Here is a 72089-nt window from a genome sequence, read left to right as displayed (position 1 = left end):
GCTTCTTTTTGGAGACAAGATGGTCACACGTACAGTTCAAACTTAGTGTATAATATTTTTTTAAAACTTCAGAGAACCATCCTGTTTACAAATAGCTTTCCCTTGTCTCTAGGAAGGCATTAGGGAAATACTAATGAAGAAAAGAGAGCAAGTCCAATACCACACTGGCTTTGTAAAGTGAAAGGTGAGCAGTTGTGTTTCTGGATAGACTGATGATATGGCAGAAGTGTTATTTGTCTTGTGTCACTGACGGAGTCTTCAAGTCCACCCAGGAAGATATGAGCAAGGGACTGGCGGTGCGCTGGGGAGAAGGGCTGTAGATGTGGTGGAGGACAATCTGTCATCAGCAGTCATCACTTAACCAAGCCCAGAGCTGCACCACTCACCAAATGACAACCTCACCAGATTTAAATGGGAACACTGGGCAAAGCCAGGAAGGGATATGATTAAAAATATGCATGAGATGAAATGCAAATTTTTCTGTTTAATGCTGGTATTTCACACTTACACAGACAGACACACACACAGCTGCATTTAGCTATAGAAAAAAATGAGTGAAATAAAGCAAGTGCAACATCTAATTTAACAAAGCACATCTAACTTTGAAGCACTCAAGTTTCCCACTTGTTTTGACACCTGCATCTTTCAGAAAATTTCACCTAAACACAATTTAGTACTTAATAAGAGCTGACATTGTGTGCTGGAGGAGAAGGACGCACGGAGGGGGCTGCCCTGTCTTACAACGCAATAAATGGCTGGGCTTCCAGTTACAGCAAAAACAAGGACTGCTTTTCAATTCCTCCTTTTTTAGCTGGATGAATGATGAACCCTGGGTAAGAGGTTTAGTGTTGTGGTATTAATATACATCAGCATCCAGAGTGCCGCTCTAAATCGAGAGAACCCAGAGCATTTGTTAGTTTACTGACAGCAGCTATAAAGATTGAAAACAACCAAACTAAACAATAACCACAAGATGATACAGTTCTGTGTAAACATATTTTGATGTGAAAATTTACGTCTATTTTCAGCACTTTTGAGGTAACACTTTGTCGCCAGGTTTTTTAGGGTATGTCTCCACAGGTTGTAATGTATAGAGAACTTCTTAAATTAAATTATAAAGTCTGTACAAACTATTCTAAGTTGAGTTTAGGCATGGGTATTGCTTGTTCCATTTTAACAAATAATTATGCTTTGGTCTAAACTCGTCTTTTGTGGTTTTGGTTACATGTTTAGGGTTGTTGTGAAGATGAACTTTCTTTCAAATTAGCCTCTCTTCTACAACCCAGATTTATGGAAAGCTAAACATTAAATTATAGATCTAAAATCATAATAAAACACTTTACCTCATTTTCCTTTATTTATGTCCAATTTTCTGTACATGACAGCTGAGCAAAAGTTAATTAATCTGGTCTCAGAAGTAGGTTGAATGAAAAAAGGAAGGGAAGACTGATGATTCCACCGAACACTCTGAACTGAATAATCAATAGTGACATAAATTAAGGGCTTATCTATTAATGAAAGTCTGTGATCCACAATATAGCATCATTGCTTCAATGTGTATTTCATACACTTGGAAATTCAGTTATTACCTGCTTTGTGGTTTGTAAATCACTTGCGTATTGACTTTCACTTCACATGGTTATATCTTCTACTTTTGCACATTTGGAGCGGAGATAAAGAAATCAAGCCTGAACCATTCAGTAGTATAAAAGCTTTATTGTGCTTTATTATGTAAAATTATTGCACAATATTGACAACAGCACTAAAACAAACAATTTGAGAATCAAATTATGATTATACATCATTCTGAAGCATTTCATATTGACAAAAGCTATAATTAGGATAATAACTTAAAAATGACCAATGCAGAGCTTTTATTTATTTATTGTCTGACCTGTCTCAGTAGAAAGGCATTGGTAAAAAGACATCCCTGTAAATCCTAACAGATTAAACACAAAGAAAACAGCAGGGTGTCAGGGAAATATGTTTGGATCAATGGCACCAGATTAATGATCAATAGGTCGCTCACACCGGCACACATTTCCTGCTAAAACCTCCAGTTACACAGATGAAAATGGTTGGGCAGATCCTCAGTGTGATGATGATTTATGCTAGTGAGGCAGATGTGTCTAATAGAGTTACCTGAATGTCACCACCTGGATCTCTGAGAGCATTTCTAAAACATTTAGACATTAATCAGATTTTGTGCTTTGTTTTTTTCTTTTATGGCAGGAAGTAAGGGCTCCAGCAGCACTTGAAGAAAACAGTCGCCTCAGCATATTGAGTTGTGACAGAAACTCTTCTGTAATTGTGAATTCTTGTGATTTCTTTTGTAATTAAGAAAATGTATGAACTATACATGAAAAAGCTGATTTTTTTGTGTGTTTTTGGCAACGAACATCAGCTGTAGGAAACGAGCAACCATTTTAAGTTTTCAATGTATTTTTCTGAATGCTAAAATATGTGATGGAGAAAGGAGCCCAGTGTAATGCATTCAAAGAAGGTGCATACTGCACAAATATAGCAAAATTCAATGAGTAAAAAAAAAACAAACCCCCCCCCCCAGATGTAACAGGACAAGTATTCCAACTTTTTTCCAAGTGTTTTAGAAGTATTAACATTCAAATCTCTTTAAATTCTGAGTGAGTACGCTTGGTTTGTTCAATCCACACCTTTTGTAGTATGACAGAGATACTGCATTAAAAATGCACAATTTTCTTATGCGAATAACCTTATTTATGTATCACTGATTCAAATAAAATGGCAGCTCAAGGCACTTTACTGGACAAAAATGTCCAATTATTTCCATCTAAACAGAAATCCTTAAAATAAATAAAAAAATATCGCAATACAATTAAATCATACCGATATGCTAGATTCAATAACAAACAATCCAGTGTGATCCTAAATGTAATACAAGACAGTCTAATTTAATTTAGGAATTGTTTGAATGTTTTCCGTCAGAAGTGAATTGCATTGAGTCATTGACTTCACAGCAACCTCCTCCTGAGTGGCTATTTAAGAAAATATAACAGAGCAAGAGGCTTCCAACCAGAAATTTATATTTAAACTGAAACCATCAGGCCATTGTTTCTAATCTATGAAAAAAATATAAACCTGTTTACAAAACTTTCAACAAAATTATTCAGAACATGCTACTTCAACCTGCAGGTGAGCTCGTAGCACATGCTCACACACCCAGATATTCAAATGCAACCTCCGTTTCGACCTGTCAGTCACCCATGCCACTCACAGCCAAGGTCTGGTGACAACTGTTAAATCGGGGCAAGCTTTAATCGCTGCTGTGACTAATGCTGTTAACTGTAGAGCAGCATCTCAGCCAACACCTCCTGGGCAGCTCTAATTACCCCCCAGATGAGCCTAGTTCCACCTTACACTCACAGGGTACCTAACAAGCAATCACATCAGGGTGAAAAGCACAGGCATGGTCACTATTTTCTTGCTTTTCAAGCTGAACTCTCTTGCTCCCTGGCTAAAATCACATCATTTCATTACTAAAGATGTGAATGCTCCTTCTCCATGTCCCACCTTTAGTTACCCCATTGCAGCCGTATCCACCTGTCTGTCAGCTGTGGTAAATTGGGTTAACGCACACTAAGTATCCCATCATTAGGTCTGTTAATTGACTACTGCGTTTGATAATTAACAGGGAGCGGCCTGCCTACCTTGCTAATCTTATTTAGGTCATTTGCATTTAAAATGGTTTTGGTTTCTGTGGCAACTTGGAAAGAGAAGCTGATGGGGGAGCTCAACTGCAAGAAGTTTACATGAAGTTTACAAGAAATGTGAAAATAAATGTTTACAAAACTGACATTTTCTTGTTTCTATTTTCCTTTTATTTTTCATTTTATAAAGGAAAAAAAAAATTAAAATGAGGCAGCGTGAGGGGAAGTGCATATGTCCATCAACTGTTGTGGAGATGGAAATATGCAGCCTCATACGTGAAACATAGGGAGCTATTAAGGATGACACCCAGACTCTCAACCTAGTGTGAGAAAGAGATTTTAGAGCCATCGCTGGAGAGAGAAACTTGTTGGATAATCGTAATAGTTTCTACAAGAAGGAGTTCAGAACAACAAGCAGTGCTCAACAAATAGTTGTAAAGTTTTGTGGTCTTCTACAAATTTGAGATATTTCCCTGCTGTCTCACACCTGAATTATTTGACTGGGGGACTAACAGGCCCATTCTGTTGCACTTGAAGATGGCATTCACAGAAGATAATACAATCCTTTCAATCAGGTGTGCAGGAGAAGGGACACATCCAAAACATGTCAGCTGATCCTGAACCCAGAGCTGTGGTTCTCTGTAGCTCTTCCAGAATTACACCATGGGTGTCTTGGCTCCTTCTCTCCATAATACTCTCCTCGCTCAGTCTCTGAGTCTAGGTGAAAGCATGTTTCTTACTGGGTGTACAGTTGTATCATATTTATTTTAAATATGAACTGCTCAATGAGAGATAAAAGCTTAAAATATGATTCAACCCTGCTTCAAGAGTCTGGACAAGAGCTCACAGCAGAAGAGTTGAATTTATATCCAGATTAAATCAGACACAGGGGATTTTTTTCACTAATTTGAAGGTAGTTGGTTGCACTCAATTTTATTTCAGGCCAACAGAGTAAAATGGGCTGAAGGTATGCCACACTTTTCATTAGTAGAAAATTGTAAAAGATCATAGTAGGAATTTCCACTTCATAAGAATGTGCTACTTCGTGTTAGTCTATCAAATGGAACCCTAATAAGTGGCACTGAACTTGGTGGTTGTTCAGAGAATGTGAATACATTAGGAATTAAGTAAATAACTGTTTTCCAAAGACATACTGTACTATATCATGCTTTTCCCTCTAACTGCAGTGGGGAGCTCATGAGGCTAATTTTGTTGCTCTGCTGCGATACCTTCAGATAAATGTTTCCTTTGTTGAAGCACCATCTGCCCTATTTTGTCAATGACATGAGCACTCAGTAGCTACAGGGGAGACACACGACTGAGCACTCTTCCTGATTCACACAGGCATTAACACAGCACATTAGTTTAGCAGAGTTGTGGGAATGAAAGATGGGCCGAGACCGGGGCCCCAGGCAAAGTGAAGACGTACACTAAAGCCAGCTGCCATCTATTATGGATAGCCACTGCCGACCCCCGCCGTTCATGTTGCAGGGTGACAGTGCTGTCCTTGCCGAGGCACTGACCTTCCTTGGCGGGGAGAGGGCGCTGGGCAGATTAAAAGTGGACTGGCTCACCGTGCGGTCCAGGCGTACCCCTGATGTTCTGCCCAGATGGTAGCCGCACACACTCATGAACACACAGATTCTGCTGCATCCAGGGAAGGCAGATGTGAGGCATGAACGCTGCGGCTCCCAGGCACTAGACTCTATATCTGCTATGTATTTATTTTTCTTCCTCAACATTGTGACTGTGAAAGCACAACACACACACACATGCACCCCCACACACCATGTACTCGTAAGAGGTTGAAAGACCCTCACTTCCTCCACTTTCCTTCTGAGTGTTTCTCCATCACTTAATTCTGGGTCTTTGTATGTGAATCATCCATCACTCACTCAATCAGTCCATTGAATTTCATTTAGCGCTGTGTTACACAGGGCATGTGATTGATTCACTGGTACCTTTTCACTGAAGCTTGAATGACACACAATGCTGGTTTGTGAACACACACACACATGCACACACACGCCCGCGCACCCCCCCGTACACGCACGCACACACATGGCCTAACATATCACTTGCTTATGCGATGATGCACTGGGTCTTCTTTGCCAGAGGGAGAGTAGGTGCCCACACTGCCAAAGAGGACCCCTTCGAGATTTACTCAAGGTCGCCATGTCCAGCTGGCTGTGCCAACATCTGTTCAGAATCGCCTCAAGACTGGCATGAGAGACCCACCTAAAAGGCTTGACCTTGGATCTAAGGCTACATTTGGAGAAATTACAGTTGAAGTCATAAAAAGCCACAACATGCAAAACGCACACACACACGCCCACCCCCGCACACACACAAATATATATATACTGTATATATATATATATGTATATATGTATATATATATATATATATATATATATATATATATATATATATATATATATATATATATATATATATATATATATATATATATATATATATACGTATATATACCTATCTAGCTATATATATTATACATGGTAATTCTTTGCATTTATCTGAATATATAGTAATTCGGTTTTCATTTTTTTATACATAGCATCAAATCACAAGTCATCGCAGGGCACCTTGTATAAACAGATGCAACTCAAATTCAGTCCAATTCAGCATTGTCCATTTTGAGCCCATGAATAAAGAATAAAGTTTGATCTACTTATTCACCAATTCCAGACAATTAGATAAATCATATTTGTAAAAGGTTATCCATTAACACCGAATCTTCACTTTGTTACTATCCCAGATTCTGAAAAAGCATGTGGCGATAGTGGAGAGGAGAGACTTCCTTTCAACAGCAAGAAAGCTCACTCAGATTCATGATCCAAATCAGAAACAATCTTCCTCAACTACCTGATGGATAAGAGAACAAAAATCAGACACAGACATCAAATATATTATGCGTCTGAACACAGAGAGAAAATTCATCTGTGCACCAACATGCAAATACCTCCGCATGTGGGAACATTCAGCTGTTTCAGAAAATAGATGTCCATCATGTTTTTCCTCTAATATACTGTATAGCTATACAATAGTGTACCCTTTAGGCAGAGCAAATTTTAAAATGTATTAAAATGTTTTGGTTCTGCTGTCAGTAGATGAGTCCTGCCATAAAGATTTAAAACAGATATTTTATCGGTTAGCTGAATTGCCCTTTTCACATTAAATGTTTTGTATTGGACAAAGTAATGATGAGGCATGTTTAACGCTTTTCTTGCTTTAGTTCCTCGCAGAGGTTGTTCTCTGCCAGTAAACTTATCGATTTTTCTATCAAATACAAAAGCAGGCTTTGGGGAGGGGCCATAGAGGTCACTGTGAATAACGACAGAGCTCCGTTTATGTGTGTGTATTAGAGGGCGTTCCCTCCTCTTCCCCAACATCCTCACTGTCACTCCCTGAAGGCGTCTCTGTTAAATTGGCTGACTCACAATAAGATCATACAGTAGAGTACAGATATGGAGACTTTTGTCCAAAGGTTCAAAAGACTTCTGGTCTCTGTCAGAAACAACACAGCAGCACAAAGGTATATGTCTTAAATACATATTTATGATTAAAAAAAATTATATTTAGCTAAAGGTATGAGGAAATAACAGCAATATAATCTTTAAGTGTACAAAAACCAAGAAACAACACTACACTGTCATTTTTAAATAAACAAAGAGCTGTCCGCAATTTGTCCCCTACATGCAATTTAGAAGGGACAGCTGCTAATTAATGCTTATATAACTTATGAGGTTAGGTTAGAGGGTGAACACCTCTCTTAAAGCAAAGGTGTTAGAAGATTATATGCAGGTGTGTGTTAACATAATGCCTGGAGGGAAATACATCAAACAATTATCTTAAATAAGCAATTACTATTGTCCATCAATCAAGTCAAGGTTATAAAACCATTCCCAAGCAATTTGAAGTTCATCATTCTAAAATAAGGGAGATTATTCACAAGTTAAAACAGGAGTTAATGTTCCAGCAAATTCATGACAAGGTGAGTTCACAAAAAGTTTTGAGAATCTGCAAAACAGCCACAACTCGGATTCTACCGAAAGCCAGCATTGTTTAGTTGAAAGGGTTGCCAGACGAATAACTTTGTAGCAGTCTTATTTATAAACTTAATGTAGTTGTTAAAATGTAGGTCTGGGCCCATAAGGATAGTTTTTTTTTCATGCTCTCTGGTCTTCAAGGCCGATCCATTCTATGCAATGAACAGTGTAATTTGTTCTCTCTCCCAGAGCTGCACAGGAACAGGAACAAAGTTCTTTCTGGTCATGACATTAAATATTTCATAGACCTCAACTGCAGAGCTTTTGGATAGTTTAATAGGTCTCTTGTATATAATAATTGTCAGATATGACATACGAAAAAAAGTTGCACTGATGTGTCAAGCTCAAAGTTGAAGAAGTCCCAAACCAGGGCTGCAAGAACAACCCTGGTTGTTCTTCTGGGGACAAATTTGAAAGCCTGTATAGCTTTAGCCTAAATTGAATCTATCTCAGTGCAGGTCTCCAAGTTGTTTACAGCTATATTAAAGTTTAAAATTCTTGTTCTTTTATCTTACTTGTGTGATGCATACATTAAACACATAATTTTAAATGAGAAAAGTCAGACTTTGCATTTGCTTGTGGTCTAATGATTTAAACTGCAGTAACCACACCGGTGTTTTTACATCATCTCTGAATTTCTGTTACAATTCCCAAATGGGCCAATTTTATTCAATCATTATCTGCTTTACATTTATCTATAGTTTATTATTTTGAGATATGCCACTCTCTTTTTTCTGCAAAACACCCCTCAGTACATCCCCCTAGCGTGTCCTCGGGCCTTCTGCCCTGGGGCTCATGGGATACGTCTACTCCCTGGGGCTGGTGTTTTCACAGCCTGTGAGAGAAGCACTCGAGAGAGAACAGTGGAAAAGCAGCAGCACTGTTTCTCTGTTTGCTTGATGTCACTATAATGGAAATATGCATAAGTGAGAAAAGGCATAGTGGGCCTTTGGGGCCCAAAAAGTACAAATATTTTAATAACAAACACGCTCAGTGTTTGCCTCCTGTGATGGCACCTGGGTATTGTTTCGTACTGAGTGCAGTCAGTCAACGGCAGATTTTGTATGCATAAAGATAGAGATGTTTTCTTCTTTTACTGGAAGTGAATTTCATGCTGTGGAAAGTTTTCCTGGCAATATGTCCTTTGGAGAACTGTCATTAATCAAAAGTCAAAGTCACCTCAGATCTCACATTAGAAAAGACCAGTTTAGCTACGGCTGAAATTGCAGCTGACCCTCTCGCCCTGAGCACTTATTCAAAATCAGCAACACAGCCATAGGGGGCTAAAACAACCAAAATGAGTGAGGTTGCAAGAAGCTAGTAGGAGTACCAGGATAAAATGCCCAATAAAGTGCTGCCAAGTGGAAATCTCAAGGGTTTCTTTGAGCTTTCTAACTTTATACTGGGTGACTTATAGCTTTGCATGGGCTATAAATGTAAATGACATGGAGGTTACATAGGTAATAATAAAGAAAAATGTTAAAAAGTTGTAGTTGTTCATGCAACTGCAGAAACTTCTATGCAGTCAAAGCTGATCAAAAGAGACACTGGAGATGGCCAGGACAGCAAAAGCAATCAGAAATAAAACCATATCAACTTCTGGTTACTGTGACAACCAAATTTGTAAAAATTAGGATGACATAAGTTCTCACAGCATCCAAAGATTATCAGCCATCTTGAAAAGAGGTTTTACTTCAGATACTCTTTGTAGAATTAGAAGAACAAATCAAAGTATATATCAGATTTTGTTGAATGCCTAATATAGAAAAACAGATGCAAACATCAATGAATGAGCCTCTCCACACCTTCTAGCAGTGACAGAACTAAAACGTGTCCAAAGTCAAGAAATTCTTATTGTGGCAGCAAAACGTCTGTGTATGGACAGATAAAAGAAAATGCATAGAAGTGATATCTTGAACATGTCTGACTGTTTTTGTGGATTTTCATAATGAGCTGTCAGTCATTTCCCACTGCCCAACAACTTTCATCTGCCCTGATTCCTCCCAACCTCCTCCATTTATCACTCCTTTCTCTCTGCTGTGACGCACTCCTCTGACGCCCGATGTCGTTTATCACGTCAGGTGGAATAGAGTTTCTCCAGCTGTCAATTTAGGAAATGGAGTGACGAGTGGGACCCCCAGGACCCCTTGCTAATCTCAAACTGCTGTGTTACAAAAAAAATGATGTGTATCTGTGGAGGCCAGTTGCGCTCACGTTCTGGGGAGCCAACGAAGACATCGGTTGCCGCCGGTGCATAAATGTAACGCACCAAGAACCAATATGTTGGGGTTTACCTCTTGCATTGTTATGAAGTCACAAACAGCTCACAGCTACATGGCTTTACTCAAATAGTTCTTCACCTTTGTGTTATATGATAAGCTGCAGTGAGCTCAAAGTTGTAAAACAGAAGAATGTCTGTGCCACACATTCTTGCTTCCAATTGGGAAAATAAATCATATTCTCTTACATGACAGGTGAGGCAGATGAGCAGTCTATGAGACCTCTGCTCAATTCTCTACTATGTACTGACCGGTGACAAGAGTATTGATCAAGGCTCACACATTACAGCAGGGGTGGGTTTTTCCAAAAGAGCCGTATAAGCAACTGAGTCTTGACAGACATTCTATTTGCAGAAAGCAATTTGCTTAAAAGTGTTTATTTAATAATAAGCTGTAAGTAGAGGTTTTATGGTATTCTTGATAGACTTTTGAACTCAATAAATGAGAACCGCCATAGAGAAACTGAAACACAATCAATGGAGCCCACTAATTGTTTTCCCTGCCTGTCTCAATTAGACACAAAAGATGCTTTTTTATATGAGCCATAGAGTAGTTTATCTTAACTGGTCAGGGTTCATGACCAACAATCACCCAGTACTGACAAGTTATAAACCCAGTCAAGGACATTTTTTAAATTCAGTCACTTATTTTTGCATTAATTATCAGGCATAACAATCAGAGCAGTACAAAACTACTGTTGTCATGAAAACACATACAATTAAAAAGTCAAACTGTTGAACATTTAAATATTGAAATTATGTAGCTTTATTTTCAAATCTTATCATTGAAGCCATGAACTAAAAATAATCAGCTTTTTCAGCCGCAGTGTGAAAAAGCTGAAAATGAAAAAGAACAGCTTTGAAGAGCCCTGAAAATACAGCCCTGAAAATGACAATTGAAATAATAACAATAATAATTTTCACTCCATAATACACAACCAAGAAAATCTTAGACCATTTGTGTCAAAACTGTCAAAATTATGCAAATGTGAAATTTGAAAAATACAAAACAATACGCAAGAGACGTAAATATCTTTTGTAAAAAGTGTTTGATCTGATCATTTCAGTTTAAACTATAACCAATGATAACGAGTCTGTTTTTTGGGGGGTTTTTTTGGAATATGAGTTTGGCACCTTAACATTTGTTGATAAATAATCAAGCCCATGTCTTATTAGAAACTCCACATTTAGCACCGATCTTTCTTTTAAGCATGATCTGAAATGTCGTAATGGACATCCGCTCACATTCTCCACTCTGCTGACCATTAAAGAGATGAGAAAACAATGAGAGTTGCATGTTGCTATGCATCTTGACACATCCCAGAAGATGCATGGTTGAGAATCTATCTTCTTGTGGCAAAAGGCGTTTTATTGACCAGCCACTTGTAATCACCTTTGGGGTTTAAAGGGTTGAGGGGTCAGAGGTTAAAGGAGATAAGGACACTGGGGACTGTCACAAAACATGCGACACATTTTTGTGCTCATTTTTCATGCTAGAGCTCAATAACAACACATTCATCTTAGTTAGAGTGCCATCAATGGATGTCTTACACTGTGATGCTTCCTTGTGACTAAATTCTCTGAAACTTGTTAGAAATTATTATTTTTACTTCTTTTTAGTGTGGAGTATGATCTGATGCTGCTGTATGGCAAAAAAATTCAGTTATTAGATGAAGTAGATTAATTTTTTTCCTCCCTTCTTTGAGAATAAATTGCCTTTAGGAAGAAGTCAAAGTCAAAGCAAACTTCCTCAGACTGGGTGGTAACAGTGTCTGCTCACCCTCATCCACTTCAGCGCTGGGATTTTTCTAACTCTCCGGTGTAGAAAGGCGCAGTCAAATGGCCAACAAAACAAATGAGATTTCCCTACATTAGGAAAACATGTAATCACATTTCCCATGCTGGTTCCCTATGTGCTGCGTCCTGTTGAAACTGGAGCCGGAGAGAAACCATTGGGTCACAGTGCAGCCTGGTGCAGACCTCCGTGCCGTTAGCTCTGCATACAGAGACGTTTGCTCTCGCTGATACATCTCATTTAGTGCGTCTGCAAACAACATTACAAGTGGAAAAGCTTTTGGAGATCTCTCGCAAATATTAATCCAATTTGTGTTAAAGTCCAATCTCCGTGTGTTTTCCACAGCACTCATGAAATGAGATGCAACACAAACATTTCCAAGGACTTCCGCAGACATGCACGAATATGTCATCACAACATCTACATTCAGTAAGAAGAAGGAGACTAAAGACTCTAAAATTGGAAAAGAAACTAAGCATTGAGTTAACTTTAAATGTTTGATATCTGTACCAGAAACACTGACTGGTAGTAATTTGAGGCAACTAGTTGTCACCACATTTCTCCTAAATAATGCTCATATCGGAGAGTTTAGAAATTATATAGACGAGGTGTTTTGAAATAATTACTCTTAAATTTAAAAAGTAATCCATGGAAATTGGCCTTTATTAACCCTGTGGTATAACTAAAAGTAATCTACCAAATAAATGGCTAACACTTCTGAGAACTTATATCAAATCATGAACAGACACAGGCAATGGACACCATATATGTTCTAAAAAAATCATATTTATTTAATATTTGCATGTAGTTAAATACTACCCTCTAGTGGGCTTGACAGCACTGTCAGATGTTTGTTACAACCTGAAAGAAAGAGATTACACTTGATGGATGAAGGAAATTCAGTAAAGTAATAAATAATATAATCATTGTTAAGGTTATTACGTTAGTCTGTTGAGTCTCTGACTCCAAGTCTCTAGCAGGGGAAAAATAATTGGTGGTGTTTTAAAATGGATTACGCAACAAAAGTCTCATATCTTTGAATAAGATGTACTGGGAATGTTTAACATGCCTTTATGGGATTCACTGTTTCGGTTTCATGTCCTGTAAGTCTGATACCTTGCCTGTTTGCTTTAGCTTTCCCCTGATTTGTTTGTTTAATGTGCCTCATTCCACCAAGAACCCTGCAACCTCAGAAGGCAACCGTAACATTGAAATAAGCCCTCAAAATTCAAAATATAAACATCTTGAGGAAGACTGTAGTAACATAGGGCCCATATGTTACTGCAGTAACATATCTTCCTGGAATCCAGTATCTTCCTGGATACTGGAATCCAGTATCTTCCTGGAGGAAAAACAAAACTTTGTCTAACCTCTTTGGCTAACCAAAAATCTAACTGCTAATTCTGCAATCCCTGCTACATGAGCTAAAACCTCGTCAGCCTCCATTCTCAACACATTGTCTTGTATGATGGACCTTCAATTTGATGTGAATGTCAGACCTCTGGGATCTTCCAGAGAAGGAGGTGTTGTGAGGGTCTGATCAGCCAATCAGAAACGTTTTGAAAGTAAGAAAAAGGTATGTATTTTTTCCCTCTCACTATTTTCCTAAAATTTAAAGAGGAACACTGTGTGAAAACTGTCACCAGGTGAAGTGAAGCATAGCCTGTTTATAATTCAGTGTTGTCATGCTGTTGAAGAAACCTCTTCTCCTTCAGAAATATTGCAACATTAGCCTATATTCTCAAAAATTACATTAGACTCACTCTACTGTGCAATTGACTGAGTTAAAAACTCAAGTTAAATTAATATTTTTCTTCTTTTCCATTGTTTTCTATGGGGTTTCTTCAGTGCCAGTTTAATCATCAAATTATTTACACCATCCAGTCGCCATCTCTGTCTGCTCTCTGCATTCTCCTCCTTAGTCACATTCAATTAGCCATCCCATAAACACTTTTTCTCATCAGACTACCCATAATCTACCCATCACATCTTGATTTAGTGAACAAATCACACTCGGCTTGTTTCTCTTTTTTTCCCCCAGACTCTTCCTGTCCTGCCGTCCACTCTCCCTCAGTCTCCTTAACTCTGTCCAGAGTTTCTACGGTGACAGTCTCCGCCAGGGCTCCTCATTGGACGTGGCAGCCGGCAATTTGCATGCCAGACTATTTCTCTTCATCATTGGGCCTCTTTCTCGCGCTCTCGTTCAGCGTGCCTTGCTCTCTCCTTCCCTATGCTGGAAGAATAGAGAATAACTCAGCAACTGACGGCAGACAGCATGCACGTCCTTGTCCTACAAGGTTACGAATCCATTTCATCTGTGCAAGAGGGGAGTGAATTAAAATAAATGATGGCCGGACATTTATTGCATTCTGGGGGTGAAGGAGGGATTGGGGTGGAGAGAGGCACAAGTTGTGGAGTAATACATGTGCCTCATATTGAGGCAGGCTGGCTGAAAGTTTGATATTCGAGTGGGACACAACGATGGAATGAAGACAAAATGTAGACAGGACAATTAATCATGCCTGAGATAAGTTTTAATTTGCAGTTGAAACAATCCTGTTCAGACCTGGTTTTAACATAAACTCTAGGCGTCAAAATGGTTGATCACATCTCAGTTAGCCCACACTGTTCTTAGAATATGTCTAATTAAATTCAAACTATTCAGACATTTGCTCTTTGTTTTTTGAAAAATATTTTTATAACCCAATTGTTATTTGTGTCTGATATCAACAGGAAAACTTTCTATTAAAAAATTTCACAGTGATTGCTTATCGTCGCTCTATAGATTCAGTTTCTAAATGTTCAATGTGATCTTTTTTTGTTGAAACTAGAAATGTATGAAGATATTCTCTTGAAACTCAGATGCTGCTTTATTGATGTGTTCAATAAAGAAAGCTAGAGATCGTTTAACACAAAGGAAGGGAGGAAAGAAGATGTGCAACAGCTGGACAGATCCTCAGTTTGTCTCCTGTTTAATTTTTCTACCAAGGTTCACAATAAGAACATGATTCATTTTACTGTAAAATATTTAACTAAAGTGATGTGAGTTTAGGGTAAAATAATTGTAAATGATTGTCACTGATTCAAAGTTAACTAGAAGAATGTCAGATTTTAGTAAAGCATAGTGAACTACAGTATTTATTTACTTTGCGTTGAGGTCTAACTACGGTCAGGTGAAATATGCTGGGTCGTTCACATTAGAATTTAGGAGTTCAAATTCCCTTCTGAATGTTTGAGTCTAGCCCTGAAAGACAGAAACAAACTATGAACTTTAACTCTAATGCACTCAGCCTTGTGAAACAATGCTGAAGTACAGAAGAATAAGACAAAGCAGACAAAAACCCATCCAATTTCCATTCAATATTCACATTTAATTTGCCTGTCTTGGTTTTCACGCGATGAAATCTGTACTTTTTTCATTTGCACACATTTCTTTCTTTTCAAAAATATAATTTTTTTGCAAGAAAACAGATATTTTGATATCTATGATAAATGATAACCGATAAAAATAGTGTTTCGAGAGAAATGCTTGCACAGCTCTAAGCTGCACCAAGGTTCAGTCTCCATGTTCCAAAAATACCTCTCCAGACCAAAAAGATCCCTTGCAATGTGACTTTTTTCCCCCTCCTCTAGACTAAAAAGGTATTGATATGTCTGCCTCTCGACACCGCCGCGTCTCTCTCCGGACACCGAGGCTAAATGCTGACTGCTGCTCCCTGCACAACTTTCCTGGACCTCCTCCAGGACACTCTATTGTAATACAGTTATTTTTAGACAAGCCGACGCAAATAAATATTTATAGCTGTTTGCAGGTCAGAGGTCTCAGTGTACCGCTTACTGGCCGGCAGTGAATAAACTGCAGTATTTAACTATGTAAGCATAAATATGGGGTCGATAAACCGCTGGAAGAATAAACTGCTCTGACCTGAGGTATTTCAAGCTTGGCAGGTGCCCAAGAAACAGACAAAAAAAACCCACATTAAATATAATTTAGGAAACAAATTAATATGTTGGGCAACCGTACTGTGAAAAAGCATTTCTCCCTTTGCTGATTGCATTGGTCGTTGCTTTTGGTCTCACTTGAAAACTACAGATCGTCTAGCTAATTTTGATACCAGACACAGAAAGACATTGAAAGCCCTGAGGGTCACACTTGCATCAACTCAGATCAGTTTTTGTGATTAAACCATACAAATACTAACCTTTTAACCACCAGCCATGAAGAACAAAATAGAAACAGCATGGTGAAAAACTGTCTGAACAGCTGAGTTTGTCTCATGTATGCAAGGAAAAATGTTGTGGCCTATATTGCCATCATATGACAAGCAATATGCAGCATCAAATGTGGGAGGGTCGGTGCTGTGCTACTGTATGCTCTGTATAATTCCTTGCAAAACACACACACACACATTTAGAAATATAAATATGTTTATGTTTATTGTTTTTTCTAGGCATCCAGGTTCAAATTGATCAGAAGGAGGCTGGGATTTTTATGTAAAAATACAAAAATAAATCTTTCTCTTTCTCTGTCTCTGCTGTGAGAACACCACGTGTAAAAATCAAACCTGAGACTCGCATCATCTGCAAAATACCCAAACCTGCTGCAGCTGCTCTGTTTGTGTCTCTGTTATTCATCATGCAAGAGACGGGCGTCAAAGTCCACAAGCAGACGGACAGTACGGAGAATACAAAGGAGTGGATTTTAATTTCTGAAAGTAATGGTGTAAACCTCAGTGTCTAGGACTACATGGAGCCTTAATGGATCAAGTTGTACAGGAACATTTTGTCCTTTGCCTTTCTTAGTGTTTCACAGCGTCTCGGTAAAGAAACAACAATCTGGGGGGTGATCCAGTCAATTCTTCAAAGCTATGTCCACATCTGCTGTCCCAGTAAATCGTCTGAGGACATTAAGTAGTCCTACTTGCTTCAACTTTGGGGCATTTCGACCTTCCCACCCAACGTCCCACTCTGCCAGAAGAGGCCGACCAAATACTCAAGCAACTCAAACGCTTGTCATCATCCCTCATCAGCGTCTTGGTAGCTGAGGACTACAGATCAGCGGCAGCGCCAACATACATCCAGCGGTCTCTGATATGTCAGCGAGTGTTTATGGGACATGCAGCCCAGCTTGCTTCACCTTGACCCCCGCAGACTCATCTCTAGCGTCAACGCTCTTCTTCGTTTTGAGCTCTCTAATCTGACCTCGTCATCCCGGGTCCTTCTGGCCTCGCCTCTGACGGCTGAGTTATTACCATAATTACCCAGGAGGCATTGCAGGGAACAGCCACACGGCAGAGGCCGTCCATGTTTAACAGAATATTTGGGTGTTTTATCGGCTTTAACTCAGCCCCCGGGGCAGGTGAGAGGGGGTCTGGATGATAAGAAAACCGCTCATGTGGGAAATGAAGGGGACCGTTTTACAGACAGAACCAAGAACAGGATGAATTATACTGTTAATGCAGCAGTGGGCAGTTTGTCATAGATTCTCTAAGACATGGTGTAAATATCCTCATATATACACCGAAGAACACAGACTTTGATCTAAAGGAACAAAATACTCAACATTTAAAAAGGAAATTGAGATGTTTGGCTTTGCAAACTGTCCTGTTTCCAAATAAAGCAGCAGGTGAACAATTGAATCTGAAAATTACAATACTGTAAAATGAAAATGTTTTTTTTAATACTATACAAGGTAACGTTCTATCAAATTAAAATAGCAATGCATTAAGAATTGCATTTGGAAAGAAGCTCAATGGTGTAAAAAAACTAATGCATATTGTAAACAGCTGCCTTTCCTTTGAAAATCAAAAGCAAAACTTTATCACCACTTATGGATCGTTTAGAGTGATCAAATTAAACCTTTCTTATAACTTGTGGTAAACATTTCTGTCAGTAATAAAATACCACTAAACATGGGGTTGGCAGCATCATGCTGTGGGGATACTAGTCTTCAGTAGGGACAGAGAATCTGATCACAGCTCGTGGTAAATTGATGTAAATAGATAAATCCTGAAGGAAAATCTGTAAGAGGCTGGAAACCTCTTTGGGTCACAACAGAGAGTCACCTTCCAACTAATAAGAATCTTAATTACTTTCATAAGCTACTATAAAGCAAATAATCTTGCTGGGTGTTAAACAGATAAACTCATCTCTGTTTTTAGCATATCATCAAGCTTAACCGAGAAAGTAACAGTGAACAACTCCAGTTTACCTTAAATTGAGTAGATTAAATATTCAACTAATAGTTTTTCTCTAAAAGGTCCCTCTGAACCACGTCTATATTGCAAGGTCTATGGAGCCAGGAGGCCATGCATATTCATACAGTTAGAATAAAAAGCTCAGCTCATCCTGCCATACAGAGAGCACAGAGGTCACTGGCCTCAGGCCAACAATGCACAGGGAGTCGGAGATTATGTACAGTAAGCACACTTCTGCCTGTGTGTTTGTGGCTAAAAGCAGCAGTTAAATCCACAGTCTGATGAAAGAAAAACACACACATTCACACACCCCTTCACCCAGTCACAAAGGTCAGGAAATTAGCATTAAAACATACAGCATTTAAACTTTCTAAGTCCATTATAGCCCCCCATCAAATGTGTCCAAGGTGGCACTTAGCCGTGTGTGTCCGTGTCTTATTATGCAGACCCATCTGTGTGGGGTCAAAGGTCATGGCCGGGCCTGGCAGGAGCTACAGGTGAGCAGATGAGAACAGTAGGGGCTCGGTTTAATTTAGCTAAGCACTACAGGACGCAGTGCGACGCCGTACCTGGGAAGGACATGTTGAACTTTTCACACTGCGCCTCCGACTCAACACTTCAAATCAGACATAAAGTGAGTAATGGAAACCAAGAACAAGCTCCTGACATTAAATCTGCATTTTTTTTTTAGTTACAGTGAAAGAAAGGAGAACCGATATGAAACAGAAATCTTCATATATTCAGAGATACTGTAATGTTATCTTCCCAATGCACATCCAAGGACACAATAGTCACAGACACACTGAGAGACAATGGCTGTCAGTACTGTAACCCATATGTGGACCTGATCTGGGTGTGTACTGGTGTGAGGGAGAAAATCCCTAATCTGGCATGGACCTGCTTCCTGTCTAGACTCGGTATGAGGAAGCTAATGCAAACCTGGCCTGTGCTGCAGAAAACAAACAGTATGTGTGTGTCTGTGAATTCATACAGGACTAATACCACAATATTGTGTTTTCTTATTCATGCCATGCACCTGCGCAAACCATGTGTTCTGGTAATCTGAACCAAACGACACACAATTCACTTTACATATAATTTGCATTTTTTCTTAAATTTCTTTTGAAGATTCTTTCTTTCGTCGATCTGATTTAGGGCTAGAGAATCGTCTCCTTAGCTAAATGTCAGCACTTGTAATGCTACATAGAAATATATTAAGGAAAGTGAAGAGAGTTCAAATCTTTTTTCACTCTTTCCATCTCTCAACATCCAATTTCTTACATGTGCTATCCTCCTTATTCCTTGGCATTTTGATATATCTGAATGGTCTTGTGGATAAATCTGCTCATAAAAAGCTGCAAATCTTTGTCCAGAAAGCATAAAGTATCGCTGAAACCGAAGTTACATCATTGAAGATGATTTCAAAATGAGCTGAATCATTCCTGGAACACTGAAAGTCTGCGTCATCAATCATTCACGTAAGACCTGCAATTAGTTATCACAACAAGCAGCACACAGCAAGGCAAATGCCTCACATGATGCACCAATTTGAAAATGCCAAGTGTGTAAAGGTTTTGACAGAAGTTTTCTGGAGTGTGAGTCAACATGCTGGCTGTCTACTGTTTCATATTCATGCAAAGGCCCAATGACGCCTTGTCCTTTGTTTTCCAAAAGCCCTTAACTCAGCATATTGCCACCTCTTTTAGACCTAGATGTAAAGTGAACAGTCTTCACCTCTCTGACATCGAATTGGCACAATATGCCATCTTATGGAAGCAAGCCATCCACGCTATTTTTTTTTTGATCACATAAGCAATGAAGCAGCCACTGTGGAAACCAAATTGAAACCACTCAAAAATAATAATGAAAAAATATTTCTAGAAGAAACAAAACAAGGTGTGTAAAGTTTTGTAGAAATGTTATTTCAGCATATTTTTAAAAAAGAAATATCTAATTAAATCAGAATAAAAGTGTATGCATGTACTTCTTCAGGGTGCAGAGAAATAAGAACTGTAATGTAGCCTTGTTTTATTTTCAATCATTTTGATATTTTGCACAGTTTCTGTTACTAATAAGTATTTTTACTTCCTTTAAAACACTGCCTGGTCATTCAGTGTCACAAGCTGACATGTTTATAAATCCTGCATGAAATGGGATGTGTAATTCTTGTTTGCAACACTGTTTTTATAGATTCAGCTTTAAACAACATTATGTTGTTTGGTAGCTGTGTTTATAAATCCTGCTTGAAATAGGATGTGCAACTCCTGTTTGTAATCAACTCATAGTGCTGGTCTTTTATTGTTTCTAGCTTTGTCGTGGAATTTGTTTAAAAAATTAGTTTAAAATTTGTGATCACTTATAAAAATACAAATTCACAATAAGAAAATTATGACATATGCTTCTAATCACTTAGTAAGAGTTCACCAATTTTTCTTGTGACACAAAAATATTTTAAATATTTATGTTTAAAGATTATGCAGTTTTAACTGTGCCAAGGGAAATAATTTTGTTTCTTTTTTCCTTTGAATCGTAGAAAATAAAACCAGGTCTATTGGTCCTCTGTTGTAAGCTACTAATCATTATGTACTTTTTCAAAATTCAAACAACACACTTAAAAAAGAAAATGCCAACTGAAAAATAGCCATACAGTGAACCTTATTATTTGAAAATGAAAAGATCTTTAAATAAATTGGTAATAACACTGGAGGCCGAGTCTTTGGACCTCACTCTGTGTTCAAGAACGCTTCTCAGGGATAAACTGAAAGTGGTCTGCCCACTAGTGGACAAAATTAAAATAGCAAATCAGTCAATCAAAAAGAAAGCTATATTATTTTTAACTCAACTTTGAGAAAATAAATATATAGGTAGCTCCCCATTTATTTTTACCCTGGAAAATGTACATACAATTACTTGAATTAAACCGAGGTATTTGTTTCTGCTAGGAAATGAGACAGGCATGTCTCAGAAAGAAAAATATAAAACAATAAGAAGAGTAGAATTTTTAAGGATGATTTCAGTAGTTTTTAATAATACAATACAAAATTATCAAATAATTGCATTAAAATATTTTACACTTTTCCCAATAAGCACTATAAAATTATTTGTTGGCATTACAATCAAACCCTTATAAAACCCATCTTTTGTGGGTTTCATTTGGTGTTTTGATGATTTGTCTTTGTCGACGATGTCTCAGTAGCCTGAAAGACCTTCCTGCCATCACCCTAATCTTCAGCGCTGTTCTCTAGTAGAGTCAAGTCGGCACACTGGCTGGATTGTTCCCAAGACGGTGATAGTAATTCCAGTCAGAAGAAACACATTGGTAAAATTAGACCAGGGCAAAATATCTGTGTGCTTAGCTGAAGCTTTCAAATAGCTATTAAAATGGTAAAATAGCTAATACATGCAATCATATTCTTTGACATATTTACTTTAAATTATATTTAACATTACAAATTAAGCCAAGCACAAATTCTTAATTTCTGACAAAGCAATGCCCCAAAGAAAACTCAGAACTTAAGACAAAAGATGTAATTAGAAAAATACATTTTGTATCTTTGTAAAAAATATAAATAGCTTTTTTATTTTGTACTGTTATTTTACTTATTGAATAACTAAATAGTTTTGAGATGTCTAAGACTAGCAGAATGTCTTAGATGACAGTATGAGTTAAGGTCCAAAGATATAAAAATTAAGACACAACAAGAGAGAGTCACAAACCTGTGCTGAATATAAATGACCTCACTTTAAGTCATCGTCTAGCCGGCGTGGTATTCCTATCCTTGTTTTCATGTATCAGGACAACTGATGACTAACACAGATGTTGGACCAATCAAATGCTTCATTGAAGTTATGTGCCTATGACATATACACATCATTGCCTCCTCTGGTGTGGGTTTTAGGGGTCTCCTGTTAGCATTCTTACTCAGATACGTCCCCTGTATGACTCATTGATTTGTTTCCCCCAGACAAGGCGGGCTTTCTGTGCCGGTCTGTCAGGGTGCTGCGGAAAGGGAAATCTGGCAGGAAGCTGCTTAGTATTTGGGGTTTGTCTGACTCTGTCTAGCCAGTCTTCAGTCATTTGAGTGTGTGTTTTCTTTTTGACTTCTTTAAGCTCTACTCTTCACCAAAATTTGAACTCCTCCTTTAACTATGTTGGATTTTTGTATGGAGACGTACATGCTATTTGAAAAAATGAAATAAGTATGGCTTGAATCAAATTAAGGAACTGGTGTTAAACATGTAGTTTTGGACCAAGATTAGAAACATTTGGCAGACATTTTGTTGAGGTCAATTTCTACATCTGCCGTTAACATCTCTGACAAACATAATCAGCAGAAAACTGACCTACATTTCCCTCTGTGCGGCTACCAGCATGTGTTTTTTGTTTTCAGCCCTCGGTCTAAAGCAGCATTCCTTTTCCGTGTGTATTGCCAGACAGAGAGAGATTGCCGGAGAGTGACTCACTAAAACCTGACCCAGCAGTGAGGTAATCACTGGTCGACGCTTGGAGTAAAAGTGAACTTAGCTGGTGATGTCTGGGATCGCGTCTAGGAATCCCCACAGGGACGGGAATGTTGGACTGATGGAAGATGTTGCTTGGAACCTTGGCTCCTGCTGAACGGAGAGGTTTTCCTCTTCCATTCATTTGATTGTAATTCTCGTGATGATACGTACGCGGCCTCCCTGCTCAGAACCATGACAGAATCTCTCCACATGGGTACGTCCAGAATGATTTATTTGAATCGATAAGTCCAGATAAGAACAACAGGTGGAAGAATTTAGAAGAACAGGGATGCTGATCGTTACATTAAAATTGTTTAAATATTAGGTGACCTATATATTTCTATAATTTTTTCACATTGCATGCAGTTCATAGCTTTGGCTAAAATGAGGACAATATATACTGATTTTAGTACATTTAATGTAAGTCCTGGGAGTGTTTATGAAGTAGGCTTTCCTCAATAATTGCAGATGTTATGAACTGGTATGCAGCATCACCTGGTGGCTTAATGGAGAACTGCCAAAAAACACAGAAAGCTTTCAGGTCAAGCGACCCAGAAAGCCTTTGCCGGTGTCATATAATGTTACAAATCTTAATTCACCTGCTCCTTTTTAGGGGTTTACCATACATGAACAACTCTGCCATCTTCCTCTAGCGTTTACATCCTTCTGTGTTACACCAACCTTCATCCTACTTTCATGAGCTGTAGCAGGTCTGCAGTTCAGCAGAAGCCATGTAAGGGACACAGAAAACATGTGGGAAAAGATGTTCTAGTCAGATGGAAAACCTGAACTCGTAGGGCGACATGCAAAAGGCTATACATATTGGATCTTCACCATAATACATGGTGTGGGTGTAATCCAAACTACTGCTCCCTGATCATCACTTCTCTTCATAATTAAACCTCATTAATGCTTTCAAATGAAAAGTTCATTACCTTCTCTTCTACACATCTCTAAATCTGCAGCAGTGTATCACTTCTTCCCATCTACATATCATTTCTGCCTTAATGATGGTCTGCATTTCCAGATTCATTATTTAACAGCTTCTCGAAGTCCCCCTTGCATCATCACAATATGCTCTCCTCACTTGTTGACAAATTTCTATATCTTTAATCACTCAACCCTGTTGCACATCTATTAACCTTCATCCATACCTACTTGATAGAATATTTTTTCTTCTTCTCTAAAAAGCTTTTTCTTTGTCTTTGCCATAATCCTAAACTCATACTACTCACATCAAATTTGTCCTTATATATTAATTTCAATTAAATCACATATTTAAATATTACAGATTTGCCTTAAAAAACACAAACAAAAGCATCCTCTGGAACAATAATCTCAATATATAATATAACATATTGCAAGTTTAGGAAGGAAACAATTAAAACAGAATGTTCCAAATGGCCAGAATAAAAGTGATTTGAAACTTTTCCAAATATTCAGGGCATCACAGTGTGCATGGACGGCTGTGGGAGAGTGGCTGACAGAAACCAGAGGCCTTGGTGCTGCTCCTAAAATAGCTTCACAATGGCCATGAAGACATCTCCTTCCCTCTTCTTTTTCTGGATTGTACAAACACTCATTTCAGTCCATTTTAGGTTTTGGATATGAATGAAGACATCTCAGCCAGAACTTAAAGTGGTAAAGTGAGAAACCATGGACAACTGCGACAAATGTGTCCAAGCTAAATGATATGTATGAGTTTTATTACTGACTAAAAGCTGCCACGTGTGTTTACCTGCTCGAGTGCCACAAGGGAGTTCTGTCACTCTATAATTACAGCAGCTCGATGAACTTCTCTCCCAAGTTTGTTTGCAGTGACTCAAAATACGAAACAAATTATAGATCAAGATATGACTATATTGCACATTTTCGAAAAGATAAAGGGGAATCAGGCTGTGAGACTTAAAGAGCCTTGATCAACTCTTTCATGTTTCGTCTCTCTAAAACCACAAAATTAATTCGGTTTTATCAGAGGTTAATATGATGGGCTATAGAAAGTAGAGCAAAGCTGTTAAAATAGAAAGGAAACAATACACCGTTCATTTAAAAAAAAAAATTCTAAAAAGTGGGGATCAGAATTTGTATTTTTTTCCTTCAATTGATTCTTCCCAGAACCACATTTTACAACAAATCTTTTGCCACCTATTTCTACACTAACTTTCCAAGAGTGTATTTGTGCCCATTCTTCTAAAATAAATAAATAAATAAATAATAATAAAAAAAAACATCTCAAGCTCAGTCAAATGGGATCAGGAACATCTGTGAACAGCGGTTTTCAAGTCTTGGCACAGATTCTCATTTGGATTATTTGGGTTTGGGCTTTGACTAAACCCAACGTAGACTTCGATTTAAACCAGGCTCTGACTGTATGATTAAGGTTTTTGTTGTAAGTCTTTTCCTGCCCCTAAAAGGTTTTCTTCCAGGATTACCTTTTACTTAGCTCCATCTTTAGCCCCATAAATTTTTCTTCTCTTTCCCAGCAGAATAAAAACACAAAACCCAGCATGAGGCTATTATGCCCGTCTTTCACTGTGGGAATGTTGTGCTCTTTCCTCCACACGTAACCCACATATTCTATTTAATATTGGTTTAATCTGGTCAGAGTACCTTGATTCACATGTTAGCTGTGTTGTCTACATGTTTTGAGGCATAATTCAAACTTGTCATAGTATTTTTGGCCTTCATCTTGCCTCCTCCACAATGGGCATCTTGGCTGCTTCTTTGGTCAAATCTCTTCTTGACCAGCCTATCAGTTTAGGCAGATTGTTATACATTGATATATTTTTAACTGTTTTGGGATGATAGATTGACTATTGCGCTGTGAAAATTAAATAACCTGAGATATTTCTTTCTAGTCCAACTCTGCTTTAAACTTCAGAGATCTTCATACAACTGCCGTACTCCTGCTTCTATTAAGTCTAAAGTAAAGAGGGCTAAACACAAATACAAGCCACACTTTTCAGATTTTTTTTGTTAAAAAAAAACTTATTAAAACCATGTATTATATTCCTACAACTTTGTGTTGGTCACTTAAAATCCCAGTAGTATAAGTTAAGGTTTGTGGTTATAATGTGGAACTGGTTCAAAGCACTGGTTGTATGTAGAAATGTGAATTTTCTTATTTCTTATCAACTCAAGTTGAGAAAATATATAATTGTTCTAAAAACGGTGTAAACACACATTAATATCTTTGGAAAACCAGCCAAATAAAACGCAGAGCTTTGTATACCACGCACCTATGTACCAGAAAAATTCAAACCAAATGTTTGCCATATAAAGATTGAACATCGTATGAAATCATTCCTGGTATGCAAACTGCCAGGCAAAAGCAACATAGTAAAATGTTAGATCCCATGTCTGGGTACGGGGCCTCCAGAGCCTGCGACAGTCTGACCTTAAATAGTTTTGAAAAATGTGGATATGCCTTAAGAAGAGAGATAAAGCTGATGAAGGAGGAAAAAGATAAAATAACTCAGACGGCTGCAAATAAACCGTCAAACATTAGGACAGAAAAAAAAAAAGACATTTGTGTGGAAGGTGGCTGCAGAGGGCATGGGAAAAATCCGTGCAGCAAGGAATCATTGATTCTATTGAGTGAAAATCCGAATGTGTTGGCATGATGTCGTAATACGAGATTTCCATCAAACAACTCGATTTTGTTTAGTACTGCTTGGCACCATAGAATTGCAGAAGAAGTAGACTAGGAATGCAGCAAGCTGTCTTTGTGAGATTTTGTGAACTTCATGACTTATTTACCAATGGAAATAGGCTAAAAAGCTTAACTGAAAAGACAACTGGAATATCTTAATCCCACTACTCTGCATATTTCAGGTAATGTTTTGTACTTTTCTCAGAAACATTCGGCTTTGAATCTTATTGTTATCTTCTACCTACAGGAAGATATACAACAAGAGACAAAGGACCATTTTTAATCAAGAAGAATGAATCAAGATGGTTCTTTAAGAGTTCCACAACTCATCCTATGTAATATAAAAGTTATATATAACATATAAGTTATATAGGACAACTGTGGTCAAACTGCAAGTGGGATTCTTTAGGTATTTTTAGATGTTATCATTTCATATGAATGTCTTTATTTAATTTGTGATGTATATACTAAAAAACAGCAAATTCAACTGAAACATGCTGGAAAATATATTTTGCTTAGAAATTAACCTTACTGCTTTATGTAAATAGTCAATATACACTTACAGCCTATTTTAACAGGTGTACCTTGGCCAGTCAATTGACTTACTTTCTGACCTGTCTGAGTACAGTGAACACATTTCCATATTTAACCAACCTGTCTGGGTTATTGTTTTGAAACCTTGGAGAGCTACTGAATAAAAATTGCAGTACATTTAATACCTAATATACACAGAAATGTTCTGAAATATATAAATTTAGTAAAAAATTAAATATTTTCTACATCAACATCAAATGTAAAATCTTGTCAAGACCAAAGAAAAGAAAAGAAGAATGTGAGGTATGTGGCTATGTTAAAAAATATTTGCCTCAAATTAACAATTCAATATCTTTAAAGAAAATGGTTTCCTTTCCTCTTTTACTTTTGCCAAGCTGAATGAAGTAATCAAACGTGGGTATATTTTTGTTCAGTAGAGGGCGCACTACCAGGGAGATTAACCCACACAATATTTCAAGAAGACAATTAGAATATATATTGTCACAATCCTCCATTATCATGTAGCATCATCATATCGTCACATAAGGCGCACCAAAGTGATTCCCAAGACCAGATCTGGGTTGCAGTCTGCGCCATGTTAAGCTTAAACTTCAAGCAAGCATTCCTTCCAAATGAGTCTGTTTTACAGCACCGGGGAACAAAAGAGCAATTTATGTTTCTCGCTCTCTCTCTCTATTTTTTTTTAAACAAAATTATTTAGTATTTCAGGCTCAGTGAGTATGGCAGTGGGCCCCTGTTGTGATTTGTGCGCTCCCGGGTGTCTGCGGTCCCTCCTCCATCAAACGTCAGAAAGCAGCGGCAGCCTATAAAGCTCATATGAAGCCATATCAGCAGCTCGAAGTCGCATATACCTCGTTAACGTGACAGTCTGCGGTCAGCCTGCACGGAGAATAAAACTTGATGCTCCGAAATAAACGACGCGAGACAAACCGCTCTAGGAGGACCAGGAGGACTGATGGACTGAACAGAAGAATACCAGAAAGAAAGTCTTAATAGAAATTTGAATCGGATGAATAAATAATGGGCGAACTTAAATTCGGATTTGCACAAAGAGGAGTTAGTCCACAAGCTAGTTTTTAAGCTGGAAAAGGAAAGAAGCTGATTTAAAAGGTAGAGGCAGTTCTCTCTGTGAGCCGTCACATTTCAGCTCCCAGAGCGAAACAAATGCGGACAGAAAGATGCATCTGGGCAAAGCTCTACTGTTCGTTCTCCTCCTCAACTGCGCGACTCTGAGCTCGCCCCTGTCCACTTGTGCCACCGTGGACATCGACCATGTGAAGAGGAAGCGGGTCGAGGCGATCCGGGGTCAGATCCTCAGCAAACTTCGGCTGTCGAGCCCTCCGCACTCCCTGGGACCGAGCAAGGTACCCTATCAGATCCAGGCGTTATATAACAGCACGAAGGAGCTTCTGGAGCAGCTGGGCAGGGATCGGAAGCAGAGCTGCAGCCAGGACAACACAGAGACGGAGTACATCGCCAAAGAGATATACAAAATCAACATGGTGTACGGAACGCCAGACAACAGTAAGTTCTTCCCTTTTCAAAACTTTCTCATTGTCTCCATAGTGCGTAATTACGCACCACATGAAGGTCAATTTGTACTTCATTCACAAATATGCCGATTGTACTACGTTGTATAAATAAAATCGTACGGCATTTAAAAGGTAGCTTATTGCTTTTAAAAATGAACTAGATATGAAGACAGGCCACACTTAGTGATATATTTAAAGCGTTTATTTCTGCTGATAACTAAAGATCACAACTAACGAAAACTCTGCATTCAGGTTCTTAAAATTTGATAAGGGCATCGGAAATCTTGTAGATAAATGATGCTGTGGCCTATATAATCCTGGGTAATAGCGCTGACTTTACAAGTGTTCAAAAGGACATTGCTGAAGAAGCAGGCTGTTCACAGAATGTATTAGCCAAGCAAAAAAGGTTGAGTGGAAGGAAAACGTGTGCAAGTGCAATAAAGATAAAAGATAAAGTAAAGTAAATTTGATAGTTTCCTGGACTCAGTCTTCTAAAATCCACCAACACAGACATGTGCAGGACTTCGGCTAAATGTCCTGCATTAGTTGTGTTAAGCCGCTCCTGATCCAGAGACAACAACCTCAGTCTTGTATCTAGGACAAAAAGAAAAAGAACTGAATTATTGTTCAGTAGTATGAAGTCAATTTTGCATTTGAATGGAATTTACAGGGCCCATAGTCTGGAGAGAGCACAAAGAGGCACAAAATAGAAGTTGCTTGGATCAGAGCTCAGCATGACGTTTCCACAGCTTTGTCATCTGCTGATGTTGGTTTACTGAGTTTTAACGAGTACAAAGTCAGAGCAGCCACAAACTTTTAGAGTGCTACATTATTCCCTCTGCTGATAAACTGTGTGAAGATGATTTCATATTCTAGCAGGAGTTGACACTCTGCCCAGAGAACCAAAAACTGGTTAGATGAGACTGAGCAGCCAGTAAACACAAATGGTCTAACATAGATTCTTTAAGGGGTATTGCTAAGAGAAAGATGAGATACTACAGAAATGCAGATGAGTTGACTATCAAAGTGATATTAGCAGAGCCACAGAATGGTCGCCTCCATCGATGCTGCATGGATGCAGTAACTGATGTTGAAGGAAGGAGCATTGCGTGCATCTACTGTCTAGTACGCAGACATTTTTTAAAATAGGGTGAGATTAATAAGGTAAAAATGTAATAAAAACTCATTTTTTAAGGGTTTTGTTTGACATTCTTATTTTTTTGGAGAAAATTAATTTTGAGTTTCCATTAGTATTTAGCCATAATCACATCTTGAAAAGAAATACAATAATAAATCTACAAGATAAATGAGGTTCATTCTTTGAATTACATTAATGAAATAGATCGTCTTTCGAAGTCAGGCTGGAAAATTTTAGAAATTATTGTGATGGAGGAAACATCGGTAAATATTGTAAATATATCAGTAGCAATATAAGCTGTTTTCTGCTTTTACATTTTACGTTTTTGGTTCGGTTATCTGCCTCTGGTGAGATCATCTCCTGTTGAACCGGTTGAATACAACATTGGCAAATAAATTGGAAGTTCAAAATACTTCTATTGGTCAACAGTTATTGCACTCCAAACTGTTCTTTTGTGAAGTAAATATTGCACACATTGATATTATGATGATGATGATGGTATTTTGGATGACATATAGAGAGATACCTTATTTAATATTTTATTTGATCTATTTTTATTTTGTATAAAATTTGTAAAATATATTATTTAAGATCTAGTTCATTGGAAACTTTTTTAATCCTAAAGTTTTACAGTACCTTCATAATTAACACAAAGCCAAACTAATCAGAAATTTAAGATGAGCAAATAGAAATGAACAATTTTCTGCGAGCACACTTCAGACTTCATACTTTCACACAGCAAAGAAACATTTTCCTACATAATGAAGATCTTAAAGCTGCTTTCCAAATTTTCTGTAGATTCATCTCAATTACAGTCATTGAGTTTTTCAACTTGTTTTGCAATTTAGTTGTAAAGTGGTGATAATTGAAAAGGAAATCTACCCACATCAAGCTGTGATACCTGATTACTTCTGTATGCAAAAATATGGCATAAAGAAACTTATCAGCTTGTAAACTTGTATTTATCTTGTTTTTCTTTTGTATTTTGATGGGGTTTTTTAATAGAAATACTTGTTTTTAAATGGAAATCAAATGTCAAAATGTATGTTAAAGTCCCTCTGTTGCCATAATGTTTACTGATGCCAGCTGATCAGCTTTGTTCTTGTGCCTCTTTTGATGTCATCAAGCAGAATTGGCACATTTTTCCTTCAGCGTTCTTTAAAAAAAATTTTTTTTTTAGAAATCTTGAAGTAGAAATCCAAATCTTGAAGTAGAAATCCACACTCAGCTGTGTTTTTTTTTCTGTCAGCACTCATTTATTGGTGGGAAAAATGCACCACTGGACATTATATTTAAAAACTGAAGTGGGAGCTTGGAAAGGAGAGGAAATGTGTTTTACTCCTGTGCTGTCCCACCTGTTTTAACTCTGAACCAGGAAGGTCAATCCCCTCCTTTACTCTCTTTTCCCTCTTGTTTTTCCCCCCTCTGTGGATCATGTTCCACCTCCCAGATGTTACCATTTCCTTTCCAGTCAGGGCCAAATGAGAGGGACATCTGCCTCGGCGGATGGGGATGCCTTCAGGGGAAGGGAAAGTTAACAGAGGTGGACAGGAAGGGTTGGAAGATAGAAGGGACCCTCCTCGTTAGCTTTGAGAGAGGGATCCCGCTCTCGGCGAAGTCCTCATATTCACAGGCGCGATGGTGTTGAGGTGGTGCTCCGAACGAGCCCGCTGTGTCTTGGCCTGATAATTACACACACACAGGTGGTCTGTGAGGGTGAGATCACCTCACTGTTAAGGTTTAGCTATGCTAAACTGAGAGTGAAACAGAACCTTCAACATGAATTCCTCCATTATGCCTCCAATTTGTTGCCAATTTACCACTAAGTATGGTTTTGGGTGCTCTGTTTATAATGAGCTTTACTTTGGATGGGACCAATTTGTTAAAATAATCAGAAAAGGCTGTTTAGGCTCATATTCTTCTTACTCCACATATTTTATGCCAAACTTATATAGTTACCAGCATTTTTTTCTTTATAGAATAAACGGCATGGAAATGGAAAACTTGTGGAGAGAGGGACACGTGTCTGTGGTAAGACTGAGAGAGTAGAATAGGATAATAAATGCTGAAGAGAGCCTCACGGTCCAGAGCAAAGCCAAACTTATTGCATCACTGTGCTTTTGAAATCAACAGGTTTCCTGAAGTTTAATTTCCCCTCTGCAATGTTCTGGTTCGAATCTTTCAAAAGTGATTTGGACCAAAAACACCAAACAGTGGAGCCCTGCTCTCAGAACCTTAGATTAGCTCCAGGTAAATTTATATTAATGTTAACAAGTGAGAAGTAGAGTTTATTTTATTGCAGTTGCCTGTGAACAGCTGGAAAAAAAGAGACAAAAAGAAGATTTATTTTAAGTTTCATCAGTATTCATATGTGAACTTCTCTTCTGTCACTTATGCATAGGCTTCTTTCTATACACTGTACCAGATAGTAACAAGGTGTAGTTGCCACTTCTGGTACAGATGCCATTCGTTAAATTCATTAGTTTGCCTCTCTTTGGTATTTTAAATTTTATTTTCTATGTTTTCATTCTCCTGCATGGGAGCAATATGAACTTGGATGCTCCTGCAGCCTTGTTTGTCACAGCTCCAATTCTTTTGAACTTTTTAATCAACTCTCTGGCTGGAGGAGTAGCTAATTTCTTGTAGCCGTTTCCTGACTTGAAGAGGTCGACACACACCTGCTTTACTTGTTTGTTCTCTTGTCCTACAGAAATAACTGTCTGCGTCAGATCACGTCAAAGAGAAACAATACGTTTATGGATTACAAATTGAAAGCTTTCCAAGTTCCAGATAGATGTAAAATGTCCGTGTTTTAATTTACTAAGAAATTGTTCATTTGAACAATAAGGAGCCAATAAGTGTCGTTTTTGATGTAGGCCACAGGGTAGATGGCCAGAATGGCATTAGAAACCTTAGAAGGCATGTTGCACAAGAACCATGTGGAAAACAAATACCTGTTGTTTTCCACAACAAGTATTGTGTTTTAAAACTTGAACAAGTTTTAAAAATACCTGTTCAAGTATTTTTAAAACTTGAATAAGTTTTTAAAATAATTTTAAGGTCATGGGGAGTTAGCAATTCCTTATGTTGGGTGAACTCTCTCTGTATTTGCTGTTACGGATATGGAAATCAGGCCTTGTTTGCTGTCAAACACACTGTGACCACATGGTGTGAGGCTCAAGCTATCATGTGATGTCTTCTGTTCTGTTTTTTCAGTTTTCACAAATCGGGAAAGTTTGTGTGGTTGTCTATATCATGGATGCGAATGAGAAAGCGGTAAAAATGTAGTGCTATAGAAACGCAGCATGGGTAATGTGGAGCTGCGGGGCCCCACAAGTAAGGGCTCAATCGCTCAGGGTGCTATTTTGCTGTCAGCCTAAATTTGCGCTTTTTGATATATTTTCAGATTTCTGGAATAGGGTGATAAGATGCATAATGAGCAATCTAAATAAATACCGGACGAATAATTAATTAACTTATCACGTTGGTGAAATCAGGCTTTGTTTAAAAAAGTATGTGCATTTGTTGTTTAACTAATGCATGCTATAGCATTATTTACTGCCACTCTTTCAGTTTTTGTTTATAGGTATGAACATATCTTTGTTTTGAAGTCAAACTGTTGTGATTTTGTGTCTTTACACAGATCGTGTGCCTCATTTACAGGCTATAGTCCTCGATGCAGTCATACTGGGTTCCATTCCCAACCCCCGGGCCCTTGCTGTATTCCCCCCCCTTGCACATGTCCTGTCTAGTGAATAAAAGATTCACTAGACAATCAATAAAAGATTCTGATGGGGAAACAATATTTTAGAAAACCCTATTTACAGATGCATAGAAAATAGTTTGTTTTTTAAAGACTTTTCCCATTACATGCATGCAGATGATGTCAGTTACAACACCAAGCTTTCAGATGTACCTGTCCTAGCTTACATCATCTTTGTCATTTGAATGACTAATCAAATTCTTTTCAAGACATCAAGATATTCAAATAATATTGAAGCAGTTCCCTTAAACTAAATAGAAACAAATTCAAATCTGGTCCACTGAACTCCCCCCCCCCCCCCCCCCCCCTAATTATAACATACCCCCCCTCCCCCCCCAAAAAAAAAACATGGAAACTGAAGTTGGTACAAAAGAGCACATTTCATCACTGCACAAGCTGGTCAGCAAATGACAGGAAAGATTTCCATCTTGGGGGTTCATGTGCACGATAGATCTGGTATATGTCAGTGCCTGGCATTAGGGAAGTCATCGCGATAACAAAAGCTTCAGCTCCAACAGCTTATCAACCGAACTGAGTATAGCAAGGCCTTTGATACACAGATACCATTGAGATGAAGTCATATGACAGTTAAAAATCTTGGCATTTTACTATCAATCTTATCACTTTCTCCAAATATAGACAGAATCTGTTGGAGAACCAGTGAGGAATTTTGATATCAGAGGCAGCAGCCAACCCCATTCACTGTGTGCTGGAAAAAAAAAAAACTGCCAGCCTTTTGTATGTTGCAATGTGAGGACTGAGTTTTAGTCATATGTTCATATAGGACTCTATATAAAAGGACAGCTTTGATCACATTTATTCCCTTTCCGATAAAGATGTGAAGAAAAGCCAAATAGTTTTCACTGCAGTAGCTTCATTTCATGTGAAATATTTTAGTGTGACTGCTTTTATTCGGTTTAATAAAAATACTCATTAGGAATAATTCCTTTTGACAAAATCCCAGTGATACATTTATTGATCATTTGGAAGTACAGCCCAATTTTGTCAAATGGACAGCACACAGAGGAAAGAATCTATAAACATTGCTACCGGCACAATCTCACCACATTATCCAGAGTTGTGATCCTCTGCTGACTTTTTCATTAGCTCACCCTGGTGGTTCTCTAAAATCATAGCAGCGTCTCGTCAGCAGAAATCACTCAAATGTCTATCGCTGAGGCTAATAGTTCAATGATGCTGCATTGTTTTGGGGAAAATTAAATATTGAAATGTTAAGAAACTAGAATTGTTGGGTTTTTTAGAATTACTTTATGACTTTTGCTTGTATTTGCAATGTTTGAAGTTAATAATTACTTTCTGTAGCCCCTATCTTGATATTTTTTACATTAAGTCACACCTCCCCCTACCCCCTCACTATTCAGTTAGAAACTATTATTGTGAAAAATCATATAGTTTTCTATGAATACCTCACTGAGTTTCAGCATGTTTTCTTTTGCCTAAAAGCCATGTTTTATCTGTTTTTCCTCACCAGATAATCTCCCCTGCCCTAAAAGCCTGACTTCTAAAGTTTTCCGCTTCAATGTCTCTGAAATGGAAAGGAACTCAACCAACCTGTTCAGAGCAGAGTTTCGAGCCCTGAGGGTGCCAAACCCCAAAGCCATGAGGAGTGAGCAGAGGATTGAACTCTACCAGGTGCGTAAAGGTAGCGTTTCTTTGTCCTTCTACCAATATCAAACGCAGAATCTTAAGTCATAGATCTTTCTTTATATATCTGCTTTTTATTTTACAAAAAGTTCCACATTTTCAGTCTGTCATGAACATTTATTAAAATCCCTTAAGCTCTGAGATATTTCTTTCTCCAGCTGGAATAACATCCCTAAGTTCTGCTCCATAACAGAGAGGCCGAAATTAACAACCTTCTGCTGCATTTTCACTAGATACTCAGGGGAATTTGAAATGATATAAATCTCCCCGTCCCATGACCAAAGCTGGATTCAATAATAAAACCTCAACTCTTTACAGAGCCTTGCAACACTATACCAACAACCTAAACTTTTACCTATTTTGTCACATTACAACCACATCCTTTACTTTATGTGATGAATTTTGGATTTGATACAAAAGACAAACGCAAAATAGTGCAAAATTGCAGTTGATTGAAAATACATTGCAAATTGTGGCATGCATTTGTTGACAACCTCTGAGCAAGCAAATTTAAAATTATAACTGTACCACTGTATTGCAGATTATGAGACTAAACGAGCACATTAGGAAGCAGCGTTTCATTGCCGCTAAAAATGTGCAGACCAGAGGCTCTCCTGAGTGGGTCACCTTCGATGTGACAGAAACTGTACGAGAGTGGCTGATAAACAAAGGTGGGGTTAACATTATCTGAAAGATTTTAAAATAAGACATCATTAATCACTTCTACTGATATTAAAATCTTTTTACTGCTCTCCCTTTCATGATTGTTTGGCATTAGGATCTAATCTAGGTTTGGAAATAAGTGTGCATTGTCCCTGCCATACCTTCAATTCAAACGGTGACATCATCGACAATGAAAAGGAAGTTCTGGAGGTGAAGTTTAGAGGTGGGTTTCCTCAGTTAAGCTGCAACTCGTTTAAGTGATTTAGTGAATGTTTGGTCAAAACTTCCTGTATCTCCGTCGTGTGAAAGAATAGCAGAAAAAACATTCAGACACTTTTCAAATCGGATGCAACGATTGACGAAAATCATGACAGAAGATGCTGTGATGGTTAATAGCTGGTGATAGAGAAGCTGGATCCTGTCATGTGGTTTAGGTGTTGATGGAGATGAGGAGCAGAGTCGCTTGGATCTGGACAACCTGAAAAAAAGTAAGCAGCAACACCCTCCTCACCTCATCCTCATGATGATCCCACCCCACCGCATGGACACCCACTCCTCTCGCCGACGCAAAAGAGCGCTGGACACAAACTACTGCTTCTCGTAAGCTTTCGTTCAGCGACAGGAGTGAATTGCTTGTGAGATTAAACTTTACGCAACTGCACTAGATGTTCTTGTGCTCCGCAGAAACACAGAGGAGAGCTGCTGCGTTCGCCGGCTCCACATAGATTTCCGCCGTGATCTGGACTGGAAGTGGATCCATGAGCCCAGCGGCTACGATGCCAACTACTGCTCCGGGCCCTGCCCTTACCTGAGGAGCTCAGACACAACACATAGCTCGGTGAGAAGGCCTATGTAGCCAAAATTATTAACTCCAAACCAATGTGGTCAACCTCATCAAGAACCTGTTCTAGTTTAACTCTCCCATTTACATATGTTGATCATTTAGTTGTCAAAGAGTAAAATGTGTGCAAGATTTTGAGAGAAACTTTGTCCAATAAGACTACATATTTAGTTTCAGCCACTATTATAGCATTTGGAGGGCTCCACACGCTGTCCGGGAAGAAAATAGCTTTTCAGACCAATACTAGTGCATATTTTTTCTATTTTCCGTGTATGGATAAGTGTGGAAAAGGAACACAAGGGTATGGAAATATTTTAAAATATATCCTTCTATGGTCTGGTAATTGAATTGACAAAGGTACATGATACGCTAAAATTAGATGTGCTGTGATACATCATTTTGTTCTAGGGCAGAAATGCACAAGAAAATTATGCAATTATTAAGTATTATAGTATAAGAATGAATATGCAAATATTTTGGTTATTGCAGTAGTTGCAGACATTCCTGTCACATTGTCCAAGTGTTTCTCTGCTGTGAATTAACCCAAATCGTTCCCAGATTTTTTCAATTATACACAAGCATAACAGACTAAACAGAAGACATTAAAAACGTGTGTGAATGAGAGTTTTTACATCCAGGCTTTGCTTCCCAACAGCTGCTGAGCCTGTACAACACTCTGAATCCAGAGGCCTCCGCCGCCCCCTGTTGCGTTCCTCAGGACCTGGAGCCCCTCACTATACTCTACTACTCTGGACGGACCCCTAAGGTGGAGCAGCTCTCCAACATGATTGTCAAGTCTTGCAAATGTAGCTGAGAGGACACGAAAGACTGATTGAGGGGAAGGGATTTCATTAGGTACTGAAGAAGAAAACCTCGTAGACTCTGAGCTGTGATGAATACTTAAACTGATCCCGTGGCTTTTCTCTGTTCTGAACAAAAACTATTTTTCTTCTTGTTCCTTGTTAATTTTGCTGTTACAGAGACTCTTCCAAAAGGCAAGTTATTTTTAAAACCTGACCCGAATTTAACCCCAGATGAATAAAATGTATTTTATGGTCTACTTTCAACTTCAAAAGTCAGATAGTCCGCAGAGTTACAATCTCTACATTGTCAGCAGTGCAGCTTTATATTTCTGTCCTAAATTTTAAATCTGCTCCCCTGAGTGGTCGGATTTCTTTCTGGCTGGGAATTTTGTTTAAACTTTCCTTAAGTTCCCTTCTCTGTAGACAGTGGGCATTATCTTCAAACACAAAAGGAGAAAGGACAGACTCACTGCTGTATCCAAAGCCATAGCTGTGGTCTGGAGAAAGGAGAGCTGAGTGAGAATGCCTGTTGCATTTGCAATGGAAAGGCAATGAACAAAGAAATTGAGCCAAGGTTTTCTCTTTTGGCCAGCCAGCAGCGGTGGCCCTTTTATTTTCTGTGCATCTATTAGAACGGATGGACAGGAAAGAAGAAAAGGGGACCTGAATTGCAGGGAAGGATTGTGTTGGAAACTAGCCACGGGTGCGCTGCCATTCACTGGATGTTTTCATTCCTAACAGGTTCAAATTATTATTATTTTTTTCTCCTCGAACATCAAAGAATTTACTGGAAGAGAGCAAGTGTTATGCAACGAGCTTTTATGAGATTTCTTTTACATTAATAGCAGATTTTGTCTGTTATGTAACTTGTCATATAGTGATTGTTTCACTAACAGAAGGGAACTGACGCGTGTCGTCATTATCCACAATGAAAGCCATTTTATTCTGTACTATACCTAGAATACTGTTACATTGTAATTTAGAAATAATGTCCAACTTTTGTATCTGTATGTATTAGACTAGCTTAACCTGATGTTTGTGCCCCAGTGTGTGTCTGGCTGATGTTGTTTAAAGGTGGGAGTTCACAGAGTTAAATCCTGGCACTTTCGTTGCGGCAACACAAGAAAGTGTAAGTATGCAGCTCAGAAAGTGCGAGGTGTAAAAATAAAAACAGAGGCCACAAAAATTTGTCCTCAGTTTAACTTTTTCTCCGGGATGATTGACAATGTTATCGGCATTCATATGAGGCAGATGTCGTGTTCAGCTTTCGAAACAGGAAATCAGAAACAAAATGAAACAACAGAAGCAAAACCAGGGTTGAAAGCATTTCTACAAACCACAACATCCAACTACAATACTTAATAAAGATAATTCAGAAGCATGAACACATGTCTAGAGATGACATGTGTTCATGTCATCTCTAGACATGAACACATGTCTAGAGAGTTTTTGGGACCAATTTCTGAGATCTTAAAACTAGGACTGACAGACTTTAAAAGATCTCTGAAAGAATTTAAAATTTTTCTGTTCCTACAATAAAATGTTTACAGTAAAATAAAAAAAGAGCTGTCTGTCCCTGTATTTCCGAAACTCTACTAATACTGTTGACCCTTCCCATTTGTAAAGGAGGTGTCTATCAAAAGATGCATCATCTGTCAAGCTGAAATTATTGATTCCTAAATTTTTTTGTCTACTTGAAAACCTAAATGTGCAGTAAATTATAAGAAATTTATTTTTAATTTACTTTGTAGTGGGGAAAAATACTGTGTCAATCTTAATAATTGAGAGGAAAATATTTTTATTGTAGTCATTCATCAGTTTATTGTAGCTCCACAGAAGAGTTTGTTTTGCGATCATTAATTATTCACAATAGGAACAGAGATGACACACTGTGTGTGACAGAGAGCAGTAACTGCTCCACAGCTCATCTGTTAAACGGTGTTACTGTTACTTTAAATCAAGCACAAAATATTTAGAGAAATTGCATTTTTTAGCATCTTATGTTAGTAATTACCACAGTTAACATTGGTAGATGTATTTATTGTAAGTATTTCCTATAGGGATAGTAGAATGTTGACTTTAACTCTAAATTCTCAAAAGATTGCAGCCTACAATAGATGCGTGTAGAAAAAAAACTTTTTTTTAGGAATATCCAGATGCTTTGTTCTAAACCGATGTCCAAACTCCAGTTTATTTATAAAGCACGTTTAAAACAGAACAGACAGTTTGCACAAAGTGCTATACATACAAAGGTAAGGTAGATAAAACATCATTTTGGAAGACCTCAATATAACTGAAATTAGCTTTTACTTGTGTCATTATTATTGCGACCTGTTAATGTTTAGGTATGGTGCATTCACTGACAAGAAAACACATTTTAATTTCCAAACGTTTTTCTGGTTACTTTGTAGATGGTCTAAGCAATTGTTGAACAGTTATAATTTTTTGAAACATTGTTTACTTTTCTCACTTTACAGGAAGGTGAAATTTAGGATTCAACAATGGTTTAACAGTTTAAGTTCAATAACCTTTCCAACTGTATGTCCTTTACCTAGATTTCCGTTCACAAACAAAAGAAGCACAGTTCACATCAACATGTGCCATTCAAATGGTTACAAAAGCTAATTTCTATTTTTATTTCTGCAGCTGGACGATTGCTGAGCTAGTGTGTGATTTGAAACCTTGCTGCTTTCAGTTTGCTTTTTTCTTTTCTGCTGATCTATTAAAAAAAAAACCTCACCTGTCACATTTCACACCAGTCTCGGGACAATGAGGACTGTTATGAAAACATTGCCGTTTCTGTTTGTTTTAGAGCAGAGTGAAGCCTTAGTGGAAGAATATGGCACAGAAAGGAAAAAAATCTTAATCTGATTGCAGCAATACATAAAGTTCATTTTCCTCTCAGTCAGGTGAACGTGTCTGAATCCTTGTCCCCATCAGCACCATCTGTCCTTTATTATGTTTTTCAACCTTAATACTGTTTGATGAAGTCTGTTATTAAAAATACAACATGCTAAACCATGCAAGCCCTTTTAAAGCTGCAACATTAAACTGTTCACTAAGCGCTTTGCCTTTTCTGCAGCAAACCTGTGAAAACACTTAACTCCAGATGAGGAAAAGATGAATTTATCCGCTGGTTCAGTCTGCCACATTGAAATGCCATTTAAAATGCCATTTTCTCAAAATTAAGAAAAACATGAATTTTGCTTGAATCTCACCACCCTCACCTGTTTCCTGCGAACACATGCTCAGTTTTTTTCTGCGTCATGCTGGAGTAATAAATTCAAGAGCCCTTTTCAGAGATTTATGCCTAACAGCTTTCCCAGGTGACACACTATTACTCTTATTTCCAGGGCATATTAACACGCAGACATGTCATTATTTTCTTATTTTTCTCTATAATAGTTGTATAAATCACACAGAAACCTGCACTTCAAAATTAATATTAATATTATATTTTAATCAATTTGGGTCTTGCAAGTCAATTTGCAATTTGTTTCTGATGCACAAAGTCCTAAACTATATGATTTAGATTTTGTTTGTTAAATACGCTTGATTTTTAAAAAAGTACTTGCAATGCATCTAAAACCTGATAAGTATGAAAATTGATGTCCTAAACATGTTTTATAAATAACTTTGAATTATTTTGCCTCGCTAAACATTTTCATATGGTATGAAAAAACGAAATTGGAATTAAGACGTTTTGACCAAACACTCACTAAGAAGTGATATAAAAAGTCAACACACTACTGTTAAATTGGCAAATTTCTCTGAAGCTTGCAGGTTTGTGTCAACATTGACTGGTATCTTGAACTGTTCGTGATTTTCTTTACCTTGACTAAGTTTTTGTTTCGACTTCAAGAAAAAGAGTCTCAACACCTGACAGTTACTGTCGTGCATTGCTCTCTTTCCAATCAGTGTCGTTTTTTGCAACAAGCATACCTTTAGGAATTATGACTGTAAGTCAAGTTTGGCTTAATCAGAGAATAAGATATTTCACCACATTCATTTGGAAAAATTCTAATTAGTTTTTTTCTTTTTTTTTCAAAATATAGACAGACTTGATTAAATTCTTAGCCTTCTTGAGCAATTTTCTTCTTGTCCTTTCATCAATCTGGAAGGGACACCCAGTGCTCAGTAATTTTGCTATGTTCTCCACTGGATTATTACTGTTTTTATAGATTCCATGGCATACTTTCCATGGAAAATCTTGTGGACCTTTGTGCTGACTGATATCTGTAGAAAATTAATTCCAATCTGTGAAACCTATGAGGAAATTTCAGGAAGCACGCAATAAAACAGCTGAAGCTTATTTGGAGGTTTATTAGGGGCACTTTAAATGCTGGTGGGCGTGAACAGACTCTTTTTAACAGGAAATTTAATGTGGTTAATTTTGAACACAGCCACATCCCCAGTTAGAAGAGGGTGTGCACACTTAAACAGCCAGATCTTTCTGGTTTTTGATTTTTATTTTTATTTTCATTTTCCACCTAAGAATTTCAGTTTGTTTTTCAGTTGAGTTGCACAGGTTATAGGTCACACTGAAGGCAAAATTTATTTTATTTTATTTTAAATGGTTTTTAAATCACAAGAACTTGGCATTTTAACAGTATTGTGTAGACCCTTTATATGGGAATAAAAAAAAAGTACAGATATAAACTTTTTAAGATTTACCAGTATTACATTTTATGCTGTCCTCACTGAAAGTCTGCAGCCACTAACAGAGACTTGGGGCTAATGGGTTGAGCTAATATGGACTGACAAATAGCCAGAGAGAATTCCCTCTCGCTGCGTGTCCATTATTGTTCCCTGTCAGAATCAATCAGAGATGGACCATGATGGGAACACAAAGACCAGAGGGCAACCTCAGGTCTAAACAGGAGCTGGGGCTTTAACAGCTTTGCAGAGAGCCATGTACTAACAATACACATATTTGTGGTACAGAGGAGCTGGGCCCCATGCATGATTGACTTTTAGATGACCAGCAGGCTGCCAGCATGTCATGTCATTGCTGGCAGCATTGTGTGAAAGTTTTAAATGGGTATTTGCATTCACACAGACTTTCCTGTAATTTTTAAAAGGTTTGTAATTATTAATTCTCCTGTTTTTTTGTTGTTTTTTTGACTCATGTCTGCCGTTCATTGTAGCTGTAAAAGCAGCAATACTTTATTCTTAGTAAAATTGATCCATGTGGTAGTCAAATGGAAGGATTTAGTAAAAACTCAACCTTAGATTTTTGAGTATGAAATAATTGAAGCCATTTTGTACCTTTTAGAAATCGAGACAAAACAGTTCAAGAAAGACCATATCCACAAACTCAGCAAGTCAATATACTGCAGTTGACTATTTGTGGCAACTGTTTAGCTAATAAATGATTGGGAACCACCTTGTTGGTTTAAGCACGTCGTAAATTGCCATCTTTAGTATTTATCAACGATAAAAAGAAAATAAATGCATCAAAACACTGTTTAAGTTGGTCACGGCCACACAGTGGAGCAGCTGTTTGCTCAGCTGTTGTACAGCAAGAAGGTTCTGGGTTTAAATCAAAGCCTTTTATGACTTTCAACTCAGTTGCCACATTATCGTTACGTAATGTTCTTATTTTAGTGTTGTTGTTATTTGTCTCTCTAACAGGTATAAGTCAACCATCTTGCCTCTTTGTTCACCCGAAGACGTCTTCTGAGTCATGAACAAACGAACAACGTTATTCAGTCAAGCATTCAGTGGCAATATCTTCAATTACACAAGTGATGAGTTTATAAGCTGTGCAATGGGAGGCTGTTATTGTAAATGTTAGCTTCCGTCAAATATTCAACAGGTTTTACAGATGAAGTGGATCCAAAAACACCCCTGGAGGTCTGTTCTGTCTTCTTTTGGCTTCTTTTTTAAACAGAGATGTATAAATCTAATCCGACCACCTTTACCCCAAACCTCCAATAAACCAACTTCCAACTACTGTTGCGCAACCCATAATCTGATTTAAGTTCAGGCCCCATTTCTCAGTCAAAGTATGACTTTCTCAGAACTTAGGACTCAACCAGTGATGAATTGCATGACACGTAAATGCACAGAGGTTTGGAAAACTCTGTCTTCTGCTATTCCCTGAGCAGATTAACAGATGTGGAGGGAAGAAAAAAGAGAGATGGAAGTGAGAGAAGGAGAAACAGGGGGAAACAGTTCATATATATATATATATATATATATATATATATATATATATATATATATATATATATATATATATATATATATATATATATATATATATATATATATATATATACATATATATATATATATATATATATATATATATATATATATATATAAGATATGCATGTGTATGTGTATATACATGCCTGTGACTGTGAGAAAGAGAATGAGAGAGAGATGGAAAGCGATAGAACAAGAAACGGGGAGCGAGTCGTCTAAAAGGCTGTAGCTGCAGTAAAATCATCAGGTCACATCAGAGCAGTTCTCAGGCCCTGGGTTGGAAAGAGTTGTGTAATTCAGCAATGGGAAGAAGACACACACACTAGCATACACGCGAGGCCGACCAGCACCCGTAGTTACTGGAAAAGAGTGAAAGGGTGAACAAATATGTAAACACATATCAACTTCATAGACCTTCAGAGCTAAACAAATGAATGGGAGGTCTGGTTCAAACCAAAGCATTACATTATAGCTCAATGGCGTAGGGGTATGTGGGTGTGTGTGTGTGTGTGTGTGTGTGTGTGTGTGTGTGTGTGTGTGTGTGTGTGTGTGTGTGTGTGTGGGAGAGAAAATAAAAGGACGGTGTGTGCCGGAACGAGAGGAGGGAAAGTGGACCCTGTGAGAAAGTGAAGCAGATGCTCTTAGATTATAATCTGCTCAACCTCTAAAGCCAAAACACAACACTAAAAGAAAGAAGTATAAATTACACTTAAGGGAGTGTTAGTTTAAATATGTAAAAAAGAGAAAGGTTCATGCACACCCAATTCAAATTGTAAGACTGAAACTTTCTGTTAAGATTTCCTACCCATGTAATTCTTCATGCAGTGGCATGCTTTAAGATCCCAGCGATAAAAGATGGAGATCAGTGAGAAAACTTCCAGAGATGCTGAATCCCATCCATGCGAATAACTCTGCAGTCTCCTGCTGTCTGATAAGCTCAAATATGCTACTCTCCTTCTACTTCCAGGATCATATTACATGTTTTAATTCAGACAAAAATCAACTTTAGAAAACTGAATTTAAACAATTTATAATTTTCATTCATCATGCAACAATTCTACAGTTTTTCTTTTCTTCTTGTTTTTTTTTTTTTTACTGAAACCATGTATCATTTTTGTCAGTTATTTACCAAAGTTATTTCTATTTGCTAAGTGATATGAAAATGAGAATCAGAATTGTTTATTAACATTCTTGGACACATTTTCTATGGTGGAAATGCTTTTTAAACCGTATGACTCGGCTCAATTGTCATTACTTTCCTTCTCTGGTTTCTGGTTTGTCAGAAATCTGTGTCAGAACTGGTGCAACTCAGGCAAATTTGTAGTCTGCTTTGTTCACACAAATCTTTGGAGTCGTGCCTCCAAATCTTCTACATGACTAATGTAACCCCCATAAACTATGCTGATCTGTCTGTATGTTTAATGTGTTTGTTTTGTTAGTTCTTAGAATGTCCTGTAGAGGGCACTAGACCCACATTTCTCCTGTGTCTGTACGAGAAGAAGAGTAAAGAGAGGGGAGAAGAAAAAGAAATGGCAGACTTTGTGGACTAAGCACATTTCAGCAGAAGTAGAGAAGTTACTACTCATAAGTGTTGCTGTGATACGAGAGAAATCTATTTATTTTGAACTGGATAATGTACATTCTGTTCTGGGGTTTCTCCGGTGAGTCTGTTGTTTTATTTTCAGCTGCTTACTTACGCAGAATGGCTACCTAGCTGGAGCTAACGTTGCTCAGTTTTTTCGAACTGGAAAAAACCCCAACCGGAGTATAAAGTGTCGCTCTGTAAGCAGCATAGCTCTGTGAAATGAGACCGTTTATGATGAAGTGATGTTTATTAAGTCATTTCTTTATTACTGAGCGTTTTTGGTTTATTTTAAACGCTAATTTGGTTTTCACTGAGAAGTAATTGAAACATCTCTATGATTTCCGTATACCTGCCTGATCGGTTAACGCTCTGCATGCAGGTTGTTTTGTTTTTTTGGGACGACCGATACCTGAACGAGCCAGTGGTTCCAGAAGCAGGAGGGTTCCGCCGCCATCTTTGTGACTCGGACTGAAGCCTGGAAAGACGGAGGTTCTGGTGCTGCTGGAGCTGGATGTTTTGCGTGGACAACAGATAAGCTTATTGAACAAAAAGGGGGCCCCCAAATCTTAATTTTTTTTTCATTCCACAAACTATTTGTTCATGAACATTTTTAAAACTGACAGCTTATGTGCACATTGACTGAACTGACTCACTGAACTGTTATATTGAAGGACTTAATGGAATATGTAATAAGTAATTTCTTTGTTGAAATGAGCTTTAAAGCTACTCTTATATTTTTTATAAGGGTGGACAATTTAAGTTTTATACCTTAATTTTATTAAGGTAATTAGTGTTACCTGGATTATTATTTTTTTTTTGTGGGGAAAGAAAAATAAACTTGAGTTGTTAAAACTTGTATGCTTATCATCCTCCTGTGTGACCCTAGAACAAAAGTAACTTTCCTGCTGAATTTATTGCTAATTAAATAGGCTTTCCACTAACATTATGACTTAATGATAAGTGCTCAAACATTTTGACTGAATTTTAACTTCCAAGCTAATTTCTTAAGATGTTGATTCATTTGCAACACTGTGTTCTTTTCCTCAAAATGCTATTTGTTTGGTGAAGTGTGCCAGTCGCTTCAGCGGAAAAACAGTTTCACAACTCGATGCAGCCGCTTCTCAATTAAAGTGGTGAATCAGTGTATTTGAGATGTGCTGCCATTTAGCTCAAATGTTGTGACTGAACCTCACAAAGCTATTTCAGCAGCATCATTGACAGATTTTCTTTTTTTAAGTTGAAATTCCAAAACTTTTTAAAGGAGTGGTTATGCTTGTGTATGTAAACTTCTGGCTTTACAGGAAGTAAATAGAGATGCTAAAAAAAAAAAACATGTCAAGCTATGCTGGCATTAGAATTGTGGTCATCTAAAATAGCCTGTAAAGTTTGATGCCAAAGTGAGAGAGAAAAAAAAGTTTTTTTTTTTGTTTTTTTTTTTTCAAGGTTCAGATTTTTAGGCAGCAAAGCTAAAAAACAAATGTTTGTCACATTGAACTGTGACCTTCTGGTTGTCCTCAGAGCTTTATCTATTCCCTCGTACCTCATTATTTTAGCATGGATACACAGCGCCTTGCCAAAGTGTTCTTAGCAACTAAACATGACAAAACACATTTTGTCACGTTACTAGCACAAACTCCAGTGTGCAGTATTGTGTTGGGATTTTAATTGATAGATCTGTGAAAGGAACGGTTTTCAAAATTTGAAAAGTGTGGCGTGCATCTGTATTCAGCATCTTTACCTTGATAGTCAAAGCATCATATGTTTAAATCTAGTACATTTTCCAGTTGGTACATATGACATTGTTTGCTATAACTGAACAACAGAGGCTAACACCTCCCGAACACACAGGACTCACTCAGTCTGATTTTAAACAGATACAAGAACTATTCTGGCTTTTCACACCCTGCTTCCAGTGCAGTTTATCACCTTATGTGTCTTTAATAATAGCTTAGAAAAATGCCTTGCCAAGTTAAATAAAGTATTTCAGTTGAACAATAACTTAACTGTTGAGCTGTTAAAAATTCGACATCATCATCAGTTACTCATAGATACAGGAAACTGCACTATGGGACTTTTATCCATTAATTTTCAATACATAAGGCCAAAATTACTCAACAAAGATGGAAAGAAAAAAAAATGTACATCTCTAATAGCTCTGCAATTACTCTTCTATTAGTAACAAAATATTTCAGACGCTGTGTTGCCAAGTAACTAGCAGAAGCAAAAACCTGCTGTTCGTCCGCAAAGTCAATGAGAAACATGTTTGGTTTGTACCTCCTCATTAATCTGCCCGAGATCTCATGACTTTTTAAGCTGGCGGAGCTCCACAGGCGACTGACTTCTCTGCGTCTCTCACGATGCATGAGTGTGGGGGTGTGTAATGTAATGTACAGCACAACGGGCCCTAAATCTCTCCAGGAGGTTTGTACTCAAAACGTGTGTGAAATATATTATGAACCTGGCCTTCATCCTTTTAAAGGATCGCTTTCGATTTAAGAGCCCGTGTCCTGAAGCGAGGTGGGTCTTTTCACCGCATTGACAATGTTTCAACTCCTAAACAGAGTCGTGTTATCTGACGTTTTGTGCAGTAAAACTGAAAGTCAAGTATCAACGACTTTTCAATTTCTTCATTTTGAAGAAATTGGTCTAAAAATAAATAACAATTGTTATATTCAGTGAGACTGTACGGTTTGTTTGTTCCAGGGAACTCAATTTTGGTCCAAATGCGTAATGATGAGTTGGCATCACTGGAGACACAATGGCTCAATGTTGCCAAATTGCCTGTCTTTTGTGGTCTGTTATGCTTTTTGAGCCTACACTCAATTTTTGTCTTTTTCTGTGATTCAACGTTTATCCAAATCTGAATTGAGGGATAGACTTGTGGCAGTCTGTTTGAAATGTTGACCCCTGAATAATTTAGCTGCTGGTTAAGGGCTGCAATTGTATGCAAACATTCATTTACATATTCATTTATGAAGAAATGTCTAATTTTTAGGAGTTGGTGCTGGTTTTGGATACAATTAGAAAAGGTCCATAATCTTAACTAAGTACTTGGTCATAAAAAGAAATGACACATTAAAACATTAAGGCAAAACTAGTGTAAATTTTCTTGTAAACCAGGAAGAGTCTTTGCTTCATTTCATGTTTATAATTCTTGATGACTTCATGATGAAGACATCAGTGGTGATGGTGAGATTAACTATATTCTCTAGAACTTCAATAAATGGATTGTTTCCCTCTGGAAAAATCATGTTCTTATGAACATGGCCTCAGAAAGAGGCAAACCAAATGTTTAATTAACATCAAAATGCCTCTGAATAAACATTTGCTGCTCAGGTTTCAATTCTCTGAGTGTTTGACCATTTATTTGTCTATTTGGGTCCATAAACATGCTAAACAGGTCAAGTTCTGATTGGTCTTTGCTCTCAACCACTTTGTCTAAAGACGCCAAACTGATTTGAGCTTTTATTTATATTCATTTCCAAATGAAACAACAGCTTGGCTGTGGCTGTAAACGGAGCCAAACCAAGCTGAGCATTGTTAGGCTTACACAATGCAAATAAACAGTGTTGTCTTTTAAGTTGTTGCCCATTCAGTGGTTCACTGCTCCACAAACAATCCAATTTTCTAATAAACATAAATAAAATTCAAGTTGGTTACAAAGTTACATAAGATTTTTTTAAGACCTTGTTTTTAAATAAATATCTATGAATATACATTGTTTTGTATTTCAACCATATGATGTGCAAAACTCACCACACTTATTCCGAGTAAAAGTCTTACAGTATAGTACATAAATCCTGGGCAGTTGCATTATCTAACATTAAAAAACATTTAATTCCTGACCCGTGGGGCTTAGATGGGTGATTTTTCCTCATTTAAATAAACTTCGCTCTCACCACGCCTTATTTGTCAAAGCTCCGGGTGTTCTAAACTTTTTTACTTAGGTTTTGACTGCAGATAAAGACAAGTTTGGGTGAGTTGTTATTTTCTTGTAGCATTTTAATTGACTGTTAAGTTCTCTTGTCTTTCCCATTTCAAAGCAATGTTACGAGGAATGAGCTCTATCTTCAGAATGAAGATATCCCAAGACTAGAAGACTTTCCAGACACATTACCCAACTTTGATTAGTAAATTATAGATTATAAAGATGCATAATATCTATCTATCTATCTATCTATCTATCTATCTATCTATCTATCTATCTATCTATCTATCTATCTATCTATCTATCTATCTATCTATCTATCTATCTATCTATCTATCTATCTATCTATCTATCTATCTATCTATCTATCTATCTATCTATCTATCTATCTATCTATCTATCTATCTATCTATCTATCTATCTATCTATCTATCTATCTATCTATCTATCTATCTATCTATCTATCTATCTATCTATCTATCTATCTGCAAAGCACTAAAGGGAAGACTATTGGCTGCTGGTAGCTTGTAGTTTGGGCTAAATTACCCCTTGCCTTGTGTTCTGGCCAGAATGTCTTCTAAATTACATATTTCTCTATGAACAAGCAACAAAGCTTTGACTGTTTCAGGTCAAGCTGTGCCAGAACATGCTGGACGCTTTCGCTAATCCATTTAACCTGAATTGGATGGCAAACAAAGGCAAAGAAATACCAGCTGTTGTCAATAAAAATGCACACGGAATGCAAATGTAGACCTTTGACCATCATGACAGATGAGTGGCTACAAAAAAACCCATTATTTTTCTTAAACTTTTATTTTTTCTTGATTTTTTGCTGTCTGTTTAAAATGATTCCCAATCTCAAAGTCTTATGTTTAGTCACCCAGACAGAAGCCTGTTGTGGTTCAGGATCAGACTCCATAATAACACTAACCTGCCATTATCCAGCACACCTTGTGACTTTTTTATTGGGTTATTTTAGGCCACCGCATACCTACAATTAGCGTTACCCAAAGTTCCCTCGTTTATATTGTCTCTGGATTGTTTGAATTCTTTAGACCGCCACAAGAAAATGGTTTTATGTCCACTTTTAAAAGACACCTCTACTTATTGTTCCATAACAAAAATACAGCTGTATTTGACACTCTCTTCTTCCCTCCTAGTTGACCTTTTTCTGGCTTCTGTTAGTCTGGTGGGCTGTTTTCTAGCAGCCTGGGATTCGCTCTGATTTTAAGCCCTACGATAGCTAGAATGTCTGGTTTTTCCTAAGATTTCACTATCCAATGCCACAATGTGGCTTCTAAACAAACAAAATGTGAGTCTAATAGCACTTCTCTATTCCAGATACAGTAAAATGATGTTATGGCAGAATTTAACTTAACCTGCAACATTTTAGCTCGGCAAAAATAGATTTTAAACCAAATTAAGTCAGGTTCTTGAAACATTTAGCCAACCTGAGTTATATAGATGGGTTTGGTGTGGACGGTCGTGGGGGTTATGAGAACATCTGTTATCATTTTTGTACTTTAATTACATAATGTTTCTATGTGGGGTTCAAGATTTGCCCATTCAAGAGGAACTAATGCACTCTGAGATAATTCACCAGCATTTTTAAGTGAACAATTTAGCCAGCAGGTCAACCATCAAACGCCAAGATAATTAAGAGCTCCAGAGTAGAAGAGAGTGGTATCTCACTTTTGCGAGATCAATAGCAATCTAAACTCAAACCCAAAGCTGATCTGAAAGAAGGCTGTTATTTGATCTCTTGTGAAACAGTTTGGCGCAGGCAACCAATGAAATCCAAGATTTTTTTAGAAAATAATCATAAGTTATCTGTAATAAATCTTCCATTGCTTAAATAGCTCTGACAGCCAGGCGTCTACTGGTTTACCGATAGTTTGCTATCAAACCACAGTTATCAGTTTTATATTATGTATTAATCCCCAGAGTCAAAATTTCTCCAGGATTTAGGCCTCACACAAACTCTGCTGTGCTTGGAGGTTGTTACAAAAAAAAAGCTGTGCTGTGGTTTTACTGGTGTACTGGAGTCAAAAATGTGTCATCGTGCAAAATGAGTACAAATATCAAAGAAATAAAAACAGTCTTACATAATCTAAGCCGATCGCTTTTAATCAGTCACAGCTATTCAAATAAGTAGCAGCTTAGCCCATGTGAAGATTTGCAGCTTCACACCAAAAAGGCTGAATTACAGCTCACTATGCCAGAGCTAAAGGGTGAAATGAATGGGAAGAGAGCATAATCTGGCAGAGCTGGGACCCAGCTTTGCAGTGATTGTGGCTGACTGGGTTTATCGCTGCTTGGCCTGATGGCCCAGAGACTGTGGTGACAGAACTTGTTGGCATCCAGCAGTTCCCAGTGAGTTAATTATCTTATCTTAAGGTATCTGGGTGGGTTCTGATTCATGAAAAAAAAGTTGGTGGTTGATTCATGTACTTTTCTTTTAAAAAAAAAAGGACAGCTAAATATGTTCCTCATTCCAGCTCCTGAATCTATCTCTCTTTCTGGATTTATTCTTTCCTCTTCAAGTACTTTACATGACCTCAACTGTTACTTATCAAGTGATGCCAATGTTTTATTATGCTAAAATATAATTGAATACGATTTCATTTTGAGCTTTAATTCTAAGAAAAGATGTATTACTGTGAATATGCAGGATTATGTGACCGTGTAATGATTGATGTATTGTTTTGGGAAACTCAGAGTAACCCTGTAAGAAATGACCAATTTTTCTCCTCATTGAAAACCTCTAGACTCTTAAATGTTAAAGCTTGTTATTTTTTCCTAATCAACTTTTATGGAGAAATATATTTTACCGAGCGCAAAATAACTGTGAATATTTTTACATTAACGTCAGAAAACAAAGAACCTGGTTACCTTCGCGATCCCAGTGTTTTAGTTACATTATTTAACAAAAGCACATGAAGCGAATGTTAAAGTCAAAAATGAGACAACAGGGGAATTTGGAAATAGCTCAGGTATAATGTTTGTTGGCTTAATGTTGTAGATCTATTGATTCTTCAAAATAATGATGAAGAAGTATACCTGCAGATGTTGGAACCGCCTGACTTGTGTTCTTTGGCTTAATTTCATAAAGTCAGACCTCAATAAAGAGAACACTAACTCGCAGTGATGGAGTTAAGTGTATCCCATAATTCAATGGCTAATAGAACCAGTTGTGTTGGGGCCTTCGGTTCACAGAGTTTTTCAGATGTTTGCTAATGCAAAGCACTGCAGTACGCTCTGAAAATTCACTCTATCAAAGCACCTTGATGACCCGGTATAAGACAAGCTGTAGCTGTCAAACAGATGCCACCACAGTACAGACTTGAATGTTTTGGTTGACTCAATAAAAACAACCTCAAGTCATTGCCCCTGCACCACTGTGCTTGACATTTATTATGAGGTGTTTGGGCCAAGATGTTGCTTGGTTTTGGCTAAGCTTGCTGCTCTGCATTGTGGTCAAGCATTTCTACTTTGGTCTCATCTGTCCTAAGGACATTGCTCCAAAAGGTTTGTGGCTCATCCAAATGCAACTTCACAATCTAATTTGTGCTGCCGCATTATTTTTGTGGAGAAGACATTTTTCCCAAACAAGTCCATGATTGTTCATCGTTTTTACAGCCGCGCTATTGTGAAGCCTGCCACTTATCATGAAACCTGCCGACTGTGAAGTGTAGACTTTTGGGCTATTGGTTAGCTAGTTTGTAATGTTTTTTCACCCTTCTCACACTGATTGGATGCATAGTTCCTGAACCTCTTTTTAAAGAGAAAATTATATATGCTCTACAAAAACATTCCGTGAATTTATAGATTTTTGACAAACTTCACTGGCTGGTTTTCCAAAATCTCCCTCCACACTTCACTTTCTCATTCTCAATATTGTGGCAATTTAATTTATTTCACTAATTTTTTTTATGAAGCTAGTTTGACCATTTCTAGCAGGTTTTTCATTTCTGTCTATCTATTTTTAACCTGTGCAAGGTAATTTGTTGGCATAGAAAGGGTTCTATAAATTAGATTTTATTGGTTGATTTGAATGACTTATACTACATGTAAAAAAGAAAGTAAAATAATGAGGTAATAAAATCAAACGTGAAGGTCGGAAAAGGAATAAAAACTCTTTCACAGTCCCGTAAAAGAAAAACGGATTTCTGCCTTGTGAAAACTATGTTAAGTTTAGATTAAATTCCACGTGACTAGATCAACAGCCATTATGTGTATGACTATGGTTGTTCACACAAATTGAATTTAAAATGTAAATATAGTATGAAAAGTCAAGATTCTTAAATGTTCTGCAATTATGAACAAAAACGGGGGTTATTTTCAAGCCTTTCCATTTCCAAAGATCATATTGGTTTTCTCCTGAAGACCCCTAGGAGACTATTACATTCATCTTTAGGTTTTCTAAACTGTATCTAAAAGTAAGTGCATATGAAAATGCCATTAAAATAAATCACAATGAAAGTCGATCCATGCATTGTTCATTTTCCTGTAAAATTTTTAAATCCCTGAGGGAATATTGCGATCTCTAGAAAAACTCATCAGAAGACGCCATTGAGCCTTAGTTTCTTAAGATCTGGTTTCACTGCAGGGACTATTACCACCAACACAACACAAGGAAAAAAATTTCAACTTTACCCCACATGGAAAAGATATGAGGGTCATTTCTTTTTGATGCTCTTTTTTAAAAAATCATTAGCATTAAAAAGAAATCTCCAGATGATCATCTACCAAACCGCAGGCATCGAGCTGCAACATCCTGGCTGTGAGCCGGAGAGGCAAAGAAAATATTGGCTCAAGTGAAGTATCAGGACTGCCTGAGAAAGCAGGGGAGATATGTTTTCAGTAGCATTACGTCAGCAAGTGCAACGTGCCTGTTTGAGTACAATGCACCCTCAACCAAGCCATGTTCAGAAGTAATCCTGTATATTTAGACAGAGATTTTATATTCGAGTATCATTATTTCTATTGCAACTACAAGTTTGTATTTCTTGGATACTCTATAGAGAAAACCTTATACCTCTTATGCTAACCCAAAAAACAAATAAGCAGTATTCTGGGAAAGCGATTATTGACTATTGTTAAGTGGGATTTTAAGATTAGAAAACATGGCTCTTAAAATGTCCCAAAACAGACAATCTACTATAAAACCGTCTCTCTGTCTGAGTTGGCTCCCGCAGCAGTTTTCCATCAAGAGAAAGACATCAATGCCTTGCTCTCCCTCAGAAGCACCGCATGATACAACATAGTTGTAGTCACTTTAAAGCAGTAACTCACAAGGGGAAAATTGACTGTACTGCTAACTATTAAAGCCGTGATTTTACTGCAGAACAATGAGAAGTTGATGACAGAGTGTGTACTACTGTCAAATAAAAAAAGACCACTTTTTTTGATCAAACAATGAAATCGATGAACAAAAATTGGATTCATGCTGGAAACTTTATTGCATATTTCTTAAAGGTGTATGCGGTTAATTGAAATATTTAAGTTGTCAGGCACTAGTCCTTCCATTAAAATATACAGATATAAATCATTATTGTGCAAAAGAAACAACAATGAAAACAATCTGTAAAAATCAAAGCTTCAACTTAAAACTGATTGAGAGTTTGTTTCATAAATATGTTTTATTCTTGTTTAAAGCATTCAAAAAAAAATCTTCAGAATTTTGTGCAGGGTGTAAATATGTCCTATAATTCAACATAAACATAAAAAAAAAACAATTTCTGAGTGTAACTTGAACTTTGAGCCACGTCTTATAAAGAACCTCCATTCATTCCAGTTCAAGTACATTCCTGATGTGTGTTTTTCATACTTGAGATTTGAACAATGACAGGATTACATAAAACAACCTGTGTTGCAGCCAACCAGCTGTTCACCCGCCAGGCAGCTGGAATGTGTTGCCACGTGAAGCTGAAAAACAAGCATTCATGCAGGGATTAGAGGCCACACTTTGTACTGACACATGAATGAGGGCTGGGTGAAAGGCAAGGAATGAGGTGATCAAAATCATATTCAAGCACCGTTTTGCGCATGAGCGGAGATACTGGCAGAATAAATACTGGCAATTAAAACAAAGTGCAGAGATCCCCCTGTCTTAGAGACAGCAGCCTGCTGGCAAGCAAAACATCTGCAGCTGAATCCTGCTCCAACTAATCCTCCTTAAGTACATTTCTTTTTGTCGTATTTTAAGGTGTCAAACAGATGTAGATCAAAGAAGCCACAAGCACGTCTTCAAATAAAGGCATCACCAAGAGCAGGGAGAAACATTTTCTTTTTCCATAGTTTTATCAGTGTGTCTCACCTTCTTGAAGCTTTGCAGAATTTTATTTATTTATTTTTTTTTGGTTTTAAGACATTTAAGATCTAGTCAAACAGTTTATTCTCTAATTAACTAAAGCCTTATATTTATTTGGTTGTTTATTGAGAGTGTCAGTAATGAGGAATATGGCACCAATTAAGGGGATTCTTGACTGAAAAACCATAAAAGTAACGGTATGTGTGGTCTCATGTTGCTTTCACAGTGAACACCAAAGAAGAGCAAGGAGCAGGGCCAGCGTATTTCCCATCATAGCATGACACATGCCAGCAGCAAGCAGACATGGCAAATTTTACGCCCCTTGTTCTCACACTCTGAGCCAAACTGGTGGGGGGGATTCTTCCAGTGGCAAGTGTCAATTTCTCTCTTTAAACAAACATGCAAGGCTTTTGAATATCAACATGCTCTGTGCATGTCTCTCTTCAGTGCATCTAATACAGGGGGACCACACACATGGGGTCACCTTTTAGCAACACTTAAAAACTCCCTTTGACGTTTTTCATTTACTGTGCACATCCTTTTCTGCCCGTAATCAAGTCAAGAGGTAGCAATAAAGGCTTGCAAACAAACGGCCAATACATTCTCTCTATCTGTCCCTTGCAAAAACACTGCAGTTGTTTTTTTTTTTTCATAGTTTGTCAAATAATAACCACAAACGTTTGTGCATCTTGTTAAGATGTTTTGTCACAGACTGACACAAAAGAAGCACATAACTGGGAAGTAGTAGGAAAATGGTTCATGTTTTTGTGAGATTATACAAATAATAATCTGGGGGGTAAAAATGGAAATTCACGACCCAAATCAATAGTTTGAGGGAAATCCCTCCATCACAGTGATTTCTGGAAGTCTTTTAAGTTATTTTGCCACCTGCTTTTCATATCTTGTAATAAAAAATATTTGTCCATCCTTTGCAAATTGACTCAAGTGCAATAACATTGGATGGAGAATGTCTTTTCATTGGTAGCTTCTTTGATTAATGATCTCTTTGCCTAAATTGTGAGTTAAAGTGGATGGTGGTGTGTGTGACGTTCAAAGTTTGGGATATTATTTTATAAATAAACCAATGTGTGCCAAGGAAAATGAAAAGCAATCTTGGATTAACTGCTTTGAAAATGCCAACCAATAGCATGTCAAATAGCATTGCGTCCAGGTATTTCAGATTCTCATGTCTTGTAAAAATTTTAGATGTGCTCTCTGAATAAATAGGTGCATATAATTTGGAATAACATTCCAGAATAAATTCTTCAAAATTGTGTATTCACATACTGATCCAAGAATACATTTGTAAGTGCTGTCTAAAGAACTACGCTTCTTCTAATAATTTCTCTTTAAGCCTTGGTTGTGAAGCATTTTCTCATATTAATCGTCAGCAAGAAAAACCCATCCATCATTTTTATTCTGAAAGGTCTTACTTGCAAATTGCACGTCCATAACTTTGACAGCCATGATGTATGGACTGCCTGTCTCATGCCCATCTGGTTTACATATTCAGACAATTTCAGATGGTCAACTTCATCCCTGCAGCCACATGGACCTCGTGACGTATGATATTAAAGTGTATGGTAGATGTTTGCAGACTCCAAAGGTTGAAAAAGAAACAAATAAAAAAGAGTGCACTTTAGGCTAAGTATTAGGCAGGAGGCAGAAACCTGCTGCTAGTAATTTGAGGTTGTGAATGAGTCAGAACCACAAGAGGATGATGTCTTATTGGCTTTTCTGGGTGTAAATAGGTTCAAAACAGAAACTTTACTGAGCAATAAATTAACTCCTCTGAGAACACAACAAAATATAACAATGCCTAGGCTCTACAAAACAACTATATTTCAGTTAAATGCAGATCTTGTTAGTAACACAAAAAAAATGTTCACAGAGCAGATAAGAAAATATCAACAGGAGACTGAATCTAAAGAACACGGTTGAAGATGCTTTTAGCACAAAAAGAGAGGTTGAAGTTGGATACAAAAACTACAAAAACCCCGTAGGAGCTATAAATCGTAGCAGTTATTTCAAAAACCACAAGTAAGCCAGCAGGCTGAGAGAAAAAGTGGATTGTTGATTAATGTTGAAACTTTGAAGAGGTCAAGGTCTGTGGACTTTTGTTCTTTTGGCTCAACAACTTTTAAGACAATTAACACCAATCTTACTTTTTGTGCCAAAAGTAAGATAGGGCAAAACAAGATCAAGACCATAAACGAATTGTGTAATTCTGTTTACAGTTTTAATTAAGTATATGGGTGTTTTTGTAGTTGCAGTAAAGCATGTATTTAAGTCAAAACTTACATGACATAACTAAAGCAAGCAACAATGGTTCTCTATACTCATCGGTAAGTCAAAAATAATCTGAGAAACCAGTGAGAAACCCAGAGTTTAAAGGAAGGAAGTTTAAAGGAATGAACCTGCATGATATTACATGTTTTGAATTCGGATGAGGTGTTTTTAGTATCTGACTGAATGACTTTTTGAAAGGATCCCAGTGGGAGGGAAGGCTCACTACTCATCATGGGGATTGTTCTGGACGCGATTTGACCATGAGGAATGAATGAAGCCCATCCTGGCTGCTGGGAAAGGGAGACTATAAGTAGCAAATCACACATTTATGCTTGCAGCATTCTTTAAAGCAACCTGAGTAGACCATCACTACTAGAGCAACTTAAAGAATTTAAAAGAAAGGTATTGTGAGAGAAACAATGTGCAGCCTGTGAGAGACAAAAAACAGAGGATTAGGCACATGATGAGGTGCAAACAGGGCAACAGAGAACAGTGGAAATGACAGCCTGGAGTGGAAAGGGGAAGTATTGAAACAGTCAAACTTAGCATCTTTAAAACATCTTTGAAAATCTTAGTGTAAAGTATTACTACATCCCAGTAAAATTTATGTAACATCACTTTTAATCATAACTATGTCAGTTCCAGGAGCTAAAGTTCACTTTTGTCAGCAGCTGCAAATATTTCATCATACTGCCTAAGGTTCTCCCATTAGAGTATTTTTACTGTGAAACTGTTGGGTGAAAGAGTCAAAAGTCCACCACATCCAGAAAATTAAAAACATGAGGGCGTTTTTGCAGAGGAAGGGAAAAGAACGCTTTGATTTCTTCACGTGTTGACAGAGCAAGGACACCTTATCCAGAACCATCCCTCCCAGCGGCTCCTTGAGCAGCACTGAGATGTGAAAACACCAGTCATTCATTTCACTGAAAGCACATGATGTAATTCCTTGACTGACCGTAAGCTCTAATAGGATTGTAATTCTAACCTACAGAGGTAAAAGGCAGTGGCTCCACTTAGGTCCAAAATAAAATCCAGTTCTCTCCCTTGGCAATCGACAGCTTTAATCAACTTTTACCTTGTGGTTAGCACTTGGCAAGTCCTCAGCAAATTGCTGGGTTTTTTTTTCTACTGTGTTAATCTCTGGTTGATTTGAGGCAAGGAGGTTGAAAATCTAAGTGAGAAAAGCTCTCAAACGTGACACGAAGAACGAATCTGGGTTTTTGCATCAAACTAATAAAAGTCATATGGTGAGAAAAATACACCAGCAGTCCACACCAGGGATTGATGAGGGAGGGTCGAGTGAGAGATCATTGCAGTGCAATGTTTTTCTAGCTCTGTTGCGAAAACAGACATAATCACTCGTAGACAAGTAGCAGCCACTCTGTAATGTGTGGTTTTGGAAGCAACCGAGAAATATAACCACAAGTGACTTTTGAATGCAGCCGTCATATCAGTGTTGAGAAGCAGGAGCAATCTGCACAGTGTTATTCAAATCTTAGTCATTATATTTAGGAGAAAAGTAGTTTTAAATTGTGCTCTAACACCTTACTCTAAAGGAGGATCATATTTTAAACCCGGGAATTTTCTCTCAGTGGTAAAAAGCTTAGAGTAAAGGAATACAAAATGGTCAGACCTTGCCAGATTACCTTTTATTGGGAACAGTATGCTAACGTACCCTGGAGGCTTCAAACAGAACCCTAATTTCCTTGCAAATCCCATACGTCAATATTGGTTTTAAAATAGGAAAGCATTTTACGTCATCTCAGGAGACCAGAGTGAATTGGGTCCCAGAGGGAAGTCAAATGTTTGACCGAAACTTGTATGAACCCACAGAAGATTATTTATGATGACCTACTAATCTGAATTGGATTTTACTGTAACAGCTGCATTAGGGCAGGAATGTAGATTTTGGATTTGGGTCATTTCTGTTTTTATCATTGAATAATGTAAAGATTTAGGTTTCTGTTTGTTTGCTAGTCAATTTAGTTCCCGTGTTGTCTTGTCTACCCCCCTTGAGTGATCCCAGCTGTGTGTTGTTTCCTTGATTACTCCCTTGTGTATTTAATCCCACCTGTATCTGTGTTTCCTCATTGGGTGCTTGTCTAAGTTGTCACTGTGTTTGCCGGTGCTGCCTGTGTTGAATTCATTGCCTTCTGAGGTCACCAGTGCTGCCTGGACTTCTGTTTTTCTGTGAGAGCTTTGATTAAATCATAATTTTTTCACACCACTACCTGGGTCCTCTGCATTCATCCTCACCTCAATTTCTGCTAATCGTGACAAATAATTTAGGTTTTCTTTTCAATGAAACACAGAACCACATTGATATAACATACTGAGCTAAACATGTTGTTCAAACCAGCTTGGCCCTAGGTGAAAAAGTGATTGCTGTCTTAATCTGATAACTACAGTGGCCGACAGGTGCAAATGCGCAGCAAAAGAGAAAACATGCAAACAAAAAAGAAGACACCCCCGAATGAAATGCAGCAAACAAAAAGAGAGACGCAAACACCCCCGAATGAAATGCAGCAAATAAAAAGAGAGACGCAAACACCCCCGAATGAAATGCAGCAAATAAAAAGAGAGACGCAAACACCCCCGAATGAAATGCAGCAAACAAAAAGAGAGACGCAAACACCCCCGAATGAAATGCAGCAAACAAAAAGTGTTGAAAACGGAAGTGCTCCAGACCACTAGGGGGAGTCAAAGAAAATAGTATTCATTTCTATGGGACCAGATGCAAGATTCAGAGAAAGAAATTTGAAAGAAAGTAAAGGTATCTCTCTGAATCTTGCATCTGGAAAGTGTGATTATTGTGAGAAGTCTGAAACAATAGAGCATGTTATTTTAGAGTGTTGTAAGTATGAAGAAGAGAGAAGATGCATGCTGAGAGAGTGTGTAGGTATTAAAGAAAGGTTTAATTTAATAGAATTTTTGAGGAGAGATTTCGGGAGTAGACATATTCAAATAATTATTCGGTATCTTAAAAAAACAAAGCTATTTCATAGGATATGAGTAGAGCAAGTTGGGTGTGAATGTGTAAAGAATATCAAAGAGGGGTATATAAAGTTATAAGCAAGTTGGATAATATAAGCAGGTGTGTATGTGTGGGGGTATGTTTAATCAGGAGTTAATGGAGGGAAAAGGTAGAAAGTGAAAGTTTATAGACCATCTCGAACCACACTCCATACTGGTAAGTGGCGGTAATGCTACTGTAAGTTTGTTGCCAACCGCCAATAAATACCAAGAAGAAGAAGAAGAAGAAGAATCTTGCATCTGGTCCCATAGAAATGAATACTATTTTCTTTGACTCCCCCTAGTGGTCTGGAGCACTTCCGTTTTCAACACTTTTTGTTTGCTGCATTTCATTCGGGGGTGTTTGCGTCTCTCTTTTTATTTGCTGCATTTCATTCGGGGGTGTTTGCGTCTCTCTTTTTGTTTGCTGCATTTCATTCGGGGGTGTCTTCTTTTTTGTTTGCATGTTTTCTCTTTTGCTGCGCATTTGCACCTGTCGGCCACCGTAGATAACAGATAACTTTAGTGCCCACAGCTGAAATCAAGTGCTTGTGGTAACTTGAGCCCAAGTCGCTTTGAGCTGAATTATCACAAACTGGTGGCCAGACATTCTTCTTCAGGATTATTTTGGTAGAGAACATAAGGTAGCCCCCCCCCCCAAATGCTGTCACAATTATCAAGATTTTTTCATTTTTTATTTTTTCTTAGCAAACATCAGAAAGGCTTTTGTATCATTTTTGGCTAGCATTACCTTTCACCTAGAATTCCTCCTAACTTTTCTGTTAGGATGAATTCTAACAGAAAAGTTAGAAGCTGGTCGTTTTCAGCTCCTCTGCTGTGGTTCTCACTCAGCTCTACTGTGGTCCACTGACTAATTTTCACCATCCCTCTCTCAGTCAACTCCCCAGCAGCTGAAATCCAGACACTTTTATTACCTCTTTATCAGTACCTTCTGCTCTCTGCTATCCCCGCTTACTTATTCTCCTGCTGCATTGCCCATTTTGCCATTGGTTTCTTGTTCCTCTCATACCTATTACATACTGCACTGTCTTTATTTAATAAATCTTAATTTTCTAGTTTCAGACAACCATCTGCCTCTCTGCATTTGGGTCCACCTGCTCCTCAAAACATGACGGGTAAATGTCCCAGACTTTGTTTTTCAGATATTCTGTATTTTCTTTACATTGGGACATGATGTATATTTTTTAGATGATTTATATGATGCAGGTCTGATAGAGATCAGGCTTTGGCTGAAACTGAGACAGAGTTTGGGGGGGACAATTATGTCTTCACAATGGGCTGGACATTCATGTGAATGTAATTTCTTTGCTTTGCTTCTATACTTTGATTCTGTGCTCAGGTTTGCACCAATACTCAGTTAGGGTTATGCTTTTCTTTTACCATGTTTGCATTGACCAAAGATGAAAATTAACTAACTAAATATCTCAACTAAAGTGAAATAACTCCTCAGAGACTTTTAAAATGTGTGACCCTCTCAAAGTAGAATGAAAATTATTCTTCATAAATGCTGACATTTTTTTTTTTTTACATCTAAAGGCTCAATTTTAGTGAGTGAAAACATCTTATTTCATAAAATATTTTATCCAACTTGATTAAGTACAGTATTTGCTCAAAACCGACTGATGTGTCTTCATAATTTTCCAAGTCTATCCATCTTTCCTTTAGATTGGGACATGATGAATATAAAAAGTCATAATCTAAATTTATGAGAAGCTATGAGAACCCACATCTGTCTGAAGGAGTAGTAGGAAATCACTGGTTTCGGTTAAATAACGATCCTGGAATCAAACCCACATAAAGTCCAGTCCTGCTTTCCATTAATGAGGCATTTTAGGACTGTGTTCTGGGTTGAAGTCCAGAACTAAGCTAGCAGTATTTTTCTTATCCTCACTTTGATTTCAAATACCTTATTTAGTTTTGTTTTTTTATGCATTATGGGATGTTTTGCATCAGCTAAGAATGCAAAGCAAATCTTCTGCTAATTCAATCATTTGAATTTTGAACTCTTATTAACTCATTACTCTCTCAAACCAGAAATTTCAAATTAAATAAATGATTGTAGTTGGGCTTCCTACTAGAGAATGAGTGGGTGAATTAGAGGCATATGAAAAGGGTTTAGTTTACAAAAAAATTGCTACATAAGTCCATGTTTTCCACTCCACTATATCCTTTTGCTATTTGCTGATGGAGCAACCAAAGTTCCCCTTATGGACCATTAAAGCTTCATATTAGCTTCTGTTTAGTTTTGCTTGCAGCAAACTCAGCAAACTGTGGGAAAACCCCAAGAACAAACCAAGGCCTAGGCAATGCATCATCGGCCTGGATTACTCCAAAAAGGATATATGTTACATCACTCCAGATGTTAAGGCGATGACCAACTTTTTGAAAAGATTAGAGATAGTTTTGTGGGATTTTGCTGCAGTGATAAAGGTTTTTGCTTCTTTAAAAACATCTTTGATTCCAGCACCCTTTATGAGCCATACAGCTTTCTGGCGCCTGATTTAACCAAGTTCAAAGTTCAGTGAGTGTGTTGTGACACATTCACTGGATTTTAACTACATTTGATCATGTTTCTCAAGGTGAGCACATTGCGGCACTGATTTGACTTTAGTGTTCACAGATGACTATTTTGTATTGCTAATGAATGTTTTCCACAGGATGTACCTTATTGGTTAGCCAAAGGTTCAAGCTGAGAGCACGCAGCTGATGCAGCAGTCTGATGATCTGTGCAAAGACTCACTTATTTCCTCTGAGAGGACAAATTGGAGTCAATCTTTGGTCATAATTAGGCATTATGACCAAGCATCTCTATTTCTGTCTCATTTGTCCAATGCATTTTGCTCCAGAAGTTTTGTGGTTCTTTCAAGTACAACTTTGCAAACCAGAGCTGTGCTTCCAAAATTCTTTGTGGAGAAAAGCGGTTTCCTCCTGGCAAGACAAGCAAACAAGGTTTACTCGACCAGTCTTTTTGTAGCTGGACAGTCAAAAAGTTTGTTGTTAAACAAGTATGCTAAGGCCTCTAAGTTGTGGCTCTTGGGTATTTTATATTTTTTCATATCTCTATTGATATGAAAAATCAATAGCTATCTACCTTGGAGAAAATATTCTCCTCAGCCACAGAGGCCTATTGATCATTTTATTCTACAATTTCATTGTTAATGGCGTGTCAGAAACAAAGCTGCAAGAACTATGGCTTAAGAGTGTGATGAAGCACAGCCAATCTTTCACTTAAGGGTAATACAAACTTTGACCACAATGTTGTGTTCATTTCTTGCTATTGGCACATAAACTGGAGATGTATTTCAACAAATGAATGTCAAAGCAGGGTTCCTGCACATTTTTAATGTTAACATTTGATATTTATATGTTCTTGTCTTTTGTAAGTTTGATAAATCATAAAAAAGCAGAAAGTTAAAATTGGCCTCAGATTTCCTAAGGATGGTATTGGGCTATCTCATAGCTTCCTTGGGATATTAACTAGAATAGATCAGCGCCATTAAAAAATCTCTAACTCTTGAAATTGACAAATGGATCATCCTCCACTTACATTGTTAAATAAACATTTGATCCAAATGTAACAAAAAATATATACAGTACAGACCAAAAGTTTGGACACAACTGTGTGACACACTTTCTCATGGAATTCAATAAGAAGGTGTGTCCAAACATTTGGTCTGAACCACTTAAAAATCGCACCTAGATTGCCTTCTGTCTGCTTTCTTTATGCAGGATTTATGAATTTTTAGCAATTCGGAAGCAACTTTGAGCTTGCTTCCGAACAGTTATTTCATTGTTTGAATCGTTTGAATGTTTAGTTTTCAAACTGCGCAGTTACACTAGCTTCGACACATTTTAATCAAACTAGAAAAAGACCATCATTTTATATTTACTTTTCACTAAATCTGACATCAGGATCTGGGGTCACAATGATGCATATCGATTATAATTCCCTTTCTCAGACAGAGGACAGATGCCACAGAGAGGGATTAAATCCAGGCTCCATGGTTGGACGCTTCTGGGGAGGATTTTCCAAGAGCAAGGGAGTAGGCGCCGGTGATCCTGTGTATTTTCCACCCTGATCTCTGCTTGGCGGTGGGCTAAATAATAAAGCTCCTTTTTACTGAGCTGTCTGGGGTTCCCTGTGTACAAACACAAGTCCCCTCCCCCCAACTCCCTTGTCTCTGCTGTTTTAACACGACCCGCTACTATAGTGCGCCCCTCCAAGAAGCTATAGGCCCCACTCTATCCCAGAGTCATGCACTCTGTGGGGGTCAAGCTCAAATTTGGCCTTGAGGCCACTTTACAAGGACATGAATACACAATGCTGGAATTGATGAGTGAGTAGTGGAAGTTGCAACTGATAACCATCTGAAAATAAAGTAAGGGGAAGAGGTCCAAATGTACATTAATCTGAAGAGTCTATCCATACCTATGCTTCTCTGCTCATATTCCACACATGTTTTTGTGTTCTCACTGTTATTTTTGATTGCATCATGGAGTGCGGCAGTGTATTACTCAAACACAATCACGGAAACATAGCAGGCCGTGATGAAACGTCCATTCATGCGACCATGCGTGGATGTGTGTTTATTTAACTTCTGTGTAGGTTAATCTGGGTCCTCAAAGCCCGGCCCTGTGTGCGACTGCCAAGGCTCACAAACCTCGTGCACTCTGATCAGCCTGCCAGCTTTGAAACCTGAGAAGCCGGAGAAACCTCCCCTGAAAAGCCCACAACCCGGGGTTTCTTCTGCCTCCAGATGTAAATTCAAATTAGGTAAATCTGCAAACTGTTCAGTGAATACCTCTCTTGTCAAGACAGTTCAGTCAAGGGCGTTTTTTTAGCACTTACAGGGCTTGGTAGCACCTTTACCTCCATGAACCCGCAAACACGAGGCGTTTAATAAAGGTTCAGACTCTGACTAACCATGTAGGCGGAGGAGAGTGCAGTAAAAGCCAAAACAGTAGTTTAGTTATGGGGAGGAAAATTAAGGGATTTTTCCATTTTTTGCCCACTGAAACATTTTCCCCATGAACAATAAAATAAAAACAACACATGAGCTATGGTGAACACTGGAAGAAATTAGTTCCCAACTGCTGTAATTAATCAACAAGGCCACAAATAAAACTGTGACGCCCAGAGTTTTCATCAGAGGTTTTGTTTGACACAGACCTTTTTGTGCTGTAATCTCAGAAACAACATAAATAAAGATGCAATGGAAATGGGTACTGGGCCAGAGAAAGCAAACATTCAAAAAAAGTCAGTCTGCACACAAAAGACGAGGCTGTACAAAATTTTATTGCACCGCACCCTCCGCCCCTTTCTTGAGATTGAAAATTATTTCATGCAGTTTTTAATCTAAAAAAAAAAACATGTTTTTTTACTATGCAATAAATTTGTGAATTTTTATTTGTAGATAACAGAAAACATATGTAGCAGAAATCATATTTTTACATACACAAAAATATGCATTATTTTCTCAGTGCCTGTGATAGTATAATACCAGTGTTAGAAGACAGAAAAAATATTAATTTGCATTATGTGTTTGGTAGGATTTTGTTTGCGTGACTGGAATGAAAACATTTTGGTTGTCTTTTCTCAAGCTTCTCACTGTAGTTTGCTGGAGTTTTGGCCCATTTCTCAAGACAGAACTGTAGGCACCAACAAACCTGACTCAAACCTGTTGGCACAGTTTGACCTCTTTCTGCAAATGCCTTTTGAGAAAATGTTCTACTGGATTTTAAATATAGATTGTTGCTAATTTGGATGACCTATTTGTGTCTCAACTTTATTATCTTAGCCGATGGAGATGACGTTTTCAGCATGGATTTGTTTGCATCATTAGCCTCTTGAGATCTCAAGATATTATTATTATTATTATTATTATTATTATTATTATTATTTGCCACTAAAATACCCACATAAAATGATGCTGCCATCTTCATGCTTCACAGTTTGGATGTTGTTCTCAGTCTTGAAAGCTTCACCCTTTTTATTCAAAATCTGTATGGTCATTGTGGCAAAGCACTTCAGTTTTAGTTTCACCACACCACAGGACAGATCTTCAGAAATTAAGGTCCTGATCCCTGAGTGCATTTTTACAAACTGCAATTTGGCTTTTTATGATGATTTCAGAGTCATTTCTTCTTCTTGAGTGGCCCTTGTTGGTATAGATCTTTTTTTTACAATGTAGTTAATGAGACTCTCCTACCAGCTTCAGCCACCTCCTTTTACGAGGTCTAAGACTTTTGCAAAGTGCTCATTTTGAACATGACAGCATTTCAAAGTGTAAAAGGGAAAGTCAGCTAACCTTAGAGTAGATTTATAAATGAATTAAACCCCTCAAAAAGGCTGATCGAGTTTTGAAAGAAATAAAAACAATCAGAACCCCTCACGTTTTTAGGTTTGAAAGTAAACATCGACTCTCTCCAGATAGCACCACACAGTTTGTTAGAGTTACACCTTTCCATAAGGATAGACTGTACATGGGTCATATACTGTAATTACTAGAGCAGAATTCAGACTTACAGATTTATTGCTGAAAATTCTACCTTCTTATTGTTACTGCAACATCTTCTCTCTTTCCCCCTCTTGATTAAACCTCTGAAGTAATCTGATGCCTTTTTCAATTGAGGCTCTATTTAGTCATTGGTAACAGAAGTAGAAAGATGCATGTCACTGCGAGGTTGTTAGGAAGCAGTATTCTCAGATTGTTGGAAAACACTGACCAGACAGTAGCCACTTCATCAGCTGATTTCGTTTAATCCACAGGGATAGTTTTCAAATAACCTAAAGTCTTGGAAAGCCAAGGAACAACTGAAGGTCTCAATAGTTTACATTATTCTTTGCAGAGATGCATAGCAGTGGATAAAGCTGGCAGATTTGATTAACATAAACTCCAAATAAGAATAGAAACATTGTACAGTGTTTCTATTCTATTTGGCACTCCTCAAACGTTGATGCTGAAGCAGCAGTACTCCTCAGGGATGAGAACCTTCTCAACTTCAGCAGATGTCATTTTCATAAACAACCCAGATTTGAACACCACAGCAGAAATGAACAGAAGTAAAGGCCAGGGTAAAATAAAAAGGTTCTGAGAAATTATGCTGGAGGAAAAGAAATGCTCCGGGTTGCATTGTAAAGGGATTTTTAATCTTCACTTGCTAATTTTTGCGTCCACATCTATCATAAGCGTCCTTAATTGTTCAGTTACCGCTAGTTGTACTACAATTTCTATTTTTGTTTAGTTTTTCTGCATCTGATAGCACTGGATGATGCAGTTTTTTCTTAATGTGGATTATTGGAGAAGATAAACTAGATACATGTATCACATCACACATCTACAATTTTTTATAGATCACAAAGTAGCAGAAAAAAACTCTTCTTAATCTTTGTGTTATTTGTTGCTTGATTAGAATAACCCTTTTGCCTGTGTTAAGTATCATAAATACTGGGAGATGGGAGGCACTTCACAGAAGTGCCTCCCATCTCTGGTGTCCATCTGTGAGTCACATTTCTCCAGAACGGTCATGGATGAGGTGTTCATTCAGCAGCCTCTCTGAAGTAGCTGCCATCTGTAAGTGTTTAACACACTTAAATTTCCTTCAACCAAAGGCATAGTGTTCAACTCAAGATAAAAAAGTTCTTTTTTTCCCCCCCTTGTTTCTTGATTGTCAGCAGATTTGGACATTATAACACTTTTTCTGTTGTCCTCAGCTCTTTTTTCAACCCATGTGTCAGAAATCACGATCCATCTTTACAGTGGTGTTTCCAGTAAAGATGCAGCCTCTGCTGCAACTTAAACAGGAGTCAATGCGTCACAGCATTTTCACCTCCTCTTTCCCTGTATTTCTCCTTTTCATGATGGCTTCACACTCCTACACTTAGTGGCAATGATATCGGCAAATTTAGACTTTGCTTGAAGCATCTAACCAGTTTTGTGGAGGCCTACAATGTAGTAAAGTAAATAGCACAGAAGTGAATTACAGAATGCTAGAAAACACGATACAGTCTATGATTTCAGCTGTGTGTTTTTGGTTTGTGGGTGAGGGATGGATGATGATGTGGCTAGTTGATCATATCTGAGAAGCGCCAGGAGGAAGATAGGATCGGCCACACTCAGGGCTGTGACGCAGTTGGGCAGGCTTTCACTGAAAAATAAATCATCAAGCTTTGGGGTGAGGTGCACCGTTGCCAAATCAGAGGTAATACTGGTCAATCTGTGGTGCTACTACTTCCACAAGGTGTAACTTGAAATGTTTCGGGACATGCTATTTTCTATGAAGTACTCTCTGCGCTGATTTTGCTATATTTAAAGGTTTCTCTACTGTAAAGGTCACGTTTTGCTTCCTAATTAACGGTTAGATGGTTAAGTGATTAATGTTACCCTGTCGGATGAGTTGCAGTGCTACGACTATAAGCAGCCAAAATGGAAGCGCTGATGTTATTTGGAAATGCTACCAGGGACTTGATGTTTCAAACAGTGCAGCAAAACTTCTTTCTTAATCAAGCAGTCATTTGAAGTCATGGCAACTAAAACGGCAGAACACCGGCCCTTAAGGATTGGAGATGAACTCCCATCTACTAGAGAACTTTATTCCAGAAGTTTTGGCTTTTGTATATGTTCTTTCTCTCAAAATTTGGTCTGGTCTTCATGTTTTTCTTAGCTAGCAAAGGTTTCCCCCTTACTCACTTCCCAGGAACGTTTCACTTGTGCAGTCTCTTTCTGATTGCACTGGTATGCACTTTCAAGCTTCAGGTTCCCTGAGGACATTTGATGGTTTTTGGAGACTTCTTTTGGCATCACGGTGAGCTTGCTTAGCGTTCCATACCTCAGAACGCTGGCAGCTGTGTTGAACACTACTGTTCAAAAATTAGTCTTCAACGTAATCGTGACTTTTCCCAAGCTTAAGACCCCAGCGAAATGCCTTCCATACTTTTCTCGTTTTCTATATAAAACATTTTATTGGCCATGGGTGTCAGCATATTTTTAAATAGATACCTCAGTGTTAGAGGAATGTAACTATAGTGATACTTCATACAAGAAAAACTTCCATAAATCAATAATGCCTTACACAAGAATCAGATTTAATGTGTAAAGTTTGTAAGTGGAAGAAATCTAAAGTTTCTCAAGTAAACTCAGCAACCATCATGGACTAAATATTATACTCTTTGCGAATGCAACTATGACTGTAGTGATCCTGTGAAAACAAAGCTATGAGAAATTGTTCTAACATGGATAATCTAATCAGAAAAATGAATACCAGAGATCAGACACTAGTCGCCCTCTTGTCTCTGATTGAACTTAACTGGACATCACAAAATTGGAGCCTGATCTGGAAATTGATCTGTCTGCTTTTGATTTTTAGGAGGGTTTAGGAACATTTATTTGTCGAAAACTTCTCAATTAAACCTATTTTTTACAATTCACATGAAGTGAAACTTGTAGCATTTTCACTCTTTCTGAATGATGTTGATCTACTGAAAATAGATTTGACTGGAGCACTGCAGGTCACACACACACACACGCACACACACCCATAGTGTGTCTGTCTGTCTTTACAAGAACTTTGCAATGACCTCCATTCATTTTTCATGAATGAACAGCACTTCTTATTATGGGGATGGACCCTCACAATGTAGGATTTGTTGGAAAAGACGAGAAATGTTAAAACACACACACAGATTCTGATCACTAAAATTTATTGGGTCATATGTCTATCATACCATCAGCTGGTCATAAGTGGTACTGCACCCTCTCTTTTCGCTTTAGCTGTTGAGGTCAATATTTATTCCACAGGCAAGCTTGAAGCGATCCAGAAGGTAAAGTAATACCACATCATATTATATATAGATGCAAAATCGGGGTGATGTTTTGATGTTGAATATTTATAGTTTTTGACATTTTCTTTGCAACGTTTTCATTTTACAGCCATATACTTTGATATATTTTACTGAGAATGTATGTGATGTACCAACCAAAGTAGTGTATACTGGAGAAGTGGAAGGAAAGAACACATGATTCTTGAAATATTTATTGATAAAAATCTGAAAAGTGCAATGTGCATGTATAATCGGACACTTTTACTCTGTGACCACTTAATTACATGTCAATATATTACCTTTCTTCAGCTTTGAATTGGAAACAACAACTCAAATAGGCTTTGCAATTTCATCAACTATCAAAAATCGTTTGAGAATGTAAGAGTCAAACCACAGCATAGAACTAAGTCTGACAGAGAACCTATGGGGTCACCTGAGGATGTTCTCACAATCTGATAGATTTTGCAAAACTTTTGAAAGGCAGAGAAAATATTGCCATTTTATGGAGAATGTGACAGATTGCTAGGCTTCCAAGGGAGGTGCTAGAAACTACTGAATCAGAAGGACAAGGCTATTCCAACATTTTCTTCTTATTTAGCTGATGTCACATTAAATGTGGAAAAAAAAGGTTCAGAAGATTTGTAGCAAAGATGTGTTTATGTTAGAGATCCACTTTAGGCAATTAGGTTATATTCAGTAGCTTAATCTGAATTGATTATTTTAATATGCAATCACTCTGACATAAAATCCAAGTGAATATTCACTCAAAAACATTTTGTTGCTTTAGTTCATTCTCAAAAACAATATAGGTTGCATAGTTTAATAACTTTTAGTAACTTCATACTACGGTCACTGTCTGATAGAGCAGAACTCCTATATGTGGCTGTAGACTTTTAGCTGATATAAGTAACAGTCTTATCTTTAAACACACCTCTCTTTCAGATTGGTGCCATTTGTGATAAAAGAATAATAAAAAGATCAGTTTTGTAAATGTTAATTTTAGACTTTTACTGGCTGTGGTGCATCTGGACTTGAAATTAACATTGACTATAGGAAAGTACAACAAGAAAGTTTCATTGTGAAATACTCATAATGTGACAAGTAATTGTAAGAAGAACCTTTACAAAATAATTTTATTTTATGTTTAAAAAAAAAGGAAACAGGAATATTTGTACAAATTAAATTACAAAACATTTTTATGTTCCTCTCTTAATCATGGATAGCCTTTTACTGACATGAATTGTGTCAGTAGTGCCTACTCATCAACATTATGAGGCTGTAGGTTAGTCAATCAAAATTAAAGACTCCTCTGGATTTATGTAGTGAAAAAAGGGGAAAAAAGTGCAATAATTAAAAGTTAAAGTTGGCTAGATGTTTTTTTCTTGTTTTATAGAGCTGTTTTCCTTCTTTATTTTAATATCTCAATTGCCTGTCTAATTCAAACAGAAACAACTGTTGAAAACCGAAGTACAATGGTTAGCCATCATTTTTGACAATGACAAAAAATCAGACTATTCCACAGTTGAATGTCAAAAAGAGAAATGGGTGAAGGGCGCCCTCTAGAGGTTGAGTTACAGCATTTGCTTGTTTGTTTCAGTCAACTCCAATGTCAGCCGAAAACAACAAAATGGCAAAAAATAAAATAAAATAAAACACAGTTTTCTAGAAAATACATGAGACGTTTTTGCTTAATGCTTAATGCTTCTAGAGGAACATAGAGAGTAAGTGTGCTTATCCATGTAGTGATAATCTGTAAAACTGAAAACA

The 72089-nt window shown here is 37.6% G+C and overlaps 1 protein-coding gene across 1 annotated transcript; it reads left to right on the top strand.

Annotated features, from left to right (window-relative positions):
* Positions 1-27358: 27358 nt before the first annotated feature.
* LOC102223288 (transforming growth factor beta-3-like) lies at positions 27359-38686 on the top strand. The gene is made up of 7 exons (XM_005800207.2): positions 27359-28260; positions 34662-34822; positions 35376-35505; positions 35613-35720; positions 35932-36097; positions 36182-36335; positions 36994-38686. The coding sequence occupies exons 1-7, from the start codon at positions 27915-27917 to the stop codon at positions 37150-37152; spliced, it is 1224 nt and encodes a 407-aa protein (XP_005800264.1). The 5' UTR covers positions 27359-27914; the 3' UTR covers positions 37153-38686.
* The last annotated feature ends 33403 nt before the right edge of the window (positions 38687-72089 follow it).

This window comes from Xiphophorus maculatus, chromosome 15, assembly GCF_002775205.1.
Source record: "Xiphophorus maculatus strain JP 163 A chromosome 15, X_maculatus-5.0-male, whole genome shotgun sequence".
Taxonomy (NCBI): domain Eukaryota; kingdom Metazoa; phylum Chordata; class Actinopteri; order Cyprinodontiformes; family Poeciliidae; genus Xiphophorus; species Xiphophorus maculatus.
Note: the sequence above shows the minus strand (reverse complement) of the source record. Positions and strands in the feature narration are given on the sequence as shown.

What these genes read in the sequence shown, in the direction of transcription:
- LOC102223288 (XM_005800207.2), top strand. Translation starts at nt 27,915, where the DNA reads ATGCATCTGGGCAAAGCTCTACTGTTCGTTCTCCTCCTCAACTGCGCG. An exon ending in AGAGGATTGAACTCTACCAG is followed by an intron (nt 34,823 to 35,375) that starts GTGCGTAAAGGT and finishes ACTGTATTGCAG; the next exon opens with ATTATGAGACTAAACGAGCA. An exon ending in AGAGTGGCTGATAAACAAAG is followed by an intron (nt 35,506 to 35,612) that starts GTGGGGTTAACA and finishes GTTTGGCATTAG; the next exon opens with GATCTAATCTAGGTTTGGAA.